At 36.5% G+C, this 72,089-nt stretch overlaps 2 protein-coding genes across 3 annotated transcripts in view; one reads left to right on the forward strand and one right to left on the reverse strand.

Moving 5' to 3' along the window:
• LOC145268198 (uncharacterized) overlaps positions 1–2,809 on the forward strand; it is a 7,323-nt gene extending 4,514 nt beyond the window's left edge. Inside the window, exon 2 of the mRNA XM_080123455.1 lies at positions 1,636–2,809. Within this exon, the coding sequence (XP_079979581.1) occupies positions 1,907–2,422 (516 nt within the window). The 5' untranslated portion in view covers positions 1,636–1,906 and the 3' untranslated portion in view covers positions 2,423–2,809. The remainder of the gene's footprint in view (positions 1–1,635) is intronic.
• A 16,428-nt stretch (positions 2,810–19,237) lies between these two features.
• Positions 19,238–37,349, reverse strand: LOC145268200 (electron transfer flavoprotein beta subunit lysine methyltransferase-like). 2 transcript variants are annotated; one of them, XM_080123462.1, is made up of 3 exons: positions 36,921–37,349; positions 22,679–22,809; positions 19,238–19,607 (listed from the first exon to the last, which is right to left on the reverse strand). In XM_080123462.1, the coding sequence occupies exons 1-3, from the start codon at positions 37,190–37,192 to the stop codon at positions 19,276–19,278; spliced, it is 735 nt and encodes a 244-aa protein (XP_079979588.1). In that variant the 5' UTR covers positions 37,193–37,349; the 3' UTR covers positions 19,238–19,275. The 2 variants fall into 2 exon arrangements, with proteins under 2 accessions (XP_079979588.1, XP_079979589.1); XM_080123463.1 differs by lacking the exon at positions 36,921–37,349 and adding an exon at positions 23,174–25,176.
• Between the last annotated feature and the right edge of the window lie 34,740 nt (positions 37,350–72,089).

Here is a 72,089-nt window from a genome sequence, read left to right on the forward strand (position 1 = left end):
TGCCGATGGCGATGCCACAATTAAGTTCGCCAAGGATATGGATGCTGCCGTTTATGCCTCTCACATGCACATTGGATGGCGTTATTCGACGTCTGATCTCTTTGGGTATTCGAGATACTGGCATAATGCAAGTGGAGCAGCCTGAGTCCAACATAGATATGTCCGAGAACGTAGCTCTCTCGATCATGAAATGTGTGTTGACGAAAGGTGACTTCTGTGCCGAGTGTTGATGAAAGTTAAATATGTGATGGTGAGTCTGTTGGACCACGGGGTGAGCCATCACATCTCGCCTGGTCCGTATTGAAAATCCTCAGCCATGGTAGTGGGGAGAGTATCTTCCGGTGGCATATCCTCGTCGTCTGTTGCGATATATGCCTGGGCACGAGGTGGGTGCCGGTACCGACAGTTGCGTCCATGGAAGCATGCATAGCCTTTCATGTAGTTTTGGCAGATCTCAGCATCCTGATTTTGTTCATCGTCCCTGCGCATCTGAAAATGGCCGCGAGTGCCAGTGGGTTTGGTGTTGCGCGGTGTTGTGGTATCTTTCCTTTCCTGTGGGCGGAGTGTTTGCCTGTTCACATTGTGTTCAGTTCGCCTGGTCCTTTGATCAGATTGTTGTGGCCTGTTTGCGTAGTACGCGATGGGACTATCATTAATTTCATCATCCGTTTTGACACCACAGTCGATGTACCGCTGTGCATCACTAGCTATCCCACCCGCCGTATAATGCTTATCCATTGTTTTGACGATGTGTGGGTATAAGCTCGGTGTCCAGGCTTTCACCTTCTCACTCATTAGCATTGCACCCATGAGAGAGAAGACAGTATCTGCAGGTATTTCCCATGAGTGGTCCGACTTAAATTTTGCCTTTATGTGTACTGCAGCCTCTCTAATCGTGTTTTCCAGTCGGCTGGCGAAATCTGTCAATCTCTCCCCATCTCGACGCTGCAAATCCCAAGCCCGGCTGAGGTGCTGGAAGTTCGTCATTTGGCTGCCGTGGGTCGTTATGAGGTATGCTTTGAGTTGCTCGAAGGTAGATGTGTCGTGTTGGGAGTCCGTCATTTGCTGGAATATCCCTTCGTTCAGAAGCTGTTTGCAGATTCTGACAAACTCTTTTTCGATACTAGGGTGTGTACTGATTTCCGGCTTGACGTGTATCATGTATGTTTTGTTTACATCCGTGATGAAGCGGTTAACATCGTTCCCGGGGTTGAACTTTTTTATATCCTTTACCATTTCGTGTATGGCCTGTAATCTGATCATCAGATTGTAGTCGTTGTTATCGGCTTTGGGCGTGTCGGTTAAGGTGGTCGATTTGAGGGTGGAGAGCATAATCTCTAGGTCCGCTTTTATTTCGGTGATAAGGGCCTCGTCTGGTCGTGATGTACTCGATTTTAGCTGGAGGAGTGCCGACTTCTGGTCTCTGATAAAACTGAGAAGTTCGTTACGGGTGCACCCTGAGTAGTCCATTCTACCTGTCGCACGCTTCTGACACCAGTTGTTATGTTACGAAGCGTATGGTGACAAGCAAAAAGAATAGACAACACAGGATTAAAAATTGGACGAACTCAACAATTTATTTTCGAATAAATAACACAGAATAATAACGAGCTGTCGTTGGGGTGAAGATGGCAGAATGTTGTTATTGTTGTTGTTGTTGTTGTTATAAAGCGCGACGATCCCTTCGTTGTAGTAGTAGTAGCAGCGGTGCTGGTTATGATGCTGTGTTAATGGCGATAGTTGTTGTTGTTTATAAGGCGCGACGAAGCCTCCGTTTGTAGTAGTAGTAGTAGCAGCAGTGCTGGTTATAATGCTGTGTCAATGGCGATAGTTGTTGTTGTTTACAAGGCGCGACGAAGCCTCCATTTGTAGTAGTAGCAGCAGTGCTGGTTAAAATGCTGTGTTAATGGCGATAGTTGTTGTTGTTTACAAGGCGCGACGAAGCCTCCGTTGTAGTAGTAGTAGCAGCAGTGCTGGTTATGATGCTGTGTTAATGGTGATAGTTGTTGTTTACAAGGCGCGACGAAGCCTCCGTTGTAGTAGTAGTAGCAGCAGTGCTGGTTATAATGCTGTGTTAATGGCGATAGTTGTTGTTGTTTACAAGGCGCGACGAAGCCTCCGTTGTAGTAGTAGTAGCAGCAGTGCTGGTTATAATGCTGTGTTAATGGCGATAGTTGTTGTTTACAAGGTGCGACGAAGCCTCCGTTGTAGTAGTAGTAGCAGCAATGCTGGTTATAATGCTGTGTTAATGGCGATAGTTGTTGTTGTTTACAAGGCGCGACGAAGCCTCCGTTGTAGTAGTAGTAGCAGCAGTGCTGGTTATAATGCTGTGTTAATGGCGATAGTTGTTGTTGTTATAAGGCGCGACGAAGCCTCCGTTGTAGTAGTAGTAGTATTGGTCACGACAGCCGTAGCGTTGTAGTGATGGCGAGGCTGGCGGTCCTTCTTCTGTCTTTTCCTTGGCTTCGCTAAATATAGCAAGCATGCGGACGTAGTTGTAGACAATGGTCAGTGATGAAGAAATTGCCCCCAGGTCGAGAAAACTGTGTTTCTTTTGAGTTGTTATTTTCGCTACGGTGTGTAAGGCATCTAAGCGTTCTGCCCGTAATTTCGTGGAGGTAACCATGATCATGTGCCTCGACTTTGGTGCCATGGCAGCGATCGTAGAGTGAATCCCTACGTAGTCAATTTCTCCCCAAAGCGGTCAGGAATCATGAAACTTGAGTGGTGGTCGTCATGGTGACACGTGGCAGACAGTATGACGGCGTCCTCAAGTCAAAACGAGATCTAAATCATAACATCATAACACTATATAAGAAAAAACTCGCACAGAGATGAATGAGAACGAGGCACGAGGCACTGGTGCTCTTAAAGTGTGTGTCCCTTGTCAAAAAAGAGCCCGGTCTGAAGACAGAACACGCATATACATGTACACAAATATCTAGTTTGAGACAGTTTTGCAAGGTAGAACAAATTTGCTTGATTATGACAATATTGCCCTGTTTTTAAAAAATCATTTTAATTATGTAGGTGACATGTTTTTAAAAAATCATTTTAATTACGTGCAGGTGACATATTTTTAATAAATCATTTTAATTACGTAGGTGACATTTTTTTAAAAAATGATTTTAATTACATGCAGTTGGCATGTTTTTAAAAAATCATTTTAATTACATGCAGCTGACATGTTTTTAAAAAATCATTTTAATTACGTGCAGTGCAGCTATGTTCTTTGCTCACACGTTATCTAAGCTATTTTTTTTCTTATTCTATTGAGAGGAAGAGACTATCTCCAAACTTCTTAAAAATAGTAGTTATGAACTTAAACTAAGTGTAATACTTAGTTTATTTATATATTTTTTAAATTTATTCTTTTATTTATTTTTTATTTTATTTCATTTTTGTTTTTAAAAGAAGGTAGAAAAGGTACTTGTGGATGCATTTTTCAGCACCCTAAATCTCTCGATTCCCCTATTTTGTCTTTCAATCGTCATCTCAAATGAATGGGCGGTGTTTCTGACAAAGGAGGAAGAAGACACTTGGGCAGTAGTTTTGTGTGAGTAATAACTAGAGATTACTGAATTCTCTTTCCATTCTTGTTGCAATGTGACTAATAAAAGTGCTGGAAGTAGACGCTTTCCTTGGCTGATGTTATTTGCCTGATAGTTAGGGACCTGGACCTTGCAATAACTTCTGAGGAGGTTGTCTTATCAGCAGGTGCAAAATACAGAGGTTGCAATAGCTGCTGGTTGGACCTCTTAATGCCATATTAGTGGGATCTGCTACAGCTTTTCCTTTTTAGTGGTCTACAAAATCTTATTTCTTAACTAATTCTTTCATCCCTATTCTCTCTCTCTCTCTCTCTCTCTCTCTCTCTCTCTCTCTCTCTCTCTCTCTCTCTCTCTCTCTCTCGATAGCTCTGCTGATCTCTTCCACAAACGACGCAACCTATAAAAAATTCCAATTAACAATCAAGAGAAAAGCCAAAACCACAATTTCCAATGTGGACCCCACTACAAGGTCTCTTTCTCTAACAGCAGGGGTCTACGTTTCAACTTTCCAAAAGTTGAAATCCAATTGTGGGGGACCAAACCTGATCTCTTGTTCTTGTCTGAAACTAGCCGATTTCTTCATCAAAGGCTATTCTAACTTCATATCTAAATCTGACCATTAAGCTTGCCATGGACATGGAATATGTGTTTACATCAAGGAATACCTTCCCTTGTGGCAGGAACATCTTCAAATATCACTACATGTGCTTTAGAATACCGCTTATTCATAGCACATTTATATTTGCCTTCTACCATCCTCACAATGATGAGTATCACTACACAAATGGATCTTATGCTGTTTGCTTATCCATCAGCAAACATTCACGTCTGTGCAAATTTTAATGTTCACAATATTGAATGGTTATTCACCCAAATAAAATGGATAACAAAGGGAGATTTTGTCATAATTTCTCCCTAACACCATGCCTTGAACTGTGCTCATCCTCAGTTCTGTCTCAGCTAGTATCCTCAGTTCACTCTATTGTCACAACAAAGATAAAAACAAAGTATAACAAAATCCCAAATATCCCTCCCCATCAAACAGTGTATTGATAGTCGATGGCTGACTGTTTCTGAACATTCATATCGGAACTACCACTACACTATGTTTAATAAGAATGCATCCGATATCGTATCTGACTTAACTGATTGGTTAACTATCAGCATAGATAGCTACATAATCTCCAAAATATTCCAACAGAAACCGAACAGCCAGCCTTTGTACACTTCTGAATGTGATGCCAGCATGGCACACAGGAACCACTACTTCAATTGCTTTAAATGCAATAGGAGTTTTAAAACTAAAGTTGCTTACAGAACTGCCAGCAAATCACTGCAAAAGAATTATAGAAAATGTGAGAATGTCATATTTTCAGTCCATCAAATCCAAAGTAGAACAAAGTTTCTAAATCATTGTGTCTCCTCTAACTTGAACATCTAACCTGAACATCATCAATGAGTCATAAGTGATTTTGTCAGCATCTAACAAAACCAAACTCTTAACCAAGAACTTTGCAGCAAACTCAACCCTATGCAACCACATCTCCTACCTCCTGAATTTCCATTCAAGACAGAAAATAATCTGAGTGACATCTGTAAACACAATACCGAGTTATGTCGTTGACCCGAGCCCTCCAGGAAGGAGAGAGAAAAGCACTGTAATGGCGGACACAATAAAGGTATACACGTACGTTACTTATTGAGATTAACTACCGTGTCTTGTTGTCTTTCCCTTATGAGTGAGGAGCCCCTTCCCTCATAACTATACATGGTGTCAGGAGTCGGATAAAAACAAAAAATAAGAAAATAAAGGAAAAATACTACAACCTATCCTGAATAAGTACCTGAAAATACATACGAACAATAAAGGATGCACCCTCGCCACGTGGTAAACTTTATTCGTTTCTTTCTTTTTTTGTTTTGTTTTTTTAATATTCACTTATTTAATATCCAGTCACTATACATATTCTATACATTTTGACATTCTAGTTAAACACAAAAATGTCTAACCCAAATGAAGCTTCATCAAAACACACAGAAATCGACCCAATTTCTGTCATATTACAAATGCAACAACTTTTCATGCAAGAACAGATGACGAACCTCATGACACGCCTTCTGCCTACCGAGCAACACGCCCCAACCCCATTATTGCGCCATTCATGAGTGAAACCCGAGCGACCTGTGATAGAACCTGACTCGTCAGACAACAAATGGATCATTTTTAAGGATGCATGGCTTCGTTATAAAGAGATGACGCAACTTACCGACCCCACAGAAATCTGAAATGAGCCACGAGCTGCATGCAGTTCATCTGTAAACGAACTGTTGTTCAACTTTGTTGGTCTGGATGCCCTGAATAATACCACAGAGGAACAACTGCTAGAATATATTAAATCCGTTGCAGTGAAAACTGTCCATCCTGAGGTATACCGTCAGCAATTCTTTGTAATGAAGCAAAGTGATGGGGAGACTATCACATACTTTATTTCCCGGTTGAAATTACAAGTGATGCTCTGCGCTTTCAATTGTGGCAACCAGCAATGCGCAATGTCATTTTCTGAGGACATGATCAAATCTCAAATCATTGCCGGATTACGGGACACCTCCCACCAGAGTAAAATTTTAGCAGAGATTACGTCCCTGCCAACTCTGAATGATTTAACTAGACGTCTCTTGACTCTGGAATCTACCGCCAGAGCATCAAATCACTTCCGACCAGTAGAGATCACACAAGTGGCCCAATTTAAATCTGCGTCATCAAAAAAGTTTCTACTACCAAATAAGACGAGACATAACGATGGCAAATGCAAAGGCTATGGACACAAGACACACCCAAAAGGATGAAGACAATGCCCCACAAATTTGTTATGCATCGGAATATGCTGGGAACGGCAAGAGACCAATGGGCGCAAGAATAGAAAAAAATATAAGACAAAAAAATGACGAAAAGAGGTGAATGGGAAGGGGATGGAATATCTTGTCTCAGGACACCAGTAAAATATATACCGGACAGCAGGACACATGAAATAACAAGATAAATGCAACATGAAATTTTATAAATTTTATTTGAGGATTAGCATTAGCTAAAGAATGGGGGTTGAGAAAATAAAATAAAATAAAAACATATAGAATAACAGCAAAAAAAAGCGAAGGACCTTTTGGAAGGGAATTCTGTTCTCTTCTTAAGTAATTAATGGAGTCGAGTAGAAAACATCGTTCATATTTTATAAAGCAAAGGAAATGTCGATTCAATGTTCAATGTTCAGCACGGACAGACGAGGGTGAAAGAGAGAGAGAGAGAGAGAGAGAGAGAGCAAGAGAAAAATAGCAAAAGGTAGCTTACTGTTCGCCGATATGCGCGTTCGGTGTACTGTCCTGTTTTTGTTCGTTTCTTACTTCGGTCGCAATTCCTCTTTCGTGTTGTTATCGCATAAAGCAAGCATCATCCACAGAAAATGCTCGCAATTTCTTTCGTTAGGTGAGAGCTACGCAGCATGCGTCTAGCTCCATCGCTGGTCTGTCAAATGCCATAATGGGAGACTACCCAAATGACAACGAGGATGAAGATTCTTCATTCATATCGACAATAACTGTGCAACCTGAATGACTAGAGGAAGAAGAGGGAATCCCGCATGGTGCATGGACCAACAACAAGTTCACACCAGGCCGACTAGAGCCACCTCCATTTTTCAATATTACCATCACATTAGATACAAAGGCCCACCAACACCTCGGACGATTCAGACATACAAATATGAAACACCAACGCAGCCAATTGCCTGCTTTGGCAGACACGGGAGCTCAGACAAGTACAGCTGGTGTAGATTTATTAAACAATCTTGGGTGAACTTCTGAACATCTGCTGCACACTAGGCACTGGTTACGTGCCGTTAATGATGTTAACCTGCCCATCATTAATTGCCAAAATGTCACTCGGTAAGGCAGCATGTTCGGAGCTGATATACATCAGCCCAAGGGTTAAGAGCTTATATATATAACAAACAGCGCTGAAAAAACTAAAAATTATCAACAACGACTTTCCAGCACAACTTAGTAGTCTGGTAGTCACAACGAAGATGGACCCCAAACCAACTTGCGGATGCCCATACAGATCACCATGCCCACCACTACCAGACAAGCTGCCATTTCCCGCCACACCTGATTATCGAGGAGAAATAGAAAACTGGATCAAATGCCAGCAGTGCGTTTAATACATGTACGCACCATGCAGCAGAAATTGCAGACCGGAGAACCGCTTACTATCACATTCCTCGACAACCACCAACCTAAGGCTGTTCACAAACCCATCCCTATCCCCCACCACTGGAAAGAGGCTGTCAAATCCCAGCTTGATGCAGATGTAGCACTGAACATCATTGAACCAGTGCCAGCAGGGACACCAACAACATGGTGTTTGAGAATGATCACAGTGCCCCCAAAAAATGGCAGCCCACGTCGAACGGTCAACCTCCAAAATTTAAATGCAGCAACAAGACAATAAACACACCACACACCCTATATATAATAACATAAAAATCAGCCCAAAAAATCCCTTTCCCAATTAAACCCAAAACTAACTGCAATTGTAATTACAAACACCTTTGCCCACTCATTAATGATTGCATCCATAGAGATACTATATATTCATGCACAATTACAGAGCTCTCACACAATTCTCCCATAACAGACATTAATATTTTGTCATCAAGTTATCCATCTTCCCACCCTCCATCTGATATAGTTACTAATCCAATAAACCATTCAAGCATCCCCTCTATTTACAATCATACAACTAGCAATAATAATAATAATAATAATAACATTAATAACAATATTAATGAGAATAATAATATTCCTCCTAACAGTCATCTTGACACTAACAACACTCATTATCCCCTCCAAAACAGTCCTCCTACAATCATTGTTCCGCCCATTGTTCATCACAACGAACAAAATTCAAATTATTTCCCCAGTGCAAATCAGCAAATAATATCAATTTCAGACCTCGAGCTGTTAATAAAGTACATACATATATCGGCTCTACTTCAACATTAATTAAGAAAAGAATATCAAACCACGTGTTTGTATTACTATACACATAGATTCGAAAAAGTTGTCAAAAAACAAATATATAACAAATAAATGTTATCAAAGGCAAGATAAGTTACTTTTCTGCCAAACTGGATATATTTTTTGTGTTTTTATTCAATGTAACATATTTATTCAGCTCGAAAAAGATACAGTGTTTACCGATGTATTCGAAAATTCAAGATGGCGTCTCACACCCTCTTTAACACCGTAAGTATGGAAAAAGGTGTTATAAATAAAAAACTATACAAAATACTATTAAAAACCCGCCAAATATATGTCAACCTATGTCATGGTAACATATATTGAGCGAGTTTTTAACAGTATTTTATCCGTTTTTTTTATTTATAACATCTTTTCCCACACTTACCGTGTTAAAGAGAGAATAAGACGCCATCTTGAATGTTCCAATACATCGGTAAACACTGTATGGTTTTCGAGCTGAATAAACATGTTACATTGAATAAAAACACGAAAAATATATCCAGTTTGGTAGAAAAGTAACTTATCTTGCCTTTGATAACATTTATTTGTTATATATTTGTTTTTTGACAACTTTTTCGAATCTATGTGTACAGTAATACAAACCCCAAATCACATTTCTTCTTTTAACAACCAAAATTCTAATAACCAAGGAACTTCTCTAACCACTTTAATTAAAAACACTTAATTCTAACAATATCCCCTTCTCAATTAAATGGACTATTCTAAAAAAGGTTAAGTCTTATACTCCAGGCTCTAAGTCATGTCAGCTCTGCACAACCGAAGCTATAACTATAATTACTTCCCCTCAAAGTAACACTATAATAAACTCTAAAAACAAACTGATCTCCTCTTGCAAACATGTCCAAATTTAAATATGGTAAATTTGAAATTACATAGCTATTAAATTAACCTTTCAGATATATATATATACATTTCTATAACATTATCGTTTTTTCTACATACTTTCTTAGCATTTTATAACTTTGTAATTTTCATTTTAATTCTTTATTTCTTCTTTGTTTGGCCGGTTTTACATCTGCAATCTCCGTTTTAGTGTTTCAATATTCGTATCAATCAAATATATCCATCTACCTACACATTTATATTCTGCATGTATGTTTATTTATATATTTTACTATGTGTATTTACTTACATACTTACTTGCCTTATTCCGGAATTTGTAGATACCGGCCATCCTCTCCCCATTAAAATTTTTTTTCAACTCTTTATTTATATTTACTCATCTATTTACTTATATGTATGTATATATATGTGTGTGTATATGTGGGTGTGTTTGTTGTGTATATATATATATGTATGTATATTTGCAATTGTATGTATTCATATATATGCATGTATGTATATACATGTGTATGTATTTAACTTATTATTAATTCATTTGCTTCCTTTAATAACTCCTGCTGATAATTTAATTCTTAAGTAATAACTTGTATATTTCAGTTGACCTCTTTTTTTGCTTTAAATTCGGTGCCATTTCAACTTCATCTTGTCTGGGTCATTTTGACATTGGCTTTTCTATTCTAAAATTAACTCAATCAACATTCAGTGTTTTTATTTTTGTATTTATTTTTTTATCTTCTTCACTCATTCTTCTAAAATCAGCCCAGCCTTGACAGTCGTTTCAAAATTTTTTTTTCTATGCACATCTTATCTTTCTTTTAATAATATTATTTGAACCCACTCCCTTTTTCTTGTACCCATTTGTGAATTATTTCACGGATTTCTGCCTTTTGGATTATGTTGGACTATCTCCCAATTATCGATTCCCTTGAATTTTACTTGTGGAAATGGAAATTTAACTAACTTTTTTGGATTTTGGATTTTTGGATTTTACTGTTATTGGATATTTTACCTTCACCAGACTATCCATTCACGTAAAATCACCTTTTTCTTCACCATATTCCCTCTCCTTCACTATTTGTTACCAAGTAAGATCGATGACTTACTTGTAGTTTCATTTAATACTTTTGCAAGCAAAATCCAATCCCGCATTTTGCTAAATCTTACTCTCTGATGAGAAGGAAAGTATTTCTTCGAAACTCCACGAATTAAAGACTATCCACTTATTTTGTGCTTCCTTTTTAAAATTAAATATGCTTTTAACTCTTTTTCAAAGTGTTTTTTTAACATGTTTTAACTACTTGTTCTTTATATATATATATATATATATATATATATATATATATATATATATATATATATATTTCTCCCTCTCACACACACACACACACACACACACACACACACACACACACACACACACCTAATGAATGTATTATTATTTCCTGGTTAAATCCCGATATTCATAAAATAGTGCTCAATAACAATTACAGCTGTATTATTGTATAATTTTCTTTGTTTACATAAACATCATTATTATTCAAATGCATTTGAAACCTGAAATTGTTTATACTAGTGGCCTGATATTGCTAGATTTCAAAAGGAATCACAGCTGAAACATGTATACACATACTAAACCAATAATATTTATATAAATAAATAAAATGTTATATATAAGTGCTTTTTTAAACATCTTTTATTAACTATTTGCTCTCTCTCTATATATATATCCGCATTGATGAGTTGTGATATAACAAAACTACTGTATGTGGATGGCTACAAATATGTTTTAAGCCCCTATCTTTGGGTAGAGCACTGTCATAAATAATCTCACCTGCTACTTAATTGGCTGTAATGCAAGGTTCATTGCTTGTTCGTAAACAAGCAGTTTGAGCACTATAAAAGTGGTGGACGAATGTTTGTTTGTGGAGGTCATTTACGGGCACCACTCCCATGGGTCCATGGGTTCAACTGCTGACTATCAACGCAACGGTTCTAGATTCAATCCTCGGCTAGGGAAAGGTGCTAGTCTAGCTGCACTGATGAGTTGTGATACAACAAAACAAAATTAATATTTTCCAGAATTGAAGCAACCAATGAAGTTTTAATGAAGTTAATGCAAGAATACTCAATACCAAACTAAGACAAGATATACTTTTTATTTTATATAAGCATCTATATGTCACTACACATTCATGAGCATGTTTCAGTCAGCCACTTACAAGTAACTTGAAATTTCATCAGGTGATGTTACATATACAATACGGACTTCATTTTTGTATAAACAATATTGCCTGAAGAGGTCTCTAGTTACTAGTAACTGCCTAACCAAAAAACGCTCATGAATGTGTGTTGTGACATATAGCTAGTTATGTAAAATAAAAAGTATATATATATATATATATATTAAATTGTAATTCAATGAATTTCAAAAAACTCTCATTGAAATGAAATGAAGTGGTTGAGTTTCATATCAAAGAATTTTTATTATTCTAAGCAAGACAAAGAATGTTTTAGAAAGTTTATCTCCTTAACCTATAGGGTTTCGATGTCTACCATCTCATCAGAGGAGTGAAAATATTAGCAAATAGTTATAAAGGTATGCACCCTATTTGCTAAAGTCAGTGAGACATGGAAAGTCAAAGTGAAAACATTTATATATATATATATATAATGTTTTTATTATAAAGTAAAGGATGCTATGTTTGACAGAAGCACATACAAAAAGGTCATATGAGCAAAGTATAACCTTTTATGAGAAATGTTGATAAAAGCTATGACTATAAATAAAGCATGCACATGTGTTCTGGTAACATTAGTAACGACACTGAAAAGGTCATACAAGCTATTATTTTTACATACGTATGTATAGATGTTTGGATGCCCATTGAATTTTATTGGCATTTAAATTTCACTCAAATTTTATCCACAAGTCACAGCTGAACATCTAAACTTAAAAGAACATATAAATTTAAAGTGGATAGCAGATGTTGTAACAGAGAAAATAATAGGGGAAATAAATATTTAGGACAGAACAGAGTATCTACTATACAAAAGATGTTATTACAATAGGTGTAATCTCGGTTTTGTATTTATAAAAGAAAAAAATCATATATATATATATGCATATATATATAATATAAAGCTAAATGTCTGTGTGTGTGTGTGTGTGTGTGTGTGGTCACGAATAGGCTTCTATATGGTTGACTATTTTAAAAAACTGATTAGATATAATGATAGAAGATGTATCGAGACACAGGAATGGGTATGTTTGATCTGACAAAACGGCGGTTCATTAAAATTGTGGGGTCTGCGTTCGTGCCTGGTCCACAAAGTATAAAAATAAAAAATTAAAAAATTAAAAAAAAACGTTTACAAGTGTTTTTGATATAGATGTACATAAGAATACTTTGATAAGTATGTTTTAACTTAAATAGGGATGGTATAATAACATTGTGGGGTCTGAGTTCGCACCTGGCCTCCATAGAATGGAAATAGGCACAAACTTTAATAAATACTTTTCATATTTATCTGCGTAAGTATACTTTGATAATTATGTTTCAGTTTGAAGAAATATTGGTATAATAAAATTATGGGGTGTTCGTTCATGCCTGACCTCCATAGAATGGAAATATGTCACAAAGTTTAACAAGGTTTTTTTAATATAGATCCACAGAATATTGTGATAAGTGTTTCAGTGTGAACAAGTATGGTATAATAAATTATGGGGTTTATCTATTTTATTTTTAATTTCATCATATTTTGCTTTGGTTTTGATATCCCCAAATTCGAAGCTATCTCTTTACAACCTTTCCTTTTCATAAACTATCATACTTTAATAAATCAGTCCATTTTCTGTAGGCTGCTTTTGAACCCAGTCAACGACCGGTACTTTTGCTAGTATATATATATATATATATATATATATATATATATATATATATATATATATATATATATATATATATTCATTAAGAGATGTAAGCTCGGTTTTATCCTACACTATCTATTTTCTATCTCTTTCTCTATCTATCTATTTATAAAGTAGTCTTAACCAAACACTTCCTATGCACATCTTTTTCACTCAACATCAACACAGTGGGTTTCACAAAAATAATTTTACATTTTTAATTATTACAATGTAACCAAGCAGGGGCCAAGTCGTACACATGTGGGCAAGAAAATGTGCACCGACCCTGTCCCTGTAGCAACACCTTTATCTTCATTTAGTGGTGCACCCTTTAAGGGTAACCAGATCCTCACTGGTCACTGGAAAATATGGTCGGATGCTTGGAGCACACAAAATGTGCACAACCCTAAGTCTGTGTGGCAACACTGTTTACTTCGGCCAGCTGTATGTTGCTTTGACTTCATGCTGAGTTTTCTTTTCACAATGACTTAGTCTGTGTCTTCACCATCTGGGCGTCAGGGTAGATCTGAAATCAACTGCACCTTCAATTCAACAGGTAATCAACAAATAAAGATAAAAAACCATTGTGATCATTTGTCTTATAAACAAAAATAATTATTCATTGAAATTTACAAAATTCTGATCGTTTATAAGTTGTGACTCTAAATACAAATTCTATGGGGACTGGCGGCTTCCATTAGTAAAGTTATGGCAAATAGCCCTAAGTCCTGGGGCTTGACTCTGCACAGTGTAGATTCAGGGGTTTAGAATAGGGTGAAACTTAAGTAAAGGGTTTCTCTCTGACTGGTGTGAAAGCCCCAAGGCAGTTGGCAGAGTGTGTCTTCCGTCAGGGGCTATTTTTGCCTTTCATTATATGGAGAATCAAGTTCTGATTTCCAGAATTCTATTTCACAATTCTCAGGAAACCAATCTCAGACAGTTCTTTTTTAAATTCTCAAAATCAAATAAAAAATCTCTTTTTTTTCTTCTTCCTTAATCTGCCACTCTCAACAAGAGAATTTGTTACCTTCACCCTCCATCCGTGTGAGGGTACCTACCTTTCACCATCAATCATGTGTGAGGGTCCATCCTTCATTTCCAAGTGCAATTTCATATATGTAAAAACAAATAATTTGGTTATCTTTTGGGGGTAATCAATTCAGGTGGCCCAATAATGATTTTTTGACCACTCAAAATTTGGTTAATAGCCTTTCTTCACAGAGGAGGCCTATCCAGATAAACTTGCGAAACCCCAAAAGGTGCCATTTCTGATATTTTTATTTGAGATATTTTTATTTTGAAGCGTCTGGTTTTCAGTTAGTGTTCTTTTGTTAACGGCCATTTATGTCAACAGAAATTATCATGAAAATAACCTGTTTCTTCATTATCAAAATGCCATAAATAAGTGGGTGTGTGTATTAAATTGATGCCAAAACAACCTTTCCTAACAATGCTCTCTCGTTCCATCATCACCATCATCATTGTTTTCATTGCATACAATGACACTGTCACAACAACAATTATTACATTTATTCTGAGATTACTGCCTCTCCTAAAATGTTTTCAAAATAGAAGGTAGCAATATTCCCTTCCTATAACCCCTCTTCTTTCTCTGCTGTCTGTCACTATGTCCACCCATTTGTGTTAGGAATTTAGTTAATAGAAGTTAGGATAGTCTCTGTCTTATATATATATGATCATGGTCTTTCCAAAATAAACTACAAAAATAAACTACTTATAATACTAAACGCCAATGAATGTCTTAGTCTCCCTTTCTGTGCAAAGAAAAGTTTATTCTAGCTAGCTACATTGATGATAAATCACGACCGAAGCAGGAGAAAAATGATTAACAGAAACATTCAGTGTCAGTCAGCAAGATAGAAAAGAAAGAAGACAGCAAATTAAGGTATGTTCCACATACGTATATTCACAATGAACATTTTGGAGTCCCAAAAAAAAGAAGTGACAAAAAGACCAGATATAAAAACGTATATAAAATCTTTTGGTAATGACAATATAACACCACATTAGATCGCTATGTATTGTGACTGGATCAATTTAGATTTAGTGAAAAACAAATCACTTTATTTTTATCTTCTTTCTCAATATCAACTCCATCAACTGCCATTCCTTGCATTGTAATAGCCTTCTATAACTCCTATACATATCCTATATATTACAAACAATGCTTCAAGCAAACTACATCACCCTGTAAAAGGGTTTAATCTTGTGCTGTAGTGGCAGGCCCGGGTCGTACACCTCCACACTGACTCATTGTGTGTTTACCACTGGTTGACCGACACCTTAACAAGAAAGGCACGAGTTAAGACTAAAGCCGCTAGTGAAATGTTGATACGATAACAATAGCAATAATAAAGTGTCTAGTTAACAAATACAGTTCGTAGGTTGACATTACCTCATTCCATCAGAGCAGAATTTGGTTGATAAACTGACTTGAGTGCGAAAGAGATGGATAGATATAATGAAGCAGGGATCTAATCCTCCGCAACTGACATGTGCAGCCTTAACAGATCAATTAACAGTGGATCAGATCCGTGAAATACATCAGAAGAGTGGATATCCTGGAATTCGTCAAACCACATATTTTGTCCGATGAGTGTGCCCTGCAACTACGCAGGTATCGATCAAGGCAGCTATACACTCGTGCGAAGAGTGTCAGCAAATTGATCCGGCACCATCCCATTGTCAAGAAGGGAAGCTTGAGGTGGAGGAAAACTGGTGTCAGATAGGTATGGATATAAGTCATTATGATGGCAAACATTTCTTAACCATAACAGACTGTGGCCCGATGCGTTTCATGATATGGCGTCTGTTGACATAATGGGATACATTGAGCATTGTGCGACAATTAAGATTCATCTTTTTTTTACGTGGTTCCCCACTGGAAATCTTGACTGATAATTCCTCTACATTTCGATGTCAAGGATTTCAGAAATTCACAACTGAGTGGGGGGGATAAAATGCATTTTCCAGAAGGTAACAGCATAGCGGAGCAGTGTCACTGCACCACTAAAAGAATTGCAGCCAGGACACAGTGTTCATTTCAAGAAGCTGTGTACTGGTATAATGTGACATCCAAGAATGATGCAACACCATCAACTGCACCAGCCAATGGGATTTACCACTACGAACAGCATCTAAAAAGTACAGATGTGACACCATCAGTTGTAAGAGTTGTCGACACACCTTATAAAGTGGGAGATCATGTTTGGGTAAAACCCCCAAATGCTTAGTGCACTACAAGGTTTGGCAGTGGATGAATAGAAAAAATAATGAGTCCTCAGACTATGTTGGTCGATGATAGTGTCCCATGTCATGTTAAAGATGTCCACCCCTGTTGTGCCTCCTCTACCTTGGAGGACGATGAGGAAGAAAACATACAATTTGAGGATGATCATGATTCTCTACTGCTCCTTAAATGCTGTCTATGGAACCAGAAGAGGAAATTGTGGAACATGCTGGTGGCGATGACGGTAGTGATGAGGAAGATAGGAATGAGGAAGTGACACCTCCAATCCTACATAGAAGTACACGTCAAAGGCGATTACCATCTCCCTGCTATTTATGTGATAGTGATATCAGGAGGGGGGTGTAATACAAATCACCTTCACAAATGACCTTGTGTTTGCTTAGCCTGTAAAATGCCAGCAGAAAATGTAGAAAAGAAAAAACGAGCATAATTTTGTAGGTCGCTCATTGGTGAACAACGTATGCCATTAATTTGCATATGTGCACAATTGCTATCAAATGGAATGAATTCTAAAGCATGGGAGTTGAGTGGAGTCTTTTGTTGGACAGCTTAGAATGAGAACAAACGGCAGAAGATGATATCAAATACACAAAGATTTGTTGCAAGTTGAAGAAAGAAAGGAAAAAAGACTTTTGTGCGTTGTATCGATAAGAGGATGGTTTGACACTGCCAGTTTTTTTTGTTTTGTTTCCTTTCTATTTTATAAGACCAAAGCTTGTTTCATGTATTATTTCAAACAACAATAATTATGCAATATATTAGAATCATTGCTATCAATATAATAGGGTTTCTTATAGAAATAATTTGTACAAACATATTTAAGTAAAATGAAAAAAAACAAACAATTTCAACAAATACCAATTAACTTTCATAAAAATGCTAATTATTTTGTTACTAAATAAAATTTGAAAAATTCTCTTCAAAAGAATGGCTCAATATCTTTAGACCTAATGATGGCATTGCTGATTCTCCACCTTATAGCACAAGAAGAGATAATTAAGTGTCCAGTATAGTACCCAAGAGAGTATGACTAGTATAATTTATAACAATTGTTCATCAAGATTGTCGAAAGAACAGTGCAACACAAGATGGTAGATTTTCTGGAAAACAAAGAAACATTCAACAAAGGACAACATGAATTTTGACAGGACCACTCCTGCTTGTCACAGCTACTATCTCACTATGAGAACATCCTACATGATATTCAACATGGAGATAATGTCAACATAATCTATATAGATTTTTCAAAAGCTTTTGACAAAGTAGACATCAGTATACTCCTGCATAAAATTCACTTGCTCGGAATTTGTGGAGAACTTGGGACATGGATACACAGCTTCCTCTTGGACAGGACTCAGAAAGTAACCATTCGAGAGAGCTTATTAGAGGCAAGTAAGGTCATCAGCGGCATACCACAAAGTTCAGTATTAGGTCCTCTATTGTTTCTTATAATGGTTACTAACATAGATAACCTGGAACACGCTATAGTAGCATCTTTCACTGACGATACACAAATCATGAAAAAGATCTCCACACCACATAACTCAAGGCTTTTACAAGACCTCAACAAAATTATAAAATAGGCTAATGACAACAACATGGCTCTAAACGGAGACAAATTTGAACTACTACAATACGGTAATAACGACCTTCTCAAGGAAAAATCTGGATACAGGTGTGGCCAACAAGAAATAACATTAAAGGAAGTAGTGAAGGATCTAGAGGTTTATATGAGCAAAGATGTCACCTTCACTCAACATATTGAGCGGTCACAAGATAACTAAGAGGATAGATACTGAAAACCTACAGAAAGTGAATGTTCACACTATGGAAATCCCTTGTCTTCCCAAGGCTGGAATACTGCTGTCAGCTGTGATCTCCACAAAAAGTAACAGAAATCTGCAAAATAGAAGCACCCCAGAGAAAATTCACCAGCAAAATATGTGGAGTAGACCAAATGAATTACTGGGAGAGACTGAAGGGGCTGCAACCGTATTCACTACAACGTTGAAGAGAACGATATATTATCATCTACATATGGAAAATCTTGGAAGGAAAGGTCCCAAACGTAACAATAGTAGAAAGAACCTACCAATGGCAAGGAAGGTTCTGCTATATATAAAACCACACCTGGGACTACACAGAGGATCAAGTCCCTCATCCACCACAGCTTCACCTACAGTTGCACAAGAACATTTGACTGTATTCCAGTTGCAATAAGAAATATAAGAAGAGTGTCTCTCGACACTTTCAAAAAAGAACTGGACATCTGGCTGGACAAGATACCTGACCAGCCACCAACACCAGATTACTCTAGTCCCAACCTCAATCGTCTAGTGAACTGGACCTCTGTATGAAGTGGACAGCCTGGGTGCAGTGGAACTCCAGCTCAGTTGTGTCAATAGCCAACAGAAGAACACAAACTACAACTACATCTATATTATATATACAATATTTCAAAATATTATGTTGTTTTATAGATTTAAATAATGGTGAGCTGTTTTGATGGTAAAATATTGTTTGAGTTTAACTTTTAAAATCTAATAAAATAACTTTTAAAATCGAGAAAAAAGGTAGAAGATTTAGTCTTTTATTCTTTCAAGTCTTTACATTACTCTGTGCCAAACTGAGCCTATCATATACCCGGCATTTTCTAATCTGCAAGAAGCAGGCAGATCATACTCAGCAAGTTTCTTAAAGTTCAGTTCCTCCAAATTGGTAGAGTCAGAGCGACCAGGATCTCCAATTAAGATACTTGTTCCTCGTGGCAATGACGACAGCCAACTGTAGATTTCATGTGAAATAGTAGCATCATAAAACATGTCCCCAAAGAGGATAACATCACGATCCGATACCTCTTGCCCAATTAAATTTTTCACTTTGGTTTCCACAACAACATCATTCAAGGATGCATTCATTTCTATCGCTGTTATAGCAACTGCAAATAAAGCAGAAATAGTTTAAGATCTTTTAAGTTTGTAAAGCATTATATGAAATAAAATATAAAATTGGCTTTATTACAGCTAGTCACACTTTTTGCTCCTTGAGCATTTCAGAGTTTCCTTTCTTGCATATGCAACATCACTCCACATGCATACACACATAAATTCCTTGTTTAAACACGATGATTTAATAAATTTGTCCAGCATATAATTTTTCTTCGTTTTCATAATTTCAAAATTTTCTGTAATAATGGTCGCAATATTGATAATCTCCATATCATGATAGGATCTAATATAAAATAATCATCTTCGTATTATTTATACACACATATATATATATATATATATATATTGTCACGCATGCCTCCCCCGATTGGGGATATGGAGGGTGCTTACATAACAGGGGTAAAAAAAAAAAATAGAAAGGGGATATGAAAACTAAAAAAAAAAGGGAGAGAGGGAATCTTTTAAAAGAGTTTTCTTTTATAAAATATTTCAGGCGGACAAGTTCTACGAAGGGATATGACTCGTGATGTCCCATAGAATAGAATTTCCTTTCTTATAGAAAGGTTGAAACAAGGAACTTATGATTCAAATGGGATGCAAAAATAAACAAAGAGTCGAGAACAATAAATATGAAGAACAACGAAGACGACACAATTCAAACTTGATTTTCAGTTTGTTTTTATGTTATTTGTTATATCGTCTTCATAATGTAATCAGTCTGAGAGGGAGGTCTTTTAGAGAAAGATGAGAAAGTTCAAACAATAAACTCACAATTTTTGTTGGTCATTTTTTTTCTTTTTTTATCATGTCCTTTTCATGATATCTTTCGTTATTCATTTTTAGTTTCCAAGATGTTTTTTTCCGACTCTGTTCCCATGTGTGGAGGCGTGTCATGCCTTTCTTGAAGCGGCGAAGAAATGAGAATCGTCCCTACTAGAAGTGGCGGAAGGAGGAGGTTTTTGGTCCCTCCTGCCCTTTCCTTTTTCTCTGGTTCGAGTCTCAGTCTAAAAATAGATTTGATGAAATCCTTTTTTGTGGCTGATGAAATACCTGATAGCTGACTTTTGGCTTTCGGGACAGGACACAGTGTAGTATCTGTTCTGACACTATACTTCACTTTTTCTGTCCTCGCTCAGTGGAAGAGAAAGCTTTCATGACTGAGGTAATTTCCATTTTTGTTCACATCCAGGGTGCCTTCCTCTGGGGAGCTGGATTTCCCCACATCAAAACCGATCTTGTGTTCAACTCTGTCTTCGTGGGGAGGAAAGTAAATAGGAAATAGATCTGACTGTACAATCCCATCTCTTCAGTCCTACTTTATTATCAGGATTTAACAAAAAGAATGAATTGTGGACTCTTGCTCAGTTCAAACAAATATTAATATTTATTCTATTGCTAAGAGATAAGGATAAAATATATAATGTCGGGGTGGCCGTCTGTAGCAATATATATATATTTTTATTTTTTTTTTATAGATAAAATGGTTATTAATGTTTCTCTCTCTCTCTCTCTCTAGAATAGTATCTTGATTTCTTGTTTCTGGATTCACTCGTGTCAAAAAAACAAAATAAAAAATAAATAGCTGATGCATCGAAATGATCATGAGCCACTTGAAAGATCCAGCTTACATCGCTCATGGAATGTGAGGACTAAAGGACAAAATAAGGAAAGCGAGAGTTATGAAGTTGATGAAAGTAAAACCAAGATCCCTTTCTACTCTCCTAAATCTTTTAATACTGCTTCCATACCTGGTAAAGAACCACTTAGACAGTGTTTTTGTGGGGGGTTTTGCACAGTATAAAATCGATTCTAAAATTTAGTGTGTCATGATCTCTTCGCTACAGACCATTTCTCATGGAAGTGTCATTGCTAGTCTTTCTATTATTATTTCTATGGAACAACAACTAATTTTATTACAACTGCAAAGAACTTTCTTTTCTTCCTTGTATGCCTAACATCAAACGAAATTTCCATTCAAGAACTTCCCATCTGTGGAATTCATTTCCACAGATTTGCTTTCATGCAGACTACAACGTGGTTGTCTTCAAATCCAATGTTAGTAAATGCTAGTCATAAACTGTCCCCATATGTCTCAGATGCATAATATGTGAAAATTAGAAAAAAAGATTAATTCTGTGGCAGTCAACTGGACCACTTTTTGGAAGGGGGTCAGGTTTCATGTCGCTGTTCTCGCAAATCATGCATGCATAATTAACTAAAACTGTTTGAAAAGCTTATTTTCAACATCATGACATCATAAGCACTCGTGGTCTTGTAGGCAAAAGCGTTTACTCGTAACTTTTCCTTTCTTTCCCTCTTTCATGTTTTATGTTCGAGCCTGCCTACCAAGGCTCATTTCATTTTATTTTATTTTATTTTTATTTTTCACTCGCTGCTATTTTGATTGAAAGAAAAGTTGTTTTGAATTATTATTTTTTTTTTTTGGGGGGGGGGGGTCCAGCGCACAGGCAAGAAAAAGTACTCAATATCCAAAGAATAGCTTTTCTTCATATCTCTTTTGCCAAAATATCTGGTGGGTAGGTTGTCACATACTTCTTTTTTGAGACGATTCTGTTCTTTTAGTGGTCAATATCCTCAGTATAGCAGCTGGGCAATGCAGCTTCCTATTCCAGTAGTTTATTTCCAAGAACTGCAGGCTTGTGGAAATTTTTTTCTGATGATTGTTTTCCTCCTATTTATAACTTTGGTCTTTTTAAATCTAAGGTAAATAGGCATATTCTGTGTTTGCGATAATCAGTTTTCATTCTTTTTAGTTCCTTGCATCAAGTGGCTTCATACCTGATCTGGAATGACTCCCATAAAAAAAAGATCCACCTATTTCATTAACTCATATTTCTTATTGGCTTTTGAGTTAAAATGTGTTACCAATTAATAATGCATACATAAATACAACTTACATTTGTTGATTGTTCTGGGAATATGGGTAACTGCTACCAGAAAAAGTGAGTCTAATATAAGTGATGACTCATTAGTAAAAAAAGAAATAAAAGAAAACATTGTAAAGAGAAAAAAAAAAGAAAAGTTTATTTAATAAACATACCTGGATCAATATCATTAGCTATGGCATGACTAGCGTCTAATTTCTTGCTAACAATAGCTAAGGCTCCACAACCACTTCCAATATCCAATATAGATTTATTTACAACATAATGTCTGTTATCCAGTAGAAACCTAGCAAAGAAATAAAAGGAAAAACAATATCTTGGTATTTTTTAATGGAAAACTAAGTGTAAACCTAAGAAATATTTTCATGGTTTTAATTAAAATATATCTTTCTTGTACAGATGCTTGTGAGTTTGTGTAGGTGTCGAGAAAAAGAAAGGACAATAGTGAAGAAAATATTTTCATTTAAATATGAATTTTTTCTCACATAAGCCATTTGTCGTTAACAAACGTAAAGACGTGTAAAGAGGTACTTAATATAATATGCAAAGAAAGGTAAAATCATAAGAATACATGCAATGCAATATGGAATACATGTGTGCTGCTGGCTGCTAGAATCATAGATTATGAAGATACATCAATAATGACTTACATTTGTTGATTGTTCAGGGGGGGGGTCTGTGCAACTGCCATCAGAAAAGGAAGTCAAATACATCTGCTATAACAAGATAGCTGCCAATTGATCATGTCTCATGTCCTTGAAGGATCATCCAAAAAGAGAATTGTTTTTCTTCTTCTTCTTCTTCACTTCTGTCAGATGTAATGCCATAGCAGTCTTAATTTGAGAATAAGTTTTCTTACTTTCAGGCAGGAGAGCGCATTTTTTTTAAAGTTGAAAACATGAATGAAGAGAGATAACTCGAATGTCATTTAATTCTAAGGAAACAATAGCTCAATTTATAAAAAGTAAAATATCATATACCAATGTCACACTTTCACTTGCCAATGTATGTATAAACCATTATAAACCATCTGAAAACCTAGGTTCGTTCTGAACCGTGTGCTGAGAAAACCATTTAGATATTAATCTTAATTTATATAAACGTTTATTGAAAAGAGACGAACAGCCAAAAAGAATTAGAGGAGCAGATTACTTGCATGTGCACAAAAGAAAGTCAGACAGATGGATAACTCATTTCATTACACTTAGGGGTAATTTCTTGTTAAATCACCTAATCACCTAGACTGTGTCACTCATATCTCTCAGATTTTCTTCAGACTTTGCTCAGTTAATGGTATCATAAAAACCAGACAATTCTGAAAAGTTGAGCTTGAAACTCCAAGTGGTTTCCAAAATATTACATTTTTAAGATTTAAGGTAATTATATATTCTGTGCATAAAATGAAATCAAGATTAACTAGAACATTAAGAATTTTTTTTTTTTTTGCACAAGGAATTAAAAAACTGCCCTAAAAACCTCTAAAAATTAACTCAATTATTGTAGGTTTATCGAAATGTGGGTGTTTCAAATATCAAGTTTCAAAAAAATATGTGGCACTATTAGAAAATGGAAATTTTATTTTTTGTGTTCTGTACAGTTTGAACTCTGATACAAAAATGAAGTCTTGTTCTTTCTGCATTAACTCACCATTTAACTTGAAAATTGAACATTTTTTTTTTCTTATTGAGATACGTTGCAACTGTACGGTCTTGTTGTTTCCACTCAAACCCAAAATTCATTTTGCTATAGACACAAAATCAGAAGTTATTTATAAAGATGCATCATAGCATGTTTTCAAAACATCAAAGCAACAACTGTCCACAAATCAAAGCTGACACAATGGTTTTCAGCAGGTTAAAAGCATTTATTTTCAACTGCAATCTCAAAAGATCATAATTAATGTTTTAATCTAGCATAGAATTAATAGTTAATACTAATAGATGCTTACCAATTCATCATTCACACAAAGCAACTTCAATCTAGGAAGGTCTTTGGAATCTAATCACAATATGTATCAGAAACTTGACAACACACAGCATTAGTTAACAGAAAAGTCCTAATTCTCCTCCTTGACAATGCCCAATCATACATTGCTGAATCGACCTTACAGAAGTTGAACAAATTGGACTATGAAACTCTGCCTCAGCCGCTATACTTTCCAGACCTCTCACCTACCGACTACAACTTTTTCAAGCATCTTGACAACTTTCTACGTGAGAAATACTTAAAAAACCTAAGCGATATCAAAAATGCCTTCAGTGACTTCATCACCACCAGAATGCAAGATTTTTATGTTGCTTGCATAAATACACTTGTTGCGTTGGCAAAAGTGTGTTGATTCTGATGGTGCTTATTTCGATCAATAATTTTTGTTTGAGCTGAGATATGTTCATCTGAATTGTTAAAAATGAAAAGAACTCTCTTGTCAACCTGATATATACTTCTGGAGTAGAGATTCTCAGTTTGAAGATGCCTGTATGCTGTGATTGGTTTGATTGTAATCAGATTGGGAGATTAAAAAGTCATGAAACATGAACAAATGACAATCTTAAAAACAACGGTAGTTGAAAGAAACTATAAGGTGCATAAGGTGATTCTACAGAGGGAGCAGTTTTCTTCAAGCAAAGTTCCTTGACAGTTGCTTACACCCCTATTGTGTTTGACATCATCAGTGAACTGTTTCTCACCGATATAAATGATTGTACACTAAAAATAATTAAATTAAAAAAATCAGGCTTTCTTCAAGCAAAGTCCCATAACAATTGCTATGGGCCTGCCAGAGAAAGAAGGGATTTATTGAAGTCAAAGAAAATAAAAATAGTCTTTATTTGAACTTTTATAATAAAAATATGTTTATGAAACAAGATTTTTACCGCTAAGTCTGACAGGCCCACAACGCCATGTTTTACAGTGAGCTTAAGACTGGGAAACGTCCTCAACACAGTTCCATGAGGTGTTTAAAGGATTGCATAAAGAGACACCTATTTAGAACTGGAAAACACTAGCTTGATTGTTGGCCTAATGGATAAAGCTAGATGGAAATGGTACTGGAGTTTTTGAAAAGGAAAAATTTAGACATGCTGAGTTCAAGAGAAATCTCAGGAAAGGTAATATGTCAATTTTACCTAATGAAGTTGGAAATGTGATTGGATATTTCTCTTGAAAGATGCTCACATCAACCACAAAAAAATCACATGCTGTAGACAAAGGAAGCAGAAACCTTCCACTCCAATTGGAAGAAACTTGTGTGTGGTCTGTTTGAATAAATGCAAAAAATTAGTTGGATTACAGAAGCATAAACAGATTACTGCATAAAAAAATTCAATGAACCCCATTTCATCACTTGAATTTGTCTGCCACATATGTGTCAGACCACGCAAGTCGTCAGCTTGCCTGAAAAGTCACCTTCAGACCCATGGATGTAGTTTGGGTATCAATGACAATACATACAACAATTACAATAGGTGGTGATGAACACTGAGATAGCTAGCATCTGTTAAGGCAAAGTGACTGCCAGGTGTGTATGTTCAGAAAGGTGAATAGGCTGGGCAAAGTAGATGAGAGGGAAGAGGGAGGAAAAAAGATAAAGGGATAGAAGTTATGTTGCATTTTAATACTGAGCAATATCGGGTACCCTTTCTAGAAAGCATATGAAAATTTAGTCTGTAGTGTTGAATTATTCATGGAGATATTCATTGAGTACTGCCCAATGGAAGTGTAAAGAGAAGAGATAATAATAAACAGATGTATATAAGGATGTACACAAGCATAAGAATAATAATGTTACAAAACAGACATGTCAAGCTAAAGGACCAGTTTGTGTTGTCATAAGCGCCACACTCCTACAATTATAATTGGAGTCATTAAATAAAAATTATTGCAAAACGTTTTTCTTTTAATTTAAAAACATTCAATAGTTTGATCGTATTCAAAACTGCAAGTACAATCGTAAATATGGTTTAACAGAATAATATAACAAAAGAAATTAGTATGATATAAACGTGTTCTTTATTTTAATATAATGAAAATTTAAATTAATGGTTCAATTCTGTCCGGATGAACCAGCAACAAATCCAATGCACATAAATTACAATAGTTAGAAATGGACAAGTGTTCAAACATTTTTTATGTTTTGTCCTGAGGTTTGACACTTGTTGATAACAATCTTTCATATACCAGGCTGAAATTCAATCAGCCATAGACAAGATGCAATCTTATGCTTCAAAGATCAACATGAATATAAATGCAAATTAGACAAAGTTACTTATGGCAGATCTCTTTCGAAATAAAAAAAACAACTGGTGGTTCTTTACACAGAAACCTTGGAAAGGTCAATCGGTTCAAATATCTTAGTTCCATCATCACTGCAACAAGTCAAGGGGAAGAAGACATCCTTAACCATATCAACAATGCTTGCATCACCTTCTCTTGACTTCGATCACAGCTCTGTGATCATGATTGGTCCAGTAGTGTGGGTTGTAGGAGAGTATGTATACATAGATCTTGAAAAGTGTGTGGACCATCTCGAGGTGGGGGATCATCATGATGTCAGGTTTGGTTATGATCGGTTCAATGGTGTGGGCTGTAAGAGAGTTGTAGGCACACACACGAACACTACTACTTTATATATATATAGATGAATAGTTAATCTGAAAATGTTTGTACTCATAATACACGTTTATTTTATTACCTCAAATACATTAGTCTGGCAGAGAGAGAGAGAGAGAGGAATCCTATCACTGGCTATTTTTAAGACTTTTTTTTACATGCAGTTTTAAGACTTTTATTTACATGCATTTTTAAGACTTTTTTTTACATGCAGTTTTAAGACCTTTTTTACATGCAGTTTTAAGACCTTTTTTACATGCAGTTTTAAGACTTTTATTTACATGTATTTTTAAGACTTTTTTTACATGCATTTTTAAGACTTTTATTTACATGCATTTTTAAGACCTTTTTTACATGTAGTTTTAAGACTTTTTTACATGCATTTTTAAGACCTTTTTTTACATGCATTTTTAAGACTTTTTATATGCATTTTTAAGACTTTTTATATGCATTTTTAAGACTTTTTTTGCATGCATTTTTAAGACCTTTTTTTTTACATACATTTTTAAGACTTTTTTTTTTCATGCAGTTTTAAGAAATATTTTTACATGCAGTTTTAAGACGTTTTTTTTTTTACATGCATTTTTAAGACATTTTTTTTAGATGCATTTTTAAGACATTTTTTTTAGATGCAGTTTTAAGACATTTTTTTTACATGCATTTTTAAGACATTTTTTTTAGATGCATTTTTAAGACTTTTTTTAGATGCATTTTTAAGACATTTTTTTTAGATGCATTTTTAAGACATTTTTTTTAGATGCATTTGCATTGATTGTAAACAAATTCTATATAGTTTCCACCATGCTAATCGATACTTTCATGAAAAATGTCTATTCGGTTAGTATATGTCATTTTTAAACTTGACAACTTATATTCTGTCTTCTTCCTCCCCAAGGACCCCTCAAGATATAACACTGACAGTTCTTTTTAAAAGGCATACAGACAGAAACAAGGAGTTAAAAGATTGATGTAAAGAAATCGCTTTAAGAATATAAAACCATAACATAAGCAGAAGGAAATATAATCTTGATAAGTGCTGTCTGTGAATGTTATTAACTCTCATAGTAAAAGTATTTGCTGAATGTCGACAGTTCTCTATCTTGAAGTTGCCTCATAAAAAGAACTGAAGAACACTTGTGTTTGAAATTTTAAAGACTTCATAGCCTAGTTCCCTTTTCTCTTTTCTGCAACCTCTTTCTCACAGAAGAGAGATGCTGCAAGCCTGTCTCTACTTTATCATTATTTTCATGGCAAGTGCTCGTCTCTCCCCTTGCTTGACTTTTACGAAAAACACTCGTCTAGCTGAAACCACTATCAACAATTTCCCCCACTCTTTATCTGTACCTAAACGTAGATTCCATGAACAAAGCTTCTTTCTTAGAACTACATGCCTGTGGAACTCTGTTCCATTTTTCTGCTTTCCAATTGACTACAATATAGTCGTCTTCAAGTTCAACATAAACAAGTTCTTGATGAGCAGTTCCCTTAAATAATCCAATTTACCAAATTTCCACTACCAACGATTACTACAATATTTTCTGATTGACTTCCATACACTCATTAACCTTTATTCTCGAGTGGCCTCCAGGCCTTCATATGTGGTGACTCCTTTATATAAAAAAAAAAAAAAAAAATAAGGCTGTACACCAAAGTCAGGATCTATAAAGCCCTGATCCACACCATTTTCCTTTATAGCTGTGAGTCTTAACCTATGTGGGCAAGCGACTTATGTAAACAGAAGGTATTTAACTATCACTGCCTAAATCTGACGCATTCTCTGTGTCCACTGGCAACAATTTATCTTTAACAGTGAAAAACGCTTACTGTAAGATCCACTCCCTCCAAAAATCTCTCCTTGCCAGAGACCATCGCTGGTTTGGCCACACCTTTCAATGATACCCAGGTGATTTCATCTATAAAGTAAAGTTATTGACCCAGCATCACCACCAGGCTGGAACAAATGCTACGGTGGCCAACTCAAAATCTGGCTCAGGATGCTGAACTCATTCTTGGCCTTCACTTTTACAAGATCCATCGCTGAAACCACGAACGGCTTGCAGTTAATAGAAGTAGCCTTGAATTGTCGTGCCCAGTCAGGCAGTGTTTGAGACATTGTGAACTTGTCCAACAGACCTAGAGTGAATGCCATAATCATCACCACGACTAATTAGTAAACAAATGGCAAGTCATGATCAGTGGATTCAATGTCAAAATAAACTTTCCTAAAGCGAGGATAAATAAGAAATTCTCACTATTTTTCCGACATTCTAAGTAGCGGGGAGAAGGAACATCAATGTTTCTCCTCCTCACAACATCTTCAAAGTTGCTGTTTATGCAAGCCACAAATAAGTTTATAATGAACCGCATGCAGCCCATAAGCCACATGGTTAACATGCCTGCTCTCTGCAATTTTTCTCAGCCATATTCTTGTTGTGAGTGTCTTCAATTCAAGATTTTTGTGAACCCCTGTTTATGTGAATTTGTATCCCCCATGCTCCTACTTTTCTGTCAACTTGATACACGTAGTCTCAATATATTATAGCATTGAAACATTAAATTCAGTTAGACATCAAAGAATTTGATATTTTTTGAACACTTATTTACAAAATATATCCAATGAAAGATAATTTACAATTAAGTATGAACATTTAACAATTACAATTAAATTGTAAATGCATAACTTAAAAGGAGTTTAATGTTTCTTTTGAAAAGAAATTCAAAACTGAAAGCAACTATTAGCTGTCCATCCAACGTTTTATTGAAATAAAAAAAATGACTATATGATTACATTCTCAAAGTAAACAAATTTTTAGTTTGATTATTGATATGCATGAATTCATAATAAATATGAATGAATTTAGTGTCTCTAAATGTTATTTAACTAATTTATTCGATAAAAATGAAAACATTAAAAAAAGTAAAAGTTTGATATATCTAATTATCATTAAATTTTTTTTTCATTTGATTGTAACATTTTGTAATTATCAGTGAATAATCTCTTAAATGTGTGAGAACTCCTAGTGAGTACAAATAATGGTGATAATAATATTAGAACAGACGGTTGTGTGATGAAAGCAGTACATCAGTACATTGGTAACTATATAAACGACTGCATTTTGAACATGCAGACAAGTGGTACAGATATAAACCAGAGATAGTCCTGGAAAGCAAAAGCCACAAAATCATCTGGAACATGGAGGTACAAACAGATAATCTCATCCAGCAAGAAGATTGGACATCATCTTAGTTAACAAGGAAAATCTACCAAATCATAGATTTTGCTGGTCCAATTCACCATTGGGTGAAGAATAAAGAGATAGAAAAATGAAACCAATGCATAGAATTTACCAGAGAACTGAAAGAAATATGGAGCATGACAAAGTAAATACAGTAATGGGAGGAGTACTAAAATCAGTCTCAACTGAAAAAAAAAAAAGAATAGAAGAAATTGGAATCAAAGGAAAGACTGAGATTCTACAATGGACAACATAAAAACAGATGAAATCTTCGCAAAAATTCTGGAATGTAGCAACCAACCCCCAGAAAAATATGAACAATAACCAGCCACAAGGAAACTGCAACAGAAATAAAAACAACCCAAGGGAACTGAAACTGCTAAACCTATTTTATATTAATAAATATCAATAATAAATGAATTGAAAAAAAAAAATTAAATTACAAATATAGAAATGAAAAAAGAATAATTCTCGGCTCCACACTTTGTATGGAGCAAAGAATTACGTTTTTTTTCTTTCAAGCACGATGGAAAAACCAAGGTGAGAGAGAGAGCACTAATCAGACTTCCACTGAAAAAATGTAAAGAGAAATAATGTCATTTAAATCCCAGTGAAGACCAATGATTGTTAATAGCATGAAATTAATAGTAAATGGCTGTTGCAATAACACAAAGTCATGTGCAACGGTTTTCGAAATAGGTGGAACATATTGGAAATCTTGAGAGACTTGTTGTCACCCAGAGTTTAAGTAATACTATCGATTATTAAAAGCAAAAAGCACAAAATCGTCTGGAACATGGAGGTACAAATAGATCTATCCAGCAAGAAGTTGGAGATCATCTTAGTAAACAGGAAAAAATATATAAAAAATTCTCCCTATTTTTCCAACATTGTATTTTTTAAAGCTGTCTGTGCAGGCCACAAATAAGTTTGCAAGAAACTGCATGTTTATAACAAAGAATAATTTGTATTATTCCAACTACTGTTCTCATCTTCGGTGTCATTCTCACAATTTTTGCAGCGAATATTTTTCAGGTGTATTTTATTTCTGTCAAACTCAGGAATCTGTATGGGATTTCAAGCGGAATCCTTTACTCAATCCATCAAAGGCAACTTTGCCCTCATTACTGTGTAGAAATCAAAAACAATTCAAAGGGCAATTTACTTACAGAGTATTGTTTTTAATATGGCTGTTTATAGGCGATTTCTTCCTTCAAATTTCATATAGTGTTATATAATATTCACTATTAATGATTCTTCTCTTCTCAAGATAATCATTTAACAAAATACCTTGCGCATCCCAAAATACTAAGATCAAAAATGTTGCCTGCTCATGCTTGTGTTTTTTGGCGGCTTTCATCTGCTGTTCAGATGACTTTTAATTTGACTCCAGAGTGAAGTAAGATTCACCCCTTGTTACATATTGACCGCATTTCTCAATTAAGGTGAAAGCACAAAATGGAAACAACACCCCCACTTTTCTCCAAAATTGCTTACTTATTTATTAAGTAATTTTACATCCCATATTTTTTAAAAATAACTCTCTTTATTGAAGTATGTTATATATTTTGGTAAACTGTTTAGATATTAAAAAAATATATATTTATTCACAAAAAACAATGAATGTGTTGCATTTTGTCTCAGCTTAAAAAAAGTGTTTGTTTTATTTATCTAGATATTTTGAAAATATATTTATTTATAGAAGTGTTAAATATTGTTTTGAATTCTAATAAAATTATTTGTAAATTTTTTATCAATTAATGTTTATTTCTTTTGTCAAACATATTTGCATTTTTTTTCAAATATAGTTACGTTTTTTACATTCATTCATTTTTTTCATGTTTCTGTTATAGGATATTTGGGGTGTGAGTCAGTGTTCACCAATTCATAATCGAGATCTATCAATTTTTAAGACCAAGGTTACAGATGCAGGAATCTCTAGAAGTCGAAAGTAGTAAAGTATCACCGGAACTGCTAAAGGTAAATTTAATGAGATCTCCGGTTTACAGAAGGCTTTCACCAAATCACATCCCCACCTATATAAAATAAAAAGACGTGAATGACTTCGGAAAAATAACAACATTCAACAAAAGACTCTAGATTATTGTACGATCGAAGAAATAATAACATTTATTAACCTGTTTAAGAAACAGTAATTCAGATCATTCTAACATTAAGGGATTTTGCCACAAATGTACATTAGACAGTCTTTGCTAATAAGTGTTCTGTAGTAAAGGTAAAATGTTTATGATTACAGATTTTCATGAACAAAGGGACACACGTGGTTATTTTCTGGAGGGAAAAGAAAATCATTAATTGCTTAAGTGACGTGTATGTGTGTGTTCATTACATATGAAAACAGCAGTTTGAAATAACTTGTTGAAAAAAGTTAATTCTCGTTCGATATGGTAACTTTCCATGCTGAGAATTTAGGTGCATGACACGCGAAAAGTCATGTTGGTGATTTAACGTCCCACAGGACAAAGTCGAGCAGCAATGATGTTTATTCATATAATTGCATTCTGGACTGGTTTAATTTACGTACTCAAAAGCTTATATACCTGTTTTCTAGAACATTCCAAACTATTTGTTGTATCACTGCGTGCGAAATGTAACGTACTTCCTTTATCGCATGTTGTCAGAAATTTAATTTCTTCCTTCTTTTCGTCGTTGTCTTTTATCTTTCCTCCCTTCTTTCCTTCTTTAACTTTACGTCTTTTTAACGAGCTGCTGCTGCTGCTGAAAGAATCACGCCACAATTGGTTCTACTAAGAGATATTTTTTCCCGCGAAAATTCAACAAGTGCACTAGAGAGCGGAGCGAAAGTCAGTTTTGGACAGAGATTCCACGAGGGTAACACGCAAGTTACGAGCTCTGGTCCTACTCAGACATTCAAGTCTTAAAAATAGTAAAAGTTATTTCATTGTTCATAGGAATGAATAATGAGTTTCAGTAAGAGTCGAATCAAGTTGGTTGACTCGAAAAGAAAAGAAAGAATCAATTCTAAGAAGAATTGATCTATAAACTGGACGCACGAGATGCGATTAAATGTCGGCATGTGGAAACCGAAATGTCTTTCCATGTTGTAACCAGTGAGAATTTCATCTGACAAGAAGGACGAACGAAGGTTTTACCAAACAACATTGAGTTTTCAAATTCAAGGATTATTTTCAAAAGAACTTTCAAGGATTCTGTCACTGAAGTGAGGACAGATCGATTTGGAGTGGCGTGAAGAAAATATATATGTAAAAAAAAAGGACTCACACACATACATATAAAGATAAAAAAAGAAAGGTTAAAAAAAACGAAATCATTGTTTTACGCAGTAAGTTCTCTTATTCTAATTTTCTCTTATTTCTGTACTCTCTCTCTAGTGTTAATTAAGCCTTTAGTGCTTGCCATAAGGACATTTTTTGGCAGTCGAATTGGTGAACATATAAACTGTATTTTCTCTTGTAAATTGAGCATATAAACTGTATTTTCTCTCGTAAATTGAACATATAAACTGTATTTTCTCTTGTAAATTGAACATATAAACTGTATTTTCTCTTGTAAATTGAACATATAAACTTTTTTCTCAATAATTGAACTTTGCAGCTTTGCTGCCTTCTTTCCCCAACCCTTATGCTTTCTTTTTCCCTCAATAAAATGTCAATATTTTTTTTATTCTTAAAAGTATTTCCTTGTCTTTATTTTTTCATGTCCTGATTTTTCTAGGCTTATTAACATGAACCACGTGGGATAACCTTCACGGGACTCAGTGAATAAATTTCCCACAATGTGTGCGGTTAGGCAAATTATGAAGTCGTAAGATTGCGCGTGCTTCAGACATGTGTGCATGTTGAAAACGGTGATTGCTATGAAATGTCTCTGCTGAAGATTTGTTCTGGCCATATATAGTGGTTATTATACTGTAAATAGATATATTTTTTAAATATCTAATTAGTTTGCCAAAAATAAATAAACATTGATAAAAAAAAGTTTAAGAAGTCAAAACAATATTTAGCGACACATTTATTGTTTTGTTGCATGTTTCTGTAAATAAATATATTTTTAATATATTTAAATAGTTGGCCCTCTTGCTGTTTAAATAAACGAAAATATGAGAAAAATACTGGGACATATTTTGGGGGTACACCGTCTGTAAGACTAATTTGATTGACTATTGAAATTGACGTAATTATTGTAAAAGCAATATTGAAATTGACGTAATAAAATTAAATTGAAACAATATTAAAAAATAGAATATTTTTTTATTTAATGATTTTTATTAAATACAGAAACACACAAATAAATATTATTACAAATGATATTGTTCTTGGATACACGATAATATACGAGGAAATACCTGACTCGATTTCCTTCTCCGCCACACAAATTCCAACAAATGGAGATTCAACATGGTTAATTAAAAAATAATTAAATTTTTGAACAATAATATATATATTTTTTTAAATTCTGTTACAATAATTACGTTAATTTCAATAACCAATCAAATTGCATTTTTACAGGCGGTGTACACCCAAATGAATTTAGGAAAACTCGTTTCGGGAAAACTCGTCTCCGGAAAACTCGACCCCGGAAAACTCGACCCCTTTCGCTAGGTAGGAAAACTGGTCCCTTATTGAATAAATATCGATTGAAAACACATTTTATGATCGTTCTTGAAGGAGATATTGTTTTTAAAGATAGACTATAGCCCCCCCCCACCTAATATTTTTTAAAAATATTTTTACTTGTTTAATGTTTTTTTTTTGTTTTTTTTTTAAAAATAAAATCGATTTTCTAAGTGTCCGTTTTCTACCTAACTGGTTAAGTTCTTAGTGGTTTCACTTATTTTAAAGCGTTTATTATGTTCATAAACGAGACCGCATTTTTTTATATTAATATAAAAAGAATTTACTTATTTACTGTTGATTATAAAAGGGTAAAATCGATTTTTCTATCTTGCCGACTATGTTGTTTAATTTATTTGGAATCGTTAAAAACACAGAAAACAAACAAAAAACATGTCGAGTGTTACGTGAGAACGAGAAATAATGTCCGGTATATCACATCTTAGAGGTCTTGATAATCGCTAAAAAATAGAAAATTAAAGAAATTACTGAGGGAGATTTGGTTTTAAAAAGAAAATAATAAATTTTAATATTTTTTAAAATATAATTTTGAGAGGGGGGGAGTAAAAACTATATCTTCCTCCGAAAAACAACCAACAAAAAATGAAATTAAAAAGATTCTTGATAAACAATAGCGGAGTTTTCAATAAAATTGATTAATAAATTTATTTAGTGATTACTTTTTCTCTTAATGATTGATTTTAGAATTTTGAAGTAAAAATTAAAAAAATTAAAAATGAGTTAACGAGAGATTGTTAGCACATGGGACATGGCATCTCTCGCGCCAAAAAAATATTTCGCTTTTAATTTATTAGTTAATTTTTGCAAAATTTGACAGGACGACAATAAATGTTGATAATTGATAAAATTATAATTTTAAATAACGCATGAATGCATTTGGTATGAGAGAAAACAAAAATTAACAAAAAAAAAAAAAACCCATCATATAATTATGATGGTTTTTTTTTTTTGTTGTTAACAAAAAAGTAACGAAGAATCAAATCGCTCCCTGTTTTTTTTAATGTTTTGGTTTTGTTTTTATGACTCCAAAAACATTGTTAAAATAAGAACAAAAAAAAAAATATGTAATTAACTTTGTATGAACATAATAAACGCTTTAAAATAAGTGAAACCACTAAGAACTTAGCCAGTTAGGTAGAAAACAGACACTTAGAAAATCGATTTTATTTAAAAAAAAAAAAAAAAAAAAAAAAAACATTAAAAAGTAAAAATATTTTTTAAAAATATCATGGGGGGGGGGCTATAGTTTATTTTAAAAAAAAACAATATCTCCTTCAAGAACGATAATAAAATGTGTTTTCAATCGATATTTATTCAATAAGGGACCAGTTTTCCTACCTAGCGAAAGGGGACGAGTTTTCCCGAGACGAGTTTTCCCGGGACGAGTTTTCCCGGTACCCACCCGAATATGTCAAAATATTTCCTTCCTATTTTGGTTTATGTAAACTGAAAGAGGGCTAGAAATTCTTGTAGACTGAGGCAATTTTCATATTTATTCCAATCTAGAGCATCCATTTCTAGAGAGTTGAAGTTTTCCCACATTAAAAACCTACCCTGTGTCTAAATCTAACAAATATAAACAACAATAAAGCTTCGGTTACAAATATTTTTATAAATGAAGACACTTCATATTTTTTTCCGCTTTTTTTGCTTTCTTCGTGATCAGCAGCAGGAGCAGCACCCTCGTGTTGAAAAAGATTTTTCAACAGTTAATTTCTGCAGTCCTGTCGGCTGGACGAAAAAAAAAAAAAATTCTGCTTGAAAAGAACATGCGATATATATCAGACAGAATAATATTTTTTTTTATATATAGGAGGGATTTTTTTTTTTTCGTCCACCCAGAAAACTTTTTTAAAAGCATTTGTCAAAACGAGGACAGATGAGATCTTGAAAAAGAATCAAAACACAAATCTCACCTTGCTAAAGCCTGCCCACCTGGCCAATAAAACCCCCAAAAAGGGTTCGTAAAGAGAGAACATTCCTCTGTAGAATGCCATAGTCTACAGTTCGGTGTAATAAGCCTTAAACAGATTTCTGGAGTTAGGTGATTTCGAGTAACCTCTGTGTGTTCTATAATCCGTCGAACATTATTATTATTATTATAAAATCGCGGTAAGATTTTTTCAAGTACATCTACAACAAAATTCATTTTTGTTGAAAGTGATCTTGAAATTGAAAACATTTCCATGCAGACATTTATTTTTAGGCTTTAATAAAAACTATTTTTTTTAAACATTTGTGACATCAGAGATTTACGATTGGTTCCCTGAAACTATGTAGACCGATTATATCCAACAATTCAGCACACGAAGTTAAAACGCCGGAAATGGACTCGGTTTACCTAAATATGGAATGGAAATCACTAAACATGAAACGAAAAACGAGACCATAGAGAACTACTTCTTGTTTTATCATGAAACAATAACAATAAAAAAAAAAACTTTTATTTTTACATTTCTATAAATATTTTCTTGGTACTGGTCGCGATTAGAGTTCCCAGCCGAACAGTAACACCCTAAAAAAACACTGATTTCTCCCTTAGTTGCCATAGTAACTAAACGATCATGAATTTTTATCGACTTTGTTTTACTGTTTATGAATATTGAAAGAAAAGACATTACTACACATTTATTAATAATATCTCACTTTTAATCACTTTTATCGACTTTTTGTTTTACTGTTTATGTGTCAGTTTTATCGACTTTTTCTTTTCTTTTTTAAATATCATTTTCGTGTTTGTATTACTGTACACATGGATTCGAAAAAGTTGTCAAAAAACAAATATATAACAAATAAATGTTATCAAAGGCAAGATAAGTTACTTTTCTACCAAACTGGATATAATTTTCGTGTTTTTATTCCATTTAACATGTTTATTCAGCTCGAAAAACATGCAGTGTTTACCGATGTATTGGAAAATTCAAGATAGCGGCCGATTCTCTCGTTAACACGGTAAGTTCAGGAAAAGGTGTTATAAATAATAAACTAGACAAAATACTATTAAAAACCACCGAATCTATGTCAAGTTATGTCACGGTAACATATATTGAGCGAATTTCTAACAGTATTTTGTCTAGTTTATTATTTATTACACCTTTTTCCAAACTTACCGTGTTAAAGAGAGAATCGGCCGCCATTTTGAATTTTCCAATACATCGCTAAAAATTATGGTTTTCGAGCTGAATAAACATGTTAAATTGAATAAAAACACGAAAATTATATCCAGTTTGGTAGAAAAGTAACTTATCTTGCCTTTGATAACATTTATTTGTTATATATTTGTTTTTTGACAACTTTTTTGAATCTATGTGTACAGTAATACAAACCCGCATTTTCTTTTTAAATGACGACGTTTTTACTGTTTAGGAATATTAAAAGAAAAATAATTACTAAACATTTATTAATAAAAAAAATGGGTGCTAGTGCACTTATGATCCGCGCTATACTTTAAATCGTATTTCTAAGCTTAATTAAAATGTTTTTTTATTCAATTGTAAGGTTAAAACGTAGTCATTTAAAAAGAAAATGCTATTTAAAAAAGAAAAGAAAAAGTCGATAAAAGTGACACAAACAGTAAAACAGTAAAAAAAAAGTCGATAAAAGTGATTAAAAGTGAGATATTATTAATAAATGTGTAGTAATGTCTTTTATTTCAATATTCATAAACAGTAAAACAAAGTCGATAAAAATTCATGATCGTTTAGTTACTATGGCAACTAAGGGAGAAGTCAGTGTTTTTTTAGGCTGTTCGGCAGGGAACTCTAATCGCGACCAGTACCATTTTCTTTAATATTTAAAATGCAAGACAATAGTACGTATCCGAGATCTCCATTCCAAAACGGATACTATCCGCTTTTGACTGAAGATCTCCGAAAAAAAAATTCATTTAATTTGATCGAGTAGTTTGTTTTTTTTTGTTTTTTTTTTTATATATATATATAGCAGAAAAACACGTTCTTATGAGAGCGCATTGAAGTCAGCCATTATGGAAAATTTTTAACACGCCACAGGGAGATAATTCTATGTAAAGCGCCGACACTCCCTCGCCATTTTTATTACTAGCTTTTCTTCCTAAAAATCGAACCTTTTGCTCGGTATCATAAAAAATTATTTTTTCGCTGTAAAAAAAACCCTAAAAAAACCCAAACTATTTGATGAAATTAAGTGAAATTTTTTCGGAGAACTTCGTTCCATAACGAATGCGCACAATATACCTTTTTTTAATTTTTTTTTTTCGATATTTTCATTTTTGATTAAACTGTACAAGTACGGGGTTTCCTAGACATTTGTCTCCCAATTTTTCGTCTGCTAAAATTGTAATCATGTGATTACGGTGTAGCGACAATAAAATAAACCATTCATTCAAGTGTCGCTTGTTATAAATTTTGCTGAATACTGTTAAATTATGAATAAGTGTATGGTGGCGAGAAAGAAACAGACAAACAACATAACTTTAAGTGATTGATTCAATCATTTATTTTTAAGATAAACTAATAAAATAAAATAAAATAAAATAAAAGGTGTTGTCTTTTCAATAGCAGACTTGTTCCTGCTGTTTTGATGTGGCATCAATAGCAGTAGTCCTTGCTCTTGGTAGTATAAGCGTCAAAAGTAACCGCGTCCTGAATATTTGTTTTGAATTTTAAAATTGAAGAAATTATTTTAATAGTCAAATATGACACATAGCAAAAATTCTTTGTGAGGTCTGTGCAAGCCTGTTCTAGTCTCACACAAAACATGCGTTCACATCTCAAGCCACTTTTCTTGTCATACACATACACGCACACAGGCATACGCGCGCATATACACACACGTACATACACTCACATTCACGTGCATACACACACACGCTAACGTACACACATGTACGCACACATACGCGCACACATATGCACACATGGGCAATGTCATTTCCCTTTAAAAGAAATCCACACATGCGCAAAAGACCACCGGAAACAACTACAAAAGCAAGAGAACTGAGCTGTTTCCTTCTTTTCGATTCGGCTCCCAACCTGAGTGGTCAACGGACCAACCGCTCCCTCTGTGGCGCGCGCCCGCACGCTCCACGTCCCCTGCTACTATGTGTGAGGTAAGAGCCAACAGACAGTACGTACACCTTACACACTTTCTCTCTCCATGCCTTGGATTGACTTTCTCACTCTCTCGCTCTACAACAATAGACTTTCCTTCTCACCAGTTAACAGCGAGAGACACATGCCAAACTAAACACGTGCTGTACCCTTTTCTTTCATTTGTTTCTTCATGAAATAAATTCTAGTTCGTTTATTTCAATTTAACACGTTCATTTCTTTCTCAATTCAATTCATTTTTCCTATTTTGTAAGACTGGGGGGGGGGATATATAATATATCTACCAGTCCACTACAGGTCCAAGCAAGGAAAGCTGGGGATTTGACCTGTAGTGACCAGTGATGTTCCGGTTAAAATGCTGGGGATTGACCTGTAATGACTGGTAGTTTTCCAGTTAAGATGCTGGGGGTTGATCTGTGATGACCGGTGGCATTCTGGTGAAGATTTTGGGGATTGACCTGTGATTATCAGTGGTGTTCCAGTGAAGATGCTGCGATTGGCCCAAAAACTTACTAAAAAGCTTGCTACATGTTTGAATACCCTTTATGTAAAATTTCCTACCAAATAACTCTGTCAATTTTCAGTCTACAGACTCGAGATGTGACATAAGGGTTATTGAGTTTTGGGAAAATCTTTTTGATCAGTTTTCGGTCAAAAATTTGGCTGTTAAGTCGTCAAAGTTCAACGATTTGTCCTTTGAGAACACTACCAAACTCCTCCGCCAATTTTGGGTCTAAACACTTGAAATTTTAGATATAGGTTACTTGGACTTGGATCTAACTTCATAATTTGATTTGAGCCTAAAACAATAAATGTTAAGGGGTCATAATTGGGGTCAAAGTTTAAAAAAATTTTATCTCTGCGGTTTCTACCAAATTACTCAGACAATTTTGGGTCTAAACATTTGAAATTTTACATAAACAGTATTCAGACATGCAGCAAGCTTTTTAATCAGTTTTTGGGTGAAAATTTGACTGGCAAGAGGTTAAATTTTACAGAGTTGACCTTTGCAGATTCTACCAAACTCCTCTATCAATTTTGTGTCTAAAGAGTTGAAATTTTAGATGCAGGTTACTTGGACATTTTAATTTAATTTGAGCCCAACACAATAAATGTTAAGGGATCAAAATTAGTGTCAAAATGAAAAAAATTTGACATCTGCGGTCTCAACTAATTTTTCTCTCTTGTAGTTAAGGAAGCCTATTGTATAGAAAGGCATTACTATACTTATTCACAGTTTTTAATATATACATATGCATATAAAGTTATCAACAAGGCAGAACTGCTAGTTATATATATTAAAAAAAATCACTTTATTTTCAGTTGCGTGCACTTACGTTACTGAAATGGCTTTCAGAATGGACACCTCCAACCTACCCCTGTTAAGAACGGTTTTCAGAATAGACACCCTATTTTGGGGGGGGGGTAGTCCAAATATCTGCCCCAAATTTAACCTTGATAATTGCTGTCATGATCCCCACACACAAATACTGTGAACCAACCTGGAAATTTTAGGTGTGCAGTGTTGGTTGGAAAAAAGTGTAAATGTTGTGTACTTTGTATTTTTGTTTCTGTGCTGTAATAATAATGTTATTATTTTGAAAGCCATTCTGAACATGCTAGAGGTGTTTTTTAAATAATCTGTGCTTCCACCTTAAAATTTAATAATCACATGATTACATGTTCAATAAGAACGTTATTAAATTTTCCCTGTATAAAGTTTGCGAAGCCTTTATAATATACACAAATTGTTCATGTCAAAATGTAGAAAAAACTTATGTTTATATCAAGCGAGGTACCCGTGTTAACCTTAAAGATCCCCTTTTAGTCAGAGAGTGTGTGTCGGTCTAGAAAAAAAAAAGAGTAAAAAAAAAAAGAAAAAGGGAAGATTCCGTCATAAAGCAAAGAAAAATAAAAGGGGAAAAAGTAGCATCGTCGGTAACTATCTTGACCGCAAACTTCTATTAAATATTAGTTTTTTTAAACGCAAATAGGTCACAAATATGTAGGTAAACCAAAATGATTTTTTAAAAAAATACTTTCACAACTGTAGTTTCTATAAAATAATTTTGTGCTTATGCACTTTGATTTAACCCAACAGTATTTTTTACAAAAATAGTCATAAAAAATTTATATTGCTTAATATTCGAAAAACTACTTATTTGCAGACAATTAAAATGTGGTATGGTTTTTTTTTTAATGTAAATAGGTCACTAATGACGGAGGTAAATGGTAATATATTTTTACAAATAATTTTGCAACTATATTTTCTATAAAATAATTTCGTGCTTAAAACACAAATAAGGCCACAAATAACATAGGTAAAGCAAAATGAATTTTAAAACATAATTTCGCAACCGTATTTTCTATAATATAATTTTGTGCTTATGCACATAGATTACCCCCATGGTCATTTTTGTAATAAACAGTCATTGCCAAAAATGGCAGATGTACAAATTCCCTCAAACCATGTAATCATTAAAAGGGCCTCTTTACATTCGACACCAGTATCGCTTAATGTAAACAGAAGTTTGTTTATGGGTATATTAAAAATGTTTCACAAACTTTAAATGCGTAAAATTTAATCACGCTATTATTTCAAGCTTAAGGATGTGATTAAAATTTAATTTAAATTAACCATGTTGTTTAACAAATAAAAAAAGAAATAATGCAAGATAAAGTTTTAAAATGATTAAATGTGCTTTATTTTATAATGTAAAATTAAAAGAATTAAAAAGATATTGTGAAACTTGAATTTAACCCGAAAAACCTATTTACAAATAGTGCGGTACCAAAAATTCATAAGCACCAAATTTTACAATAAAGATTGTTCTCAGATGCATATGATGGCAGAGTGCAATATCATCTGCCATCATATGCATCCAAGAACAATATTTACAAAACAAAAACTTGGTGCTTATGTATTTTTGGTACGGTGCTATTTGTAAATAGTTTCATAAAAATTAATAAACATGTTGATAAATTCAAGTTTCACAATATCTTTTTTATTGTTATTAAATTGTAAGGCTGAAGCACAAAATAGTTACAAAACACCCACCTCATGTAAAGAATGACTTTCAAAATAATAACATTATTATTTCAGAACAGAACAAAAAAGTACTCACATTTTTTTTTTTTAATGTTCAATGTTTTTAATTTTAAAGTATAAAATAAAACACATTTCATTGGTAATTCTTTTTTGGCACACTAGCATACCAAAAAGAATGCCACACATCAAATTTCATTCCGTCATAAAAATAACTTTCTACAGAAAAAAAACCCTTATTTTTACATTTTTATCTAGCGAATAAGCATAAAATTATATATGAAAGACCATGTTTATTATTTTTAACAGAGCTGAAGTCAATGTTTTCGATTGTAAAACAAAACTAATTTTTTTGATAAATCTGTGTGGTGTACTGCTGAATTATTTTTTTTTTAAGAATAAAATTGAATAAAGTGTATTTTTACAAAAATGTTTAGACATTTACCTAGTGAATAAGCATAAAAATATATGTGAAAAAAAAGTTTATTATTTAAAAAAAAAATCAAAATTATGCAATGAGGATGAAGTTGGGATTATTTTTCTTTTCTTAAGCAAAACTAACTTTGTTTGATAAAATTGTTTGGCATACTGCTGATTTATTTTTTCTAAAGAATAAAATTGAATAAAGTTTATTTTTACAAGAATGTCTAGACATTTATCTAGTGAATAACCATAAAATATATATAAAAAAAATCACGTTTATCATTTTAAAAAACCAAAATTATGCAACAAGGATTAAGTTTCGTTTAAAAAAAAATGCCAACTTCATCCCCATTGCATAATTTTGATTTTTTAAAATAATAAACATGATTTTTTTATATATATTTTTATGATTATTCGCTAGATAAATGTATAAACATTCTTGTAAAAAGAAAGTTTATTCATTTTTATTTTTAAGAAAAAAACAATTCAGCGGTACGCCACACAGAAATTTATCAAAAAAATTAGTTTTGTTTTACAATCGAAAACATTGACTTCAACTCGTTTGTTGGATTTTTAAAATAATAAACAAGGTTTTTCATATATAATTTTATGTTAATTCGCTAGATAAAAATGTAAAAATAATATTATTTTTCTGTAGTAAGTTGTTTTTATAATGGAATGAAATTTGGTGCATGGCTATTTTTTAGCGTGCTGGTGTGCCAAAAAAAGAATTACCAATATTTCAGCATTTAAAAACTTCATCTTGCATGCTTTCTGTTTGTTTTTATTTGTTAAACAACATATTCAGTTTAAATTGAATTATAATCACATGATTATATATTCAATAACAACGTGATAAAATGTTACCCATTTTTTAAATTTAATAGGCAGATTAATTTTATACGACACAATCACGTTGACACCCCAGTTCTCGCCAGATCACTGAAATTAAGCAATGTTGAGCCTGGCCAGTATCAGATTGGTGACCATTTGGGAAGGCGAGGTGCTGTATGTACTGTGAGGTAAAATACCAGGTTGAGAAACTGGCATGGTTTATCCTTCTTTTGAGAGTAGATGACACTCTCTTAACCCGTGGCACCCCGTCTAGTGATGGCGTCACGATAAAAAATGCCCTTGATAGCCCTGGAGAAGCATCAAGTATTCAGCAACCAACAAGATTTGAATCACACTACAAACTCGTGTAGTGAGTTCAATCTCAGCTATGGCCATGCTGGATTGGATTGGATTGAATTGGAGACAAAAAAAAAAAAAAAATTATATGTTTTAAACATCTAGCATGTTCATTTATTCAAGACGAGCGGGTGTACCTGGCGTTGCCCAGGTGTTTAGAGGTGTGTGTGCTTTTGGGTAAATCAAAACAAAAGAATAATAAAAAATTGTTGCCCGAGTGTTTGTGTCGGGGGTGGGGGGTTAAAAAAACAAATTTTGGTAGGTAAGTAGGAAAGATCGAACCTGAAGCCTTGAGACAAAGTTGGAAAATATAGTGTGAAAAAAAAAACGTGTGACGTTAACCACTTGGCCACCAAGAAATAGTAACGGAAACATGTTTGAATCTATTTAAGTATTAAGAATTGGCAGGTGCCCGCACTTAATGACATCTAGTTAACTTTCAGTGTGGGGCAGTTTTTATTTACTGCAGGGCAGTTTTTTTGTTTTTATTTTTTGTTTCCCCAAGATATTGGGGGGGGGGACCAGTTCCCCCATAAAAAGGGGATTGTCCAAATTGAATAGCAATTGTCTGATATAAGGAGAAACTTCGCATTGATCAAAGCTGATTGCTTTTGACTGAAGCTTGGAATTAGTTTTGCTTTTATACGAAAAAGCCGAATCCACACGCGTCAATCTAAAAATGTGGAATATTTAGCTTTTCAAAGTCGGGCAAATTAAATAGACAGGTGACCCATTGTTAACTCGTAGATATTATGATTTAGACGTGATATAAAAAGTTTTAAGAAGGAGCGATCTGACCCCTTCCTGGAAAAAAGCCTTTTGCGGACATACACAAAAAGCGAACATACATACACACACACATTTTCGCTTTTATATTTATAGAAGGTGTCTATTTTCAAATAGGCGAGTTAACTGCTAGCAAGCAATGAGAAATGCTGGAACTGTGTAAGGGAGAAATTATTATTTTGTGCTATGGGAAATGGAAAGTTAATTGTTTGTATAGGAGTTTATGATCCAGTTAAGAAAGTTGCATGGAAAACATAGTTATAATGTGTATATATCTTCTGGGTGGGGCGGGTAGAGTACTGCTGATAGAGAGGGAAGAGTACTGTTCATAGAGAGGGAAAAATACTACTTTGTTTAATTTGGTCCAGAGGGAAATTTCTGCAATGAAAATATTATATACAGGATATAGATACAACTAAAAGAAATTACTCTGGAATGAGGATGTATTTAATTGTCTGTCCCTGAGTAAATGTCTGCTAATTATTTTCTCATTGTTACTAATGAATGTAAGGGCACGTTACTCTGCTTTTCAAAATGCTGTTTTTTTTCAAGCGAGACAACAGTTACCCCTGTTTAAACACTATTTTTCTCTTGATGAAGTTTCTTCCACCTCATAGCCTTATTAATTTCATATTAAATTTGTGAATACTATTGCTATTGCTAATACTGCTATTTATCTTCCCATATATATATATTAAATATTTACGTAATAGATTTACTCAATCTATTTTGCATAAGCGTTAGAGTGTTTTTTCCAACAGACTGGAAGACCAGGGCTCAATCTTTGACCAAGTCATACCAAAACATAAAAAATGATATGATGCCTTTTTATTAAACACTTAACATAAGGTGAAGATTAAGGGAAAGCGATATAATCCTTGGAAAGGAATGGACCCTCCTCTACACCTCACTGTAATAATTAATAAGAAGGGAACCTTCAGGTTACCATTTTACTTTAATATTTTTCTTTTTATATTTAATGTTCCGTTTGCTACGTTCATTAATTATCCTTAACTCCTGAAAAAAGTATTGTAGCAACCATGCAGTTCATGTTCTCAACCTTCTCTGAATAAAGCAATGCAAAGTATTTCTTCTAATTGTTTACATGTTTATGCTAATATTTTTAATTGAAGATCTTATTATGAAAATGATTTTTTTCAAACTGACAGAACTTAAGCCAGTTTTGATTTATGAAAATATATGTCACATGTCAACCCTAACGTGTCTCATTTTGTCATATACTGCCAAGTTTGATACTCATACATCTTTTGAACTGACTTTTGCCAACATAGAAATACATAAATAACCGGAAAAGTCTGAATGAAAACGAATCAGTGTCAAAATCAAAATGAGGCGGAGTTGTAATAGAATAAAATAAAAATCATGAAACAATTTTTGAAAAAATAAAAACATTCACTTTTTATGATTTTTTTTTTTTTTGGACGCAAAAAATTAATGAAACAAGAAAAGTAATAGATAATTTAAGTGGTATTAATTTTTTTTTTTTTTTTTAGTACTCGTCCAGCTTTTAAAACATAAAAACTGAATCTTATATTTTTAGTTTAATCCTAAATTACTTTTATTACCTTTGGTATAAATTATCTGTTGATTACATGTTTGCTTTTCTCTCTTCTTTTATATTTGTTGAATATCCTTGACAATCGCCAATTTACAATTTAATCAATTTACAATTTAACTTTTTTGTCTGCTATTCTCGGCTTTTGATTAGATAATTACTTCAGCATATTATGGCTTTTTATGAAAAGTCAGTAAAAAATGAACGAAAGGTCAGTTCAAAAAGGTCAGTATCACATATTTTTAATATCTCCTTTTTTTTTTTTAAACTCATCTCCACGTCACTTGTACATCCTAATTCAGTAGCCCTATGTAAAATATTATTCTATTTTTAGAGATGCAATCTTGTATCGGTAATTAAAGGGGTATTTAATGCTAGAATTATACAGAATTAAAGGATTATAGTTAATTACAAAGTAAACAATTAAATCTTTTTATGAATTAATAATAAAACCTATGTGCCTACTCTTATCAACTGATTTAATGTGAATTAAATTTTTTAACTTCTGTTTTTTTTGCAGCTGAGAGTACATCTACTTACAGTGCAATAAATTAATACATTAATACTTTAAATAAATGAATATTTTTTTCTTATGATTTGCCGCATGCCAAATTAATTGGCTTCTTATGAATTATAATGTTTGCAATATATATATATATGTAAAGAAAGAGAGAGAGAGAGAGAGAGAGAGAGTTGATCTAAAAAGAAAAAAATAGTAAGAATAAATACAAAAAATTGGATGCTTGTTAAGATATAGTCGACAAGTCATTTTGGTACTTGATGAGTGTGGACCCTGGAATGATAAGTAGAGATAAAAAAGAAGAGCAATTTATTCTAACCCTAACCCTAACCCTACGCAAACGTTTGTTTTCCACGGACCGCTCCCTTAACAGACATGTGCAGTGTAGAGGACTAGGATATATATATCCTTATCCCATTACAAAAGAAAAATAATGAAACGAATGGAATTGAAGGAAACAAAAACTCAATTGATGGATAAGATAAACGTGTCGTTTATTTACTGTTGAAAGAATGAATGTTTTAGATATAACACGTGTTCATGTCCGCGCGGGTGTAACCATCGTTTGTTGAGGGATTGGTATTATAGAAGGAAAAAGGAAATGTGTGTTCATCTCCGATTCGGGTCACTATCGTTTGTTCATGCGTGGGAAGAAAAGTGAGTGATGTCGTGGAAAATGGGAATGATAGTCCAGCGTGTAGACAAAGAAAAAGATAGAGGGTTGACATCAGTTAAACTGTACGCCATGTTAGCAGTCAGCTACGCGGTGGTGTTCTCTGGCACAAGTAGTAGATAGAGAGAGAAAGAGTGAGAATGTCAATCCAGTTCATGGGGAGAGAGAAAGCATATAAAATGTACGTACGATCTGTTAGCTTTTTGTCCCACATAGTAGCAAGTGGCGTGAGGTACGCGCGTGCACGCGCCTGCCGAAACTGCGGTGGTTGGTGCGCCGACCACTCACCTCGGAAGGCGAGATGGAAAAGGAAGAAGCTGCTTATTGCTCTTTGTTTTATAGGTGTTTCCGATCTGTCAGCTCTATCTTAACAAGCACCAAAAATTGTTTGTATGTTGGTACAGAAACACTGCACTGCAGAGTATGTAATTTGGTGCTTCATTGTTATAATAGGAAAATCCAAAACATTGAATTTCAAGTGTAGCGAATCGTTATTTCACAAACAAAGGGAAATAATTCAAAAGAAATTAGTTGAGGTTTTAAAATAAATGATAGATCAAGAGAACACAATGTTCACTACGTAAATTCTATGGGAACTAGTTTTTATCTTTTTGCGCATGGGTACAGTAAACAGGCTGGGAACATAGCAATTTCCATTTTTAATACAGTGTGGGAAAAACCAAATCTGTTTCAGTAAAAAACTAGTCCTCTTAACTCCATTGCGAGATGTAAAATTATTTACCAGCAAATACACACACTGAGGATTCATGCCAATTGATAAATATCTTACCAAGAGATTTCTATTTACACAAGTAGTGATGAATGACTTTCTCTAAATCTTTCTCTTTTATCTTTATATGCAGATGTCTATATCAAAACATTTCAAATAAAAAAATAAATGGATTTTTAATTCCATATTAATAAACATCAACGTTCCTAATTTCATAACGGATTACCAGTCAAAAGAAAGCTACTAAAAAATACTGTGTTAAATAAAACTATTTTTTATATACAGAGTATATAAGGTATTTGAGGACATTTATATTTTTGTAATTTAAATTAAAATGTACTTAATGTTTTTTGGCTTTCAGAAGATCCCAAGGCAGATACTAACATAACTAATCAAATGATAAGGCATACTGTAATAGTGTCTATAAACGCTAAGCACAGCAATTCAGAAATTGCAAGATTTCTAAGAGTCTTTCATTTGCAAAGTTAGAAAGAAGCGAAATAATTAAAAAAAAAAAAAAGTGGAGGATTCCAAAAATAGCCCCTTGGGGCACTCAATATTAAAACAAATAAATAAATAACAGTGTATAACGAGTTTGGTGTTCTTCCTTCTTTGGCAGCAAAATAATATTACAATTTTGCTCTTTTGTTTCAGTAACTTTTATATAGACTCTTTCATTCCGGTTTCGTGATCTAACTTTTGTATGTACTCACGCATGTGCATAGCAATATATAAATAAAGCGGGGGCGCCATTATTCGGTTCCCTTCTTACCAACCAAACACACGTGTTCCAATCTAATTCTTACACATTCATGCACAACACAGCATGACATGGTGCAAGCGGTATTATCATACAACACACAATCTTATGACGTCACAGACAATTTAAAAAAAAAAGAAAGGTAAAACAGCGAGTAAAAAACAAAACAAAAAAAACGATGTTTTTCATCTCTCACACGCTGAACATTTTTTCTTACCTTCCACGCCACACAAATTGTCTGTACCTTTTTTCTTCACACTTTCTTATCTTAATGGCCACAATTTCATTACAAGTCCCTAGTTTTGATTGGGGCTTGACATGTATTGCCGAATCATTCAAACTATTCCGACAATGAATGGAACTTTACTTCACCATCAAAGCGACAAATCACAAGGATAAAGTCCCTCTAATACTCCTTGCGACTGGCGAAGAAGGTTTACACCAGTATAATAGTTGGTCGATATCAGATGATGATTGCAAGGATCCACAAATAATATTTGCTGCATTTTTGGAGCAGTTAGAACCGGCAACAAATCACCACGTTTGTAGACTGAAACTCGGAAAATACCAGCAGAGACCAAATGAAACAACAGATATCTTCATCAACAGATGTCGACTGTTGGCAAAGAAATGTGATTTCAGTGCCGACGAATTAAGTGAACGCCTCGTCGAGTTACTAATTGCCAGCACACCAATACTCGAACTGCAAAATCAGAAACAACCTTCTTAGTGACACACAATATGGTTTCCGCTCTGCAAGATCTACCGCAGATGTGCTGACGGTTATATCCCACAGGATTAGTGAATCTCTTGACAAAGGCTTCCTTTCTAGGGCAATTGCTCTTGACATATCAAAGGCCTTTGACAAAGTATGGCATAAGGGTCTACTTCACAAGATTTCCAGCTACGGTATAACTGGAAATGTTTTCTCAATCATTAAATCATTTCTCTCCGATAGGCTCATAAGAGTAGTGGTAGATGGACAAAAATCGGAGGCCTGCAATATAAATGCTGGAGTCCCTCAGGGGTCAATCCTCGGCCCAACTCTCTTCCTGATCTACATCAATGACCTCCCTAAACACATACTTAAATCATTCGTTGACATCTATGCTGATGACACGACCATCTACGGCAACACATCAAAGGCTGTAAATGACGAAGTTCTCTCGGATTCTCTCTCCTCTGATCTCGAGCGCGTGGTTCAGTGGGGGAAGATGTGGCTAGTTACCTTTAATGCATCTAAAACCAAACTCCTATCCTTACATCATCAACACTCTGATCCCCAGCTGGCATCAATTGTGATGGATGGCTCTCGTCTGGGTGAGGCCCCGTGTTTTGACAAGCTTTTGGGTTTGACCTTTACTCCTTATCTGAAATGGAACACGTACATCAAGTCTGTTGCCAAGGTCGCAGGAAAGATGGTGGGATCCTTCTACCGCTCCAGAAGATATCTCACTACTGATGCAATTCTCTATCTATATAAAAGCCAAGTACGGCCAAGGATGGAATACTGTTGCCATATCTGGGCAGGAGCTGCCAAAAACAGCCTATCATGCCTTGACAGAGTACAAAATAGACTTCGTGGTTTAGTGGGGGATGCCCTTTTCTCTACCCTGCAACCTCTCTCCCACAGAAGAGACGTTGCGAGCCTATCCTTGTTTTATCGTTATTTTCATGGCAGATGCTCGTCTGAACTCCAATCCCTGGTCCCCCCTCGCCAAACTTTCACAAAAAACACCCGTCTAGCTGAATCCACTGTGAAAAATTTCCCCCACTCTATATCTGTGCCTAAATCAAAACGCGGATTTCATGAGCAAAGCTTCTTTCTTAGAACTGCACGCCTGTGGAACTCTGTTCCGTCTGCCTGCTTCCCTCCGGACTACAACTTGGATGTCTTCAAGTCTAATGTTAACAAATTCCTAATGAACCACCCCCCTAATTAAACACTTCATAAAATCTCCTCACTAACGTGATGTACTTGCAATAACCCTTATCCCTGAGTGGCTTCCGGGCCTTGATAAGTGGTGATCACTGTGTAAAAAAAAAAAAAAAAAAAAAAAAAAAAAAGGAACTGTTAAACAAACCGAAGGGTTACAGAATCAAGGAAGCTGTTAGATTAGCCTGTTCACACGAGGCTTCAGCAGTTTATGTCAACCAGCTCCACCAGTTACAGGAATTACAGATAGCCGCAATAAGCTGTGGTACACACAAGTGGCAAGGGACTGACCGAAAACATGGACAAACCTGCAAAAATTGTGGACGCAGTCACCGTTTTGGCAAAGAACACTGCCCTGCCAAAAATGATATATGCCACACATGTGGCAAAACAGGTCACTGGGCTACAGTTTGCATCTCAGGGAGGCACAAAACCAAGAGACAACAAGGAAGGCCCTGGCATAACAGTCATAACCAACAATGGGAGTTTGGCAAGAAAATAAACAGCGTCACTAAACACGATGACCAAGCCATGACTGACATAGGCACAGTAATGGAGAACCTCACCTTTAGCTTCATCACAACTAACAGCAGAAAGTCAGCAAACATGAAAGATCCTCGAAATGAGGCATTTGTCGATCTAAGCATCAAGCTAAAGGACCACTCAGGCACTCATACCTTCAACCTGAAAGTAGATACAGAGGCACAAGCAAATGCATTGCCTATCCGCATATTCCGCAACATGTACCCTAGCAGTATAGACGACGCTGGAAACCCAATGCCCGGATCACTCACCCAAACACAATGTATGTTAACAGCCTACAACAATACCAGAATAAACTGTTATGGCACCACAACTTTTAGGTGCAAGTATAAAAACTGGCTGGATACCCAATTCTATGTGGTTGATGTACCAGGAGCAGCCATATTGGGTATACTAACATCAGTGGCTCTTGGAGTAGTGACAATGAACTGTGCTATTTCAGCCCAACACCAACCCATTCATAGTGTAGCTGACCTAATGCATCTATACCTTGAGAGATTTGACTGTATTCGTGAATTTCGGAACACTCACAAACTTGTTGTCAACCCTGATGTACCATGCTACATAAACCTACCGAGAAGGACACCTATAGCCATGCGTGGAAAAATCAAATCAGAACTCGACAAGATGGAATCGCAAGGATTCATTTGCTACATCAACGAACCCACAAACTGGGTAAGCTCTCTCACTTATGTCACCAAATGTGACAACACAATTAGGGTTTGCTTAGACCCACGAGCGCTAAACAAAGCTCTCATACGCCTATACCACCAAATTCCAACTGTCAAGGAGCTCAACCACCGATTTGCAGGAGCAAAATTCTTCTCAAAGTTGGACGCTAAGTCTGGGTACTGGTCTATAAAGCTCGACCCTGAAAGTTAGCCACTAATAACTTTCCAAACACCATTTGGAAGGTATTGTTTTGAATGACAGCCATTCGGTTTGTGTGTCAGTTAGGACATCTACCAACTCGAGATGGACAGAATACTCGAGAAATGCACTGGTGCTTGTGGTATAGCTGACGATATCACTATATATGGGTCGACAGAGCAGGAATATGACGAAAACCTAAGACGTTTCATGGAGGTTGCTACCGAAGAAGGCCTTACCTTGAACTTGGAGAAGTGCAAGATCAAATGCTGTGAAATATCCTTTTTTGGAAACCTGTACACACACACCGGACTAAAACCAGACCCGACGAAGGTATGTGACCTACAGAAGATGTGTGAACCACATAACAAGGCGGAACTACAACAATTCTTGGGTATGATGGCATACCTGTCTCGTTTTGTCAAGGACTTCAGTTCCAAGACAGCAGTGTTGTGTGACCTATTACGCAAGGACTCTGCTTTCCAGTGGGAATCACACCATCAGGAAGCTTTCAAAAAGATAAAAAGTGAAGCATCTGAAACGTCCCTGCTCCACTATTTTGACCCTAAAAAAACGATATACATGCACTGTGATGCAAGTTTACATGGAATCGGTGCAGCTCTGCTACAACCAGATGAAGATGACAATCTATCGCCTGTCTCATATGCTAGCAATAGCCTCACACAGACAGAACAGAGATACGCATGTATCGAACGTGAGCTACTGGCCATCATATTTGGCACACAAAGGTTCCACACATACCTCTATGGCCACCATTTCCAAGTCGTCACTGACCACAAACCCCTCACTATGATCATTGACAAACCGCTCACCTCAGCCCTGGCACGTCTGCAAAGAATGCTTATAAAACTCCAAGGATACAACTTCAGGCTGACATATAACAAGGGATCTGACAACATCTTGGCTGATGGATTATTGCGCCTACCACCACCTTGTAATGCGGACCCTATCGAACTTGATGGCCGGGTTGATACAGTTCGTTTTTCCACTAATTACATCGAACAGCTAAGACAGTGTACAACAACGGATCCTCTGCTTAACCAGCTGAGAGAGACCATCATCACGGGATGGCCAGAGACAATCAACCAGCTGCCCACTGACATTAGAGTGTTCTGGAGCCTAAGAGATCAGCTCTCAATTGATGATGGTCTTATCCTCAAAGGACAACAAATCGTCATCCCCCAGACACTTCAAAAAGACATATTAGAACAACTACATGCTGCTCATTTAGGACAAGAGAAAACAAAACTCCTTGTCAAGGACACTGTTCATTGGGTAAACATAAACAAAGACATTGAACAGTTTACAAAGTCATGCAGTATCTGTCAACAGCATCAGCCCTCCCAAATGCAAGAGCCACTAATGCAACATGATATCCCAACAAAGCCATGGGATGTAGTTGGCACAGACCTGTTTGATCTCCATGGAAGTAAGTGGTTGATCATAGCTGACTATTACTCAAAGTATCCTATAGTCAAACGCCTACCTGATCATTCACCAAGCAGTGTCATAGTGAACATCACATGCCAAATCTTCTCAGAGATTTTGCATACCATCCAAGATAGTCAGCGATAACAGACCACACTTTTCAAGTCATCTCTACCGCGAATTCGCCAAAGAATGGGGCTTCCATTATGAGACCACGTCACCTCGGAGACCACAAGGGAATGCCTTCATAGAACGTCAAATAAGGACTATCAAGAATATTCTCAAGAAAGCCAAACAGTCGGGAACAACTCCTGAGATCGCACTGCTGCACTGGCGCTACACCCCAATTTCAAGTGCTCAACTACTCATGGATAGACAAATCCAATCTCCACTGATCACCAAAATCAGAAACGACAACCATGATCAGGATCAGATATACAGCGCATTCCAACAATACCAGCAGAACCAAAAGAGGTATTTTGACCGACATGCACTTAAGGAAGATCTACCACCCCTATACCATGGTCAATGGGTAAGGGTACAGAATCCTGTGTCTGGAAGCTGGGACCCAGCGACTGTAGTATCCCAGGTAGATGGTCACCATTCCTATCTCTTGGAGAATGTCAATGGGCATGTGCTGCGAAGAAACCGACAACACATAAGAAGTATTCCAGTGACGCCTACCCCACAAATGTCGCAAGACCTCCCCAACACAGCTCTACAAAAATGTGTGACGTCTGTGGATCCACTTGTGTGTGCATCCCCAAACATACCAAATGACACTCAAAAACGTACCCGTAGTGGTAGGGTGGTACGACCACCATCAAAAATGAACTTATGGTGAGCAAACACTCATACCCTCCCAGCAAACATCTCATGGGGCAGAATAATCCCCTGCTTCGCTGCAGCTGTTCAGGCAGTCTACCCTGAACCAGTCTCTCCATTTTCTTTGTTTTGTTTTACATGCATAAGTCATCTTTGTTTTCAGAGAAAGGGAGATGTAATGATATTGCCTTTCGTTTCAGCTATTTTTATATGGACCCTTTCGTTCCGGTTTCGTGATCTAACTTTTGTATACACTCACGCACATAGCAATTAATCAATAAAGTGGGGCGCCATATTCAGTTCCCTTCTTACCAACCAAACACACGTGTTTCAATCTTATTCTTACACATCCATGCACAACACAGCATGACAGTATGTAGTTGTAATAGATCCGGTATTTCTTCATTTAATAGCAATGGAATAAAACATATTTTTTAATTATCATTAAATGAGACTAGCAGGTCTCTATTCCTGTGATGTATAATAATATAACAATAATAAAGACGAGAATGTCAACCATGAGTTAATTTAGCAACGTGACATAAAACGCTCATTAAATATAAAAGAAATAAATAAAACACTTGACTCATAAATCCTTCACATTTTATTGTTCACTTAGAGAATTAAAATCTGTGAAATCAATATTATAAAGAACATAAAGAGAACTATTATAGGGAAAAGTTCACATGGTATACAACAAAAAATAGAGCATTCTTTTTGGAATCTAAAAGATAAAATTCTCTTGTGATATTTTAAAAGTTTAACCTAAATAGCATTTAAGCTGTCATATCAAATTGTAATTTTGACTAGTTAATTTTAATTTATTATTGTTGTACCAAATTATTGGCACTAAAATAATATATTTTGCTGCAGTCTATGTAAAAATCATGTAGTCCCAGTCTCACCCAGATGAATAATAAAATGGAGAATTTTTTCAATTATAATGGTGTGCAAGTGGAGAGAGGAAATTAAAATCAGTAAGGGGAATAACCAATTTTTTAAGAATATGAAAAGAGTTATCTCACTTACATCTGATGTTTATAAGATTTTATAATTTTTCTTAATAAAAGAAAAGAGATAAACAAAGCAGAACTAAAATCTTGTGAAAATATAACTGGCCAGCACGAGGACATGTTGTGGGGGGGGGGATGAGGCAAGAGGCCAACACTACTCTCTCCACATAATAACGGTAAAAATTAATGGGTTAGATCGGATAGTGTCGTTGGATTCTTCATCCGTTGTGAGTGGGTGGTTATATCAACTCAAAGTACGGAAAAATACTGTAATTTGGACGGCAAGCGAGAAATACCTTCTAAGCCATGGTGTTGGCAATATAACTTTAACAGTGACTGAAATCTCCTGAAGACTAACATACAAACAGCAAATCATTGGAATTCGACTTCCTACTGGAAATGGACATAATCAAGAAATTCAATGGCATGTATATCGACAAAGGGGGCAAAATACATTTTACTAAAGTGTCCCTCACTCTGAGTACGACAATAAAACTGGAACAGCCTAACTTTTCCACAAAGTTCAACTAACCCATCAAATCCTGAATTGTGTAATGGAAGTGGTTGATGATATGTACAAGTATGTGGACGTGAGTGTTGTGCCCATGACACATGTAAAAAAGCACCTCTACAGCTTCGGCCTCTTACGCAAAGAGTCAAAGAGTTTACAAGATGGTGCACGAGTGCTTATTTGGCTGGTCTGGGGAGAGGATAATGCTCTGCATTGGAGAAGTAGGAAAAAGATCCCAGACATGCAATGGAATATATTTTTGTTATGTGGTAAATTGGTTGGGAACCTTCTTGTATGTGATTGGCTTTGTGTTGCCTTTGCATTCATCAAACAGAGAGCCTCTGTCATCACCACTGGGTGGGAAGACAAAGTAGAAGACACTCCTCTCAATACAATAATCAAGGAGGTTCCCACCAGAGTGCACAAAGAAAACCTAATGCAAAGCAAATGATGCGTTGATATCCAACGCCTTAGCATATGGGTCGATACATGCTCTCTTGCTGCCGTTGTGTTATTGGTATATGATGAGTCTGTAGTAAAGGACGCTTACTGGTTAAATTCAGAAAAGAAGTCCCAACTTGACACAATAATATGCGCTGTCAACAGATGTATCCTTGGTCAAATCTAATCAAAACAGGGAAAATCAATTGATGAGAGTGGCTTTTTTTTCCTTTTTTTTTTTTTACACAGGCATCACCACATTATCAAAGCCAAGAGGCCACTCGAGGATAAGGGTTAAAGAGTGTACAGTAGAAATTGGACAATATAGTAATCATTAGTAATGGAAATTCGGTAAATTTGTTAACTTATATGGAACGGCTCATCAAGAACTTGTTTACGTTAGATTTGAAGACAACCATATTGTAGTCAGATGGAAGCAGGAAAACAGAAGACAATTCCATAGGCGTGCAGTTCTAAGAAAAAAGCTTTGTTCATGGAATCTATGTTTAGGTTTAGACACAGATAAAGAGTGGGGGGAATTATTGATAGTGTTTACAGCTAGACGAGTATTTCTTGTGAAAGTTTGGCGAGGGGGGACCATAGACTGAAGCTCAGTCGAACACTTTCCATGAAAATAACGATACATCACAAACAAACTCACAACATCTCTTCTGTGAGATAGAGGTTGCACGGAAGAGAAAAGGACGTCGTCTATGAGGCTACAAAGTCTATTTTTAACTCTATCAAGGCAGAACAAGTCCTTTCTAGCAGCTCCTGCCCAGCTGTGGCAACAGTATTCCATCCTTGGACATACCTGGCTCTTATATAGATAGAGAATTGCATCAGCAATGAGAGATATCTACTGGATCGATAGAAAGATCCCACCATTTTTCCAGCGGCCTTGGCAACAGATTTGATATACATGTTCCATTTAAGATCAGGAGTAACGGTCAATCCCAGAAGCTTGTCAAAACTTGAGGCCTCCTGAAGACGAGAGCCATTCATTTCAATTGATGCCAGATGTGGATCAGAATGTTGATGATGTAAAGAGAGAAGCTTGGTTTTAGATGCATTAAAAGTAACAAGCCACTCCTTACCCCATTGTACTACGTGCTCAAGATCAGCGGAGAGAGAATTGGAGAGAACTTGGTCATTTACTGTCTTAGATGTGCTACCATAAATGGTAGTGTCATCAGCATAAATGCCTACAAATGATGTAAGGATGTGATTTGGAAGATCATTAATGTAGATCAGGGACTCCAGCATTAATACTGTGAGCTTCTGATTTTAACCCCTCAACTACTACACTTATGAACCTATCAGAGAGAAATGATTTAATAATTGAGAAGACATTTCCAGCAATACCATAGCTGGAGATCTTGTGAAGTAAACCTTTATGCCATATCCTATCAAAGGCCTTAGATATATCAAAAGCAATTGCCCTAGAAAGGTTGCCTCCGTCAAGAGATTTGCTAATCCTATGAGATATAACTGTAAGTACATCTGCTGTAGATCTAGCAGAACGGAAACCATATTGAGTGTCACTAAGAAGGTTATTTTTGTTAAGATGGCTGATTACTTCTGTATTTAATACAGATTCCAGCAACTTACTCATGACGCACAGGAGACTTATTGGCCTGTACTGAGAGGGGGATGAGCGATCACCTGAATTCTTAAATACAGGGCATACCGATGAGGTTTTCCAGGGTGATGGGAACCTATTCTCCTTAAGACAACGTTTAAACAGTTTTGTATGTATGGACGCTAGTTCTGGTTGAAGTTTTTTGAGTACTATAATTGGAATACCGTCAGGGTCGGTTGCTTTACTGGAATCAAGGTTTTTGATTAGCTATGCAACATCATGTACAGATATATGTATATCACATAGCATGTTTTCTGATACAGGAGGAAATATTGGGGGTTGGCAGCCTTGGTTGCAAAGGGTAGAATTAGCTGCAAAGTTCTTGACAAAGAGTTTGGCTTTGTCTGATGCTGATGAGATTACCTCAGGTCCATTGATGATAGTTGGGATAGAGCAGACGCTTCTGTTCAGGATTCTGTTTGCTATTTGCCAAAACTGGTGGGAACCAAGCCACTACTCAGCTACTTGGTGGATTGAGCATACAACTCTCTTGCATTCTTTATTATTTTCTTACAATGGTCGCTGGCAGTCCTGAAAGCGGCTTTAGTTTCCATACATCTATTACGTTGGAAGCAGTGGAAAAAGTGATTTCTGTGCGCAATAGCAGCAGCACATTCTGGAGAAAATCATGGCTGGCTGTTAGGTTTTTGCTGGAACTTTTTCGAGGGTATGAAATGGTCTATACCTACAATTAACCATTCCGTCAGGTCTGATGCTATAGAGGACACACCCTTTTTAAATATGGAATGCAGATGTAGATCCAATATAAATGTATGGAAGCTATCCCAATCAGCCTTAGTGTATCGATATACTGTACGATGGAGAGGTACGTCTGGGGACTTATTACATTTCATTTTTATCTTAATTGATACAACAGAGTGGTCGGAAGATCCAAGAGGAGACAGAACAGAAACTGAACATAGTTTAGGGCAAGTTGTGAGAAAAAGGTCTAGGAGACTCGCATACTGGCCGTCATTGTCGGGCACACGGGTGGGTTCGTGAACAATCTGAGTGAGGTCATAAGCAATGGAGAAATCATGACAGAACCTCCCCTCATCATCAGTCTTGTTTGAGTGGGTCAACCATTTGACATGAACACTGAATCTCCACATACGTGAATGTTAGCTGAAGGATAAGTAGATAGGACGTGGTCAATTTTCTCAGATATGCTTTTAAAGATAGTAACTCCGCTGTTGTGGGGGCGATAGAGAGTAAATATAAATGCAGTAGTGTGATCTAATGCAACCCGGAAACACATATAGGGTAAGTTAGGATCTTCTCTGGAGATGTCCCTACCATATGGAAAGCCATCTTTAATATAGGCACATATTCCATGCCCATGGCGATCTTGGGGGTCAGATTTAGAAGTTAAGTTAGAGTATCCTTTAATTGCAAACTCTTCTAGGGAAATAGCCTGTCCAATGCTAGTTTCGCTTAGAAATAATAGGTCTGGTTTAGTCTTCTGTAATTGGGTTTCAACCTCTGGGAGGTTAGAACGTAGACCCCTAATGTTGGAGAAGGAGACATGGTAGTAGGGGTCTATGTTGGAAGTTGGAGAATCGGGGTTAATCGTGCTTTTTTTTCTTGAAACTTGTCATGATGGAATTTTGGAATTTATAGACTAGGTTGATAGACTTGCTTAGAACAGGGCAGAGAGGGAAAGTAAGAGAGAAATAGAAACGAAGAAATATTCTTTTTGTAGAACATGATAAGGTAAAGCCGTAACAATTACCCACTAATATGGCATCGAGAGGCCCCACCAGGAGCTACTGCATGATCCAGAATCCATTCACCAAATAGCAATACAGCAGTCCCAGTACTTTGCACCTGCTGATAGGACAGCCTCCTTAGTGGTTAATCCAAGGTTCGGGTCCCTGACTATCAGGCGGATAGCGCCAGCCTAGATAAAACGTTTACCCTTACTAGTGACATGGCTACAAGGATAGACATAGAAACAGAAAATTTCCGCCATCTCTACCAACTGTTTGCACAAAATACTGCCAACCTAGAAAACAGCTTTTTCTTCTGCCTTTGTCAGAAAAATCACTCATTAAATAATGAGGACTGAGGGACAAATAAGGAGAAGCGAGAGTAATGGGAGCTGCCGATAACGCATCTACAATGCGTTTTCTACTCTCCATTAAAAAGAAAAAATTATTAAGTATTTTACTTACTAAAAGTCCAACGGACGTGTTTAAGGAAAAGTATGGTGATAGATTCCCCTCTCACGAACTAAAAATGAATACAACTACCTAATCTATTTTTGCAATCAACTTGGTAGATAAATAAACATTTATGGACGAGAAAAACGCTAGCATTTAATAAAACAGAAATACATAAATTAAATACTGAAATAAAATGTAGTTATTAATATTTGAATCTAAAAATAAAAAGTAGGATTAATATAGAAGTCACTTATCTCGAAAAAACACTTCTGTCTCCAAAATGCAAACTGTAGAAAAGAATTTAAGTTTTAATAACATCAGCTTTCAAAAGACTTTTTTTTTAATTAACCGTCAAAAGAAAAGCGTGATCCTTATTCTGGACTTTAGCTAGTCACGTTTTAAGAAGCTTGCGATATAAAAGAAAAGCAAAGAGGGGCGGGTTTCTTCCGAAAGTTAGTTGGCGATGTTATAAGTAATTGTGAGATAAAATGAAAGCAGGATTAATGGGTGGAGACTGAAAGGATAATATAATGAATTGAAATAATATAATGGCTTGATGCAATTAAAAGGAACACTAAGACTGTACTGCATCTGTGAGCTCACTCAGGTTTGACCAGATCAAGATTGTTCACCGACAAAGCCGTCCTCCTGATCTGAGATAGACACTCTACTTTGCAAAACAGATTGATCTTGGGGTTCCACTGTGAAAACCGCCATCAGAAAATGTGAAGTGAAATGTGAAGAAAATGTCAGTCAATCGATCTGTCATCCATGCACTCGTCAGAAAGTGCTTTGAATGTTAAACCAACATGGTAATGAATAGTGATGCGTATTACACATTGTAGTAAGGCTTATTTTTTTACATTGATTGACTGTGGCTCCACTCACTTTGCTATCTGGCAATGCTTTTCTTGGCAAGATGCAACAAGTATAATCAACCAGCTGAACACAGATTCTCACAGATAATGGCATTGCCTTTCAAAGCAGCTTGTTTAAATGAGTGGATTCTGCTGTACATACGTCACCTCTGATTACAGTATCATTGAATGATGTCACAGAAGTGTAAAAAGGAATTGCCACCAGAAGATGTTGTACCAGTATACTGGAGGTAGTATACTGGAGGTAGTATACTGGTACAACGTCATGCCAAAGGATGATGTGTCCTCTGCTACAGCATCTGCCAATATAGTTTATCAGCACCACATACAGATGAAAGGAATCAATGGAACATCAGCACCAGCATACAATTAACAGCAGAAATGAGAGTGACCAAATGAAAGTAAAGGATGATGTACTACAAAGTATGGAGTGGGATGTGCGATCAGAATTACCAGTGCACAGAACATATTGGTCAATGGGATTACACACCATGTAAAAATCTGCGACCCGTAGTGACATCAGGCCTACCAATGACATGTCTTCATAGAATTCGAATGAAAGATTTGTGACACTTGGAGAGAGGTGAACAGGTACCCAGCATACATGCAGGTGATGCCTCTTCCAGTGACACTGTAAATGGAGACCCAGTAACCGTACCACTGTGACGAAACATATAGCACAAAAGACCACCTCCAGATTGTTTCATGTATGATCATAGGATCAGAAGGAAGTGTAGCAGTAATGCCACAAACAATCTTACTTCGAAGAAACAATAGGTGTGCACTCTCTGCTTACTGGTGCATAGAAACCAGAAAAAGATGTGACTTGCTTTATGGAGAAGAGCATGATAAGTCCACATGATCACATGAAGTAGAGCAATTTAATGAGCATAAAAAACTTGAAGGGGAAAAACTATTTTGCTTTTGTTTGATGAATATCTGTCAGTTCATTTGTGTGTGTAATAACTTGGCTGCTATCTAATAGGTTGATCCCAATTCAATAATCAAGTTGTCAGACTCAGGTTCTATCCTGCCTGGAGATGGGCGCTGGTCTTCCTGCACTGAAGAGCAACCTATTTAGCAAAACAATAAAGAAAATGAGGATAAAAATCCAACGATATGGTTTTTAAAAATGGAGGTGGAAAAACCTAGAAATTTGACATGTCATTCCTCTTATACAGGTTCTTTCAAGAGTAAAAATGATCGATGATGAGAGGGTCAGTTATTTGATAGTATATATACTGAGAGAGGGAAGAGCAGCATGGTTATTTTATGTGAATTAGGAAACTATATACAACTATACAGTTGTCAATAATTACAGAAAAAAAATACTCTTGAAAAAGGCAACAGAAAATGGTTGAAACGCCGAACTTCTATGTCTTTCCACTACCATTGTTGAAACCATTATCTATCTATCTATCTATCTATCTATCTATCTATCTATCTATCTATCTATCTATCTATATACAGGGTGTTTCAAAAGTCTTGGGAACATAACGATTTTAAATATGTTGCAATGTTCCCAAGACTTTTGAAGCACCCTGTATATATATATATATATATATATATATATATATATATATATATATATATATATGTATATGTATATATATATATATATATATATATATATATATATATATATATATATATATATATATATATATATATATAGTGACCACTGAAATCAAGTTGCTTGTCATGTAATCAGAAGAATCAATTCTATCAGCATGTAAAGATGTGGCTGTAATGTGTTCCTTTTACACCCAAATATATTTTTGTCTATTCATGTATGTAGATAGTGAATGGGTTGGAACATTCGAGAAAGTCCATATAAAAGCGCCAAAAAACAAAATAGTCTAGACAGCATTTCCGCAAGACATAATTATTGCTCGCGTCAGACTTCATCGAAGGACGTAAAAACTGCACCACTAAGTTCACACGGCAAACAGGTAAATTACTCAATCGTGTACTAATAAAACTCATGCAAACAACAAAGAATGATTATTTTTTGCTCACAAAACTTTTACATTCTTGGTATACTTCATTTGCAGTGTTTCTTCATCATATATGTTGACAATAACAATTTCCCCAGTCATGAAAGATTTCCAGCAAATACCCTTACAATTACACAAATATTTTTTTTTTCATTTGTATTATAATTCTGTACTTTCATCTTATAAAAATGCACATTTCCTAGCTTCATTCATGGACTTTAATCTTTTTAATTCCATGCTCATGGGGAGATTTCAAACATTCAAGAATTACTATAACTTGCACATCTCTTACATACAAAAAATAAACTATTTCTGGTTAAATAAAATTATCATTTTAATTCTAGAATTTCTTCCTGAGTTGTTGCTATTTACTGATGTTTTTTTTTTCCTATCATCAAAATGAGTTTCAATTTTTGCTCCCATCACCGTCATAAATTCAGAGACTGGTCAATACCCCTTCTCCCTACATATATATATATATATATATATATATATATATATGTTATGATGTTATGATTTAGATCTCGTTTTGACTTGAGGACGCCGTCATACTGTCTGCCACATGTCACCGTGACGACCACCACTCAAGTTTCATGATTCCTGACCGCTTTGGGGAGAAATTGACTACGTAGGGATTCACGCTACGATCGCTACCATGGCACCAAAGTCGAGGCACATGATCATGGTTACCTCCACAAAATTACGGGCAGAATGCTTAGATGCCTTACACACCGTAGCGAAAATAACAACTCAAAAGAAACACAGTTTTCTCGACATGGGGGCAATTTCTTCATCACTAACCGTTTGTCTACAACTACGTCCGCGTGCTTGCTATATTTAGCGAAGCCAAGGAAAAGACACCAGAAGGACCACCAGCCTCGCCATCACCACAACGCTACGGCTGTCGCGACCAATGCTACTACTACTACCATTACCAACGAAGGCTTCGTCGCACCTTCTAACAACAACAACTATCGCTATTGACACAGGATTATAACCAGCACTGCTGCTACTACCATTACCAACGAAGGCTTCGTCGCGCCTTCTAACAACAACAACTATCGCTATTGACACAGGATTATAACCATCACTGCTGCTACTACCATTACCAACGAAGGCTTCGTCGTGCCTTCTAACAACAACAACTATCGCTATTGACACACGATTATAACCAGCACTGCTGCTACTACTATAACAAACGAAGGCTTCGTCGCGCCTTCTAACAACAACAACTATCGCTATTGACACACGATTATAACCAGCACTGCTGCTACTACCATTACCAACGAAGGCTTCGTCGCGCCTTCTAACAACAACAACTATCGCTATTGACACACGATTATGACCAGCACTGCTGCTACTACCATTACCAACGAAGGCTTCGTCGCGCCTTCTAACAACAACAACTATCGCTATTGACACACGATTATAACCAGCACTGCTGCTACTACTATAACAAACGAAGGCTTCGTCGCGCCTTCTAACAACAACAACTATCGCTATTGACACACGATTATAACCAGCACTGCTGCTACTACCATTACCAACGAAGGCTTCGTCGCGCCTTCTAACAACAACAACTATCGCTATTGACACACGATTATAACCAGCACTGCTGCTACTACTATAACAAACGAAGGCTTCGTCACACCTTCTAACAACAACAACTATCGCTATTGACACAGGATTATAACCATCACTGCTGCTACTACCATTACCAACGAAGGCTTCGTCGCGCCTTCTAACAACAACAACTATCGCTATTGACACACGATTATAACCAGCACTGCTGCTACTACTATAACAAACGAAGGCTTCGTCGCGCCTTCTAACAACAACTGTCGCCATTGACACAGGATTATAACCAGACACCAGCACTGCTGCTACTACTATTACAAACGAAGGCTTCGTCGCACCTTCTAACAACAACAACTATCGCTATTGACACAGGATTATAACCATCACTGCTGCTACTACCATTACCAACGAAGGTTTCGTCGCGCCTTCTAACAACAACAACTATCGCTATTGACACAGGATTATAACCAGCACTGCTGCTACTACTATTACAGACGAAGGTTTCGTCGCGCCTTCTAACAACAACTATCGCCATTGACACAGGATTATAACCAGACCAGCACTGCTGCTACTACTATTACAAACGAAGGTTTCGTCGTGCCTTATAACAACAATAACAACAACTAACAACAATCTTCCATCTTCACCCCAAGGACAGCTCGTTATTATTCTGTGTTATTTATTCGAAAATAAATTGTTGAGTTCGTTCAAATCTTAATCCTGTGTTGTCTATTCTTTTTGCTTGTCACCATACGCTTCATAACATAACAACTGGTGTCAGAAGCGTGCGACAGGTAGAATGGACTACTCAGGGTGCACCCGTAACGAACTTCTCAGTTTTATCAGAGACCAGAAATCGGCACTCCTCCAGCTAAAATCGAGTACATCATGACCGGACGAGGCCCTTATCACCGAAATAAAAGCGGACCTAGAGATTATGCTCTCCACCCTCAAATCGACCACCTTAACCGACACGCCCAAAGCCGATAACAACGACTACAATCTGATGATCAGATTACAGGCCATACACGATTCGGTAAAGGATATAAAAAAGTTCAACCCCGGGAACGATGTTAACCGCTTCATCACGGATGTAAACAAAACATACATGATACATGTCAAGCCGGAAATCAGTACACACCCTAGTATCGAAAAAGAGTTTGTCAGAATCTGCAAACAGCTTCTGAACGAAGGGATATTCCAGCAAATGACGGACTCCCAACACGACACATCTACCTTCGAGCAACTCAAAGCATACCTCATAACGACCCACGGCAGCCAAATGACGAACTTCCAGCACCTCAGCCGGGCTTGGGATTTGCAGCGTCGAGATGGGGAGAGATTGACAGATTTCGCCGGCCGACTGGAAAACACGATTAGAGAGGCTGCAGTACACATAAAGGCAAAATTTAAGTCGGACCACTCACGGGAAATACCTGCAGATACTGTCTTCTCTCTCATGGGTGCAATGCTAATGAGTGAGAAGGTGAAAGCCTGGACACCGAGCTTATACCCACACATCGTCAAAACAATGGATAAGCATTATACGGCGGGTGGGATAGCTAGTGATGTACAGCGGTACATCGACTGTGGTGTCAAAACGGACGATGAAATTAATGATAGTCCCATCGCGTACTACGCAAACAGGCCACAACGATCTGATCAAAGGACCAGGCGAACTGAACACAATGTGAACAGGCAAGGAAAGATACCACAACACTGCGCAACACCAAACCCACTGGCACTCGCGGCCATTTTCAGATGCGCAGGGATGATGAACACAATCAGGATGCTGAGATCTGCCAAAACTACATGAAAGGCTATGCATGCTTCCATGGACGCAACTGTCGGTACCGGCACCCACCTCGTGCCCAGGCATATATCGCAACAGACGACAAGGATATGCCACCGGAAGATACTCTCCCCACTACCATGGCCGAGGATTTTCAATACGGACCAAGCGAGATGTGATGGCTCACCCCGTGGTCCAACAGACTCACCATCACATATTTAACTTTCATCAACACTCGGCGCAGAAGTCACCTTTCGTCAACACACATTTCATGATCGAGGGAGCTACGTTCTCGGACATATCTATGTTGGACTCAGGCTGCTCCACTTGCATTATGCCAGTATCTCGAATACCCGAAGAGATCAGACGTCGAATAACGCCATCCAACGTGCATGTGAGAGGCATAAACGGCAGCATCCATATCCTTGGCGAACTTAATTGTGGCATCGCCATCGGCAACCACGATTCACCCAGGTTCGACGGGATCAACATGCTGATAACATCCGCTATATCTCCAATCCTGATCGGCCAAAGCATCCTTGGTCACAGCACACTAGACTCCTACACAATCGACCACCAAAAATCAACGATCGAATTCAGACGCACGCTCGCGTCCACTCCGATAACTCACACGGCAGCAATACTACCAGCTCTTACACAGAAGATACCAGCTGATGATACCACATTTGGAGCCCACACCATCGATCATCCCACTAGACTCACACAGCCCAGCCTCAAGACACTAAATGAAAAACTACACTGGCTACAGAGTAATGTGGGTGTGGCATTGCCCAACCATCCAAACCGCGACGAACTGGAGGCCACAGCAGACTTAATCATCCGCTTCGCCAACATCATGGGTACCGAAAAGGGAGAAAAGGGTACCTTCATCAGACCCGTTCGAATACCAACCAATGGCCAATCCCGCTGTCAGAAGCAACACCCAATCGCCCAGGCTCTCGAGGCTGACGTCGATGCTGAAATCATGCACATGGCCGCCAGAGAGATCATCGAACCATGCAAGGACCCCAAGGGTTTTAATAGCCCTGTATTTGCCGTTCGCAAGAAGAACGGGGCAATCCGGGTAGTTGCCAACTTCAAAGCAACACTCAACAAGGTCCTAGTCGATCTCGACCCCTACCCCATACCTACGATTGACCACCTGTTCCACAGAATCGGCGAAGGAAATAAATATTTTGCATCCCTTGATCTTCGCAGTGGCTATTGGCAGATCGCTATCGACGAGCGTGATCGACACAAAACTGCATTCACATGGAAGGGCAAATGCTACCAATACACACGACTCGCCTTTGGTCTCACATCTGCCGGACAAATCTTCTCCCGCTGCATAGCTGAAGCCTTGGCCACTGTTACATCTCGCACCAACATATCCTCGTACATTGACGACAACCTAGTCCACGCCAAAACATTTGAAGGATACATACTGGCACTGGAGCAACTATTCACCGCCCTACGTAAATTTGGACTAAAATTGAATCCGGATAAATGTACCTTCCTCGCGAACAAAGCAAAATTCCTCGGTCGCATCGTAAATAGCAAGGGTTTCAAGGCCGACCCCGAATACGTCCGCGCCATCATGGAAATGAAGCCTCCAACAACAAAAAAGGAACTGCAAGGCCTCATAGGTCGTTTAGTGTGGATACGGCAATTCCTGGAGACACGGGTACAGGAACAAATCAGGTCGGACACATTTTCCAGCATCATGACCCCCATCCATGAACTGAATAGGGCTGGCAAACCATTTGCATGGACTGAGCAGGCGGACAAGGCCTTTAATAAGATAAAGAAACGACTGTCCTCGCCTCCTGTCATTTCATTCCCTGATTTTGATCAACTCTTCACGCTCACCACTGATGCGAGTGACACCGCATGTGGGGCCATCCTAATGCAAGAAGATGACAGGGGAAAGAAGAAGATCATAGCAGTCGCTTCACACATATTTAACACCACGGAACAAAACTGGTCCACAACTGAACGCGAGGCATACGCAATAAAGTGGGCCATAGCAAAATTCGACTACTTCCTACACAGCCGCCCCTTCGTCATCTTCACCGACCACAGATCACTAACCTATCTGGATCAGCGGGTATTCAACAATGCCAAAATCCGCAGATGGCAGGAAGAGATCGCATGCTATAAATTCGTCCTGGAATTTGTGGAGGGCGAATCCAATGTCTGGGCCGACATGCTCAGCAGAAGTCATGGCCAAAGAAAAAATAACACACCAGCTGACGCCAACCCTGCAGGCAAAACATTCAGAATCCAGGGTTCGGACCTACGTATTTACATCCCATCCTGGTGTATGGACGAAATTGATGGATCAATGCTCATCCCCGAAGCACACACACCTCAGAACACCCGCCACCACAAGAATATTGTGGATGCGTTCTTTGCCTATCACTCTTCATCGACCATCCCCACAAAATACAATTGCGACCATATCAATATCGCTGCTGAGCAATGCACAGACAACACACTGTCGAGAATCATCAAAACCCTCCAGACGAATAACTCCAGCAAAAACTGTAACATCGACCCCGATGACCATCGGGCCCCCATACTCAACAAATACATCCACCAGTTCTACCTGGAGCCCGGCACATCTGTCTTGATGATTAGGGACAACAATCATTCCCCAAAACTGGTCGTACCATACAAACTCCGTCCCAAGTACCTGCATCAGGCCCATGACTGCATCAATCATTCAGGTATCGCCCGCATGCGCAAACATCTATCCGGCTACTGGTGGGAATGCAAGGACCATAACATTAGGACGTATGTCAACTCCTGCGAAACATGTGCCAAGCGGAAGGGTAACTATGGCAAACGTAAGGTCTGGCCCACCGGGCACTGCAAATGTGGAGAAAGACCGTTCGAAATCATCTACATTGATTTCGTCACGATGCCAATTTCAAAGGGGAAACGCTACATCCTAACCATGCTGGACAGTTTCAGTAGACACCTTACGGCTGTGCCGTGTTCCAGAGATCGTGCGATCGATGCTGCCCGTGGAATTTACAGTTTCTTCCTTCGACACCGGGAAATACCACGCATTGTTTCATCCGATCGCGGAACCCACTTCACGGGGGAGGTATACAGGATCTTTTGCCAACTCACATCAATCACGCAGGAATTACATTGTGCCTGGCGACCACAAAGCTCAGGTAACATTGAACGACAGCATCGCACGATGAAAAACGCCATATACATGCTGTGCGAAGATAGAGACTGTGAGTGGACCGACGTCCTCGAATCCGTCATCTCATCAATGAATGCTACCATCAACAGTGCCACTGGAGCGTCACCACACTATATAATCACTGGTCGGCAGCCCAACATTGGTTTGCCAAGATTACCCGACAACAGTATCACAAACCCCAGCCCCACGGCTTACGGCATGCAGGTCAATGCCCTGTTAAGACAAGTTCATCGACACGTCGCGCTGGCCAACAATGAAGCTGACCACGCCCAAGACCCAAATTTAGACAAGGACATGAATAAGGAACCAATACAAGTCGGTGACAAGGTACTAATCCACCGGCCTCAATCAGCTATTGCTCACGCATCTCAGCTACCCTGGATCGGTACCTTCGAAGTGGCTAAGACCAACAGCATGGTGATCCAGATAAAAAATGATGATGGCCAGAGTGAATGGGTTCACCGGGCACGTGTCCACCGATTAATACCACGTCCAAAACATTTGTCCCCCAATCTACCTCCTCTACCCTACCCAACTCGTCAATCTACCGAAGAGACAACGCCTCCACCCAAGGCAGGGGCACACAGAGCGTTGCATGACCCCATATACATAGAAACCCCTCGACTACCGTCCGGATACAGATCGGACCTGATTCGGAATCGGTCAACACGAGGCCAGCTTCCTAAACGATTTAAGGATTTCATCATGGGTTGATTCCATTCACACATGCAACTATGACCGCACTGGACAATTCAAGCCAAAATGAGATCTGGGGGAGCTGTTATGATGTTATGATTTAGATCTCGTTTTGACTTGAGGACGCCGTCATACTGTCTGCCACATGTCACCGTGACGATCACCACTCAAGTTTCATGATTCCTGACCGCTTTGGGGAGAAATTGACTACGTAGGAATTCACGCTACGATCGCTACCATGGCACCAAAGTCGAGGCACATGATCATGGTTACCTCCACAAAATTACGGGCAGAATGCTTAGATGCCTTACACACCGTAGCGAAAATAACAACTCAAAAGAAACACAGTTTTCTCGACATGGGGGCAATTTCTTCATCACTAACCGTTTGTCTACAACTACGTCCGCGTGCTTGCTATATTTAGCGAAGCCAAGGAAAAGACACCAGAAGGACCACCAGCCTCGCCATCACCACAACGCTACGGCTGTCGCGACCAATGCTACTACTACTACCATTACCAACGAAGGCTTCGTCGCACCTTCTAACAACAACAACTATCGCTATTGACACAGGATTATAACCAGCACTGCTGCTACTACCATTACCAACGAAGGCTTCGTCGCGCCTTCTAACAACAACAACTATCGCTATTGACACAGGATTATAACCATCACTGCTGCTACTACCATTACCAACGAAGGCTTCGTCGTGCCTTCTAACAACAACAACTATCG

This window comes from Euprymna scolopes, chromosome 43 (assembly GCF_053919585.1).
Source record: "Euprymna scolopes isolate OS-2025 chromosome 43, ASM5391958v1, whole genome shotgun sequence".
In the NCBI taxonomy this organism is placed as follows: domain Eukaryota; kingdom Metazoa; phylum Mollusca; class Cephalopoda; order Sepiida; family Sepiolidae; genus Euprymna; species Euprymna scolopes.

Excerpts from the sequence above, each read along its gene's own strand:
- LOC145268200 (XM_080123462.1), bottom strand. The coding sequence starts at position 37,192 with ATGGAAATGTTTTCAATTTCAAGATCACTTTCAACAAAAATGAATTTT. Across the intron at positions 22,810-36,920 it reads GGTGGGCAGGCTTTAGCAAG|GTTTCTACTGGATAACAGAC; the intron begins GTGAGATTTGTG and ends TTTCTTTGCTAG. Across the intron at positions 19,608-22,678 it reads AGCTAATGATATTGATCCAG|TTGCTATAACAGCGATAGAA; the intron begins GTATGTTTATTA and ends CTTTATTTGCAG.